Raw genomic sequence first — 72,089 nt, forward strand, 5'->3', positions numbered from 1 at the left:
CACCCTTCTCTGTTCCAGGATCCTTTTTGTTGTTGTTGTCATGATATTTTGCTATGTCTCCTTATTTCTTGGCTGTGATAGGTTCTCAGAATTTCCTTGATTTTGATGATTACTTAGAGTTTTGAGGAGCAATGGTCAGATCGTCTATAGAATGTTCCTCAATTGTAATCTGTCTAAGGTTTTTCTCATGATTAGCCTGGGGTCTGGAGGAGGAAGACCAAAGACCACCGAGGTGATGCATCATTCTCATCACAATATATGAAGAATACTTACTGTCAATACGACATCACCATTGATGCTAACCTAGATCACCTGTGGGACTTGAAGTAAGAGCTCTTTATTTTATGGAATTTTTTAAACCAATTGTTATATTTGTATTCATAAAATCACTATAAAGATATTTCTGAGGCAGTCTCAAAATAACTTATTTTCTCCCAAAATCCATGCATTCTTTAATTTTCACTAGGAAAATCCATGGAATATATACTAGTCAATGCCAGACACTTAAGCTATAGGCATAAAAAAAGATTCATTCCTACTCTTAAGAGCCCTTGATCCAGCCTAGCAAGAGAGAAACTTGTGAAAACATAAATAAGGTCTGCTCTCACCACTTCTACTCAACACAGTACAGGAAGCCCTTTCCAGAGCAATTTTTTTGGGGGGAAAAAAGAAATAAAAGCTATCCATATTGGAAAGAAATAAATGAAATTATCTCTTCACAGATGGCAAGATTTAAGACACAGAAAATCTTGAAGATTCTATTTTAAAAACCTGTTAGAAATAATAAACAAATTCAGCAAAGTTGCAGAATACAGAATCAACACTCACAAATCAATTGTGTTTCTTTATACTAACAATGAATAATCCCTAAAAGGAAACTAATAAAATGATCTTTTATAATAGCATCAAAAAGAGTAAAATACTGTGCAATAAACTTAACTAAAGAGATAAAAGATCTGTACACTAAAAACTACAAAGCATTGCTGAAAGAAATAAAGACACAAACAAATAGAAAGATAGTCTTTGTTTACAGGCTAGAATACTTAACATTGTTAAGATGTCAATACTACTTGTATCAGTTTGGTGGGGCGGCCATAAAAAAGTAACACAGACTATGTGACTTAAACAACAAAAATTTATTTTCCCCCAGTTTTGGAGGCTGGAAGTCCAAGATGAAAGGTGTCAGCAGGTTTGGTTTCTCAAGGCCTCTCTCCTTGGCTTGCAGATGGCCACCTTCTTGCTGTGTCCTCAAATGGCCTTTTTCGTAGACTGTACATCCTTTCTTTAAAGGACATTAGTCATATCTGAGTAGGACTTCACCACTGTCATCTCATTTAACCTTTGATGAGCAGGCACAGGAGGGCCTAGAGGAGCTATCCCACATTGAAGGTCAGGAAGGGCGGCAGTGAGGAGATACCCCTCATCCAAGGTAAGGAGCAATGGCTGCGCTTTGCTGGAGCAGCCGTGAAGAGATACCCCACACCCAAGGTAAGAGAAACCCAAGTAAGACGGTAGGTGTTGCAAGAGGGCATCAGAGGGCAAACACACTGAAACCATATTCACAGAAAACTAGTCAATCTAATCACACTAGGACCACAGCCTTGTCTGACTCAATGAAACTAAGCCATGCCCGTGGACAACCCAAGACGGGCGGGTCATGGTGGAGAGATCTGACAGAATGTGGTCCACTGGAGAAGGGAATGGCAAACCACTTCAGTATTCTTGCCTTGAGAACCCCATGAACAGTATGAAAAGGCAAAATGATAGGATACTGAAAGAGAAACTCCCCAGGTCAGGAGGTGCCTAATATGCTACTGGAGATCAGTGGAGAAATAACTCCAGAAAGAATGAAGGAATGAAGCCAAAGCAAAAACAATACCCAGCTGTGGATGTGACTGGTGATAGAAGCAAGGTCCAATGCTGTAAAGAGCAATATTGCATAGGAACCTGGAATGTCAGGTCCATGAATCAAGGCAAATTGGAAGTGGTCAAAAAAGAGATGGCAAGAGTGAATGTTGACATTCTAGGAATCAGCAAACTGAAATGGACTGGAATGGGTGAATTTAACTCAGATGATCATTATATCTACTACTGGGGGCAGGAATCCCTCAGAAGAAATGGAGTGGCCATCATGGTCCACGAAAGAGTCCGAAATGCAGTACTTGGATGCAATCTCAAAAACCACAGAATGATCTCTGTTCGTTTCCAAGGCAAACCATTCAATATCACAGTAATCCAAGTTTATGCCCCAACCAGTAATGCTGAAGAAGCTGAAGTTGAACGGTTCTATGAAGACCTACAAGACCTTTTAGAACTAACACCCAAAAAAGATGTCCTTTTCATTATAGGGGACTCGAATGCAAAAGTTGGAAGTCAAGAAACACCTGGAGTAACAGGCAAATTTGGCGTTGGAGTACGGAATGAAGCAGGGCAAAGGTTAATAGAGTTTTGCCAAGAAAATGCACTGGTCATAGCAAACACCCTCTTCCAACAACACAAGAGAAGACTCTATACATGGATATCACCAGATGCTCAACACCGAAATCAGATTGATTATATTCTTTGCAGCCAAAGATGGAGAAGCTCTATACAGTCAACAAAAACAAGACCAGGAGCTGACTGTGGCTCAGACCATGAACTCCTTATTGCCAAATTCAGACTTAAATTGAAGAAAGTAGGGAAAACCACTAGACTATTCAGGTATGACCTAAATCAAATCCCTTATGATTATACAGTGGAAGTGAGAGATAGATTTAAGGGCCTAGATCTGATAGATAGAGTGCCTGATGAACTATGGAATGAGGTTCGTGACATTGTACAGGAGACAGGGATCAAGACCATCCCCATGGAAAAGAAATGCAAAAAAGCAAAATGGCTGTCTGGGGAGGCCTTACAAATAGCCGTGAAAAGAAGAGAAGCGAAAAGCAAAGGAGAAAAGGAAAGATATAAGCATCAGAATGCAGAGTTCCAAAGAATAGCAAGAAGAGATAAGAAAGCATTCTTCAGCGATCAATGCAAAAAATAGAGGAAAACAACAGAATGGGAAAGACTAGGGATCTCTTCAAGAAAATCAGAGATACCAAAGGAACATTTCATGCAAAGATGGGCTCGATAAAGGACAGAAATGGTATGGACCTAATAGAAGCAGAAGATATTAAGAAGAGATGGCAAGAATACACAGAAGAACTGTACAAAAAAGATCTTCATGACCTAGATAATCACAATGGTGTGATCACTGACCTAGAGCCAGACATCCTGGAATGTGAAGTCAAGTGGGCCTTAGAAAGCATCACTACGAACAAAGCTAGTGGAGGTGATGGAATTCCAGTTGAGCTATTTCAAATCCTGAAAGATGATGCTGTGAAAGTGCTGCACTCAATATGCTAGCAAATTTGGAAAACTCAGCAGTGGTCACAGGACTGGAAAAGGTCAGTTTTCATTCCGATCCCAAAGAAAGGCAATGCCAAAGAATGCCCAAACTACCGCACAATTGCACTCATCTCACATGCTAGTAAAGTAATGCTCAAAATTCTCCAAGCCAAGCTTCAGCAGTATGTGAACCTTGAAATTCCTGATGTTCAAGCTGGTTTTAGAAAACGCAGAGGTACCAGATATCAAATTGCCAACATCCGCTGGATCATGAAAAAAGCAAGAGAGTTCCAGAAAACATCTATTTCTGCTTTATTGATCATGCCAAAGCTTTTGACTGTGTGGATCACAATAAACTGAAAGAGATGGGAATACCAGACCACCTGACTTGCCTCTTGAGAAATTTGTATGCAGGTCAGGAAGCAACAGTTAGAACTGGACATGGAACAACAGACTGCTTCCAAATAGGAAAAGGAGTTTGTCAAGGCTGTATATTGTCACCCTGTTTATTTAACTTATATGCAGAGTACATCATGAGAAACGCTGGACTGGAAGAAGCACAAGCTGGAATCCAGACTGCCGGGAAAAATATCAATAACCTCAGATATGCAGATGACACCATCCTTATGGCAGAAAGTGAAGAGGAACTCAAAAGACTCTTGATGAAAGTGAAAGTGGAGAGTGAAAAAGTTGGCTTAAAGCTCAACATTCAGAAAACAAAGATCTTGGCATCCGGTCCCATCACTTCATGGGAAATAGATGGGGAAACATTGTCAGACTTTATTTTTCTGGGCTCCAAAATCACTACAGATGGTGACTGCAGCCATGAAATTAAAAGACGCTTACTCCTTGGAAGGAAAGTTATGACCAACCTAGATAGCATATTCAAAAGCAGAGACATTACTTTGCCAACAAAGGTCCAGCTAGTCAAGGCTATGGTTTTTCCTGTGGTCATGTATGGATATGAGAGATGGACTGTGAAGAAGGCTGATCGAAGAATTGATGCTTTTAAAGTGTGGTGTTGGAGAAGACTCTTGAGAGTCCCTTGGACTGCAAGGAGATCCAACCAGTCCATTCTGAAGGAGATCAGCCCTGGGATTTCTTTGGAAGGAATGATGCTAAAGCTGAAACTCCAGTACTTTGGCCACCTTACGCAAAGAGTTGACTCATTGGAAAAGACTCTGATGCTGGGAGGGATTGGGGGCAAGAGGAGAAGGGGACTACAGAGGATGAGATGGCTGGATGGCATCACCGACTCGATGGACGTGAGTGTGAGTGAACTCCAGGAATTGTTGATGGACAGGGAGGCCTGGCATGCTGCAATTCATGGGGCTGCAAAGAGTCGGACATGACTAAGCGACTGATCTGATCTGATCTAATTTGTCCTCTTTAAAGGCCTTAACTCCAAGTTCAGTTATAATGGGAGTTAGGGCTATAATACACGAATTTGGGGAAGACATAGTTCAGTCATTACAGTTCCCAAAGTGATCTATATATTCAATGCAATCCCTAATTCAATGACATTTTTTTTTGTTTTGGTTGAAAGAGAGAAACCCATCTTAAAATCCATATGGAATCTCAAAGGGGCCCTAAATAGTAAAAAAAAAAAAAAAAAAAGTTGAAAAAGAACAGTTTGAAGTCTCAAATTTCCTGTGTTTTAAAACATATTACAAAGCTATAGTATTCAGAACAGTATGGTACTGGCATAAAGGCAGACATATAGACCAATGGAATAGAATAGGGAACCCAGAAATAAACACTAATGTATATTGTCAAATAATATATGACAAGAATATGACAAGCCCACTCAGTGGGAAAGAACAGTATCCTTAACAAATGTTGGTAGGAAAACTGGATATCCACATATCAAAGAATGAATGTGGATCCTTACCTTATTCCATATATAAAAATTAACTCAAAATGAATAGAATGCCTGAATGTAAGACCTGAAACAGTAAAAGTTCTACAAGAAAACACACAAGAAGGGTTTTGTGATATCGCATTTGGCAATGTTTTCTTGGATGTGTCTCTAAAAGCACAGACAACAAAATCAAACACAGACAAGTGGGACTATATCAAGATTAAGCCTTCTGTGCATCAAAGGACACAATCAACCAACAGAATACACAGACTATGGAATGGGAGAAAATATGTGCAAGTTGTATATCTGATGATGAGTTAACATCCAGAACATACAAAGAACTTCTTCATCTCAACAATAAAAAGGAAACCATTCAATTCAATAAAGGGCTAAGGACTTGAATAGACATTGCTCCAAAGATGATATAAAAACTACCAACAAGCTATGAAAAAATGTTCAGCATATCTATCAGGGAAATGCTCTCATATACATGTTGTTCTGGGGGAAGAGGGAATCTCTTTCTTGCACAGAGTGACTGATGAGCTGGCTTGAAAGATAAATAGAATTCTGCCAAGCAGAAAAGGAAGGAGGAATCGGGGAGGGCATGTGCAAAGCAGGCCTATGCTCATGGAACCATAGGTAGTTTGGTTCCAGAGAAGTGGCAAGGAGGAGGATGCAACAGGAGGAGCCCAGGTGCTTAGTGAGCAGCTTTACCATGACTCTTTCCAAATACTGGAGGCAAAGTACTAGAAGGCAAGCATCGACAGACTCCACTTTTGATGCGAGGGTGACCAACCAGTCAAATGATATTTTCTGGAGGCTGGGAGACAGGGCATTTACTGCAGTGCCACACCTCTACCTAAGGGAAGGATCTGTGCCTCTGCCTGGCTGGCTCCTGATCTGTCTTCTCTCTCTCTCTCTTTTTCTCCTATCCTGGCCCTTTCATATACACATTCATATGCATGCACCACAACTCTTTCCCTAAGAGTGGCCAACCCAAATAGGTCAGTCTTTAGATGTGATGCATTTGACTCTTTTTCTACAGCTTGGCAGTAGATGGAGAGACATCAGCTATGGCTCAGGAATGCAGCAGCCTACTCTACTGTTATCAGAAGGCATTCCTGTGGTTACGCTATTCCTGCTTATCAATGGCCCTTGAAAACACAGTCAGCAACTGAGAGGAGCCAGAAGGGCCTCCTTGTTAGATGCCTGACATGCACTGTGAAATTTGCCTGGATCTAGCGGGAAGCTGCTGTTTCTCAGAAAAGGCCCTGCTCTTGGCTTATATGGACACTTTGGCTTAAGATCCCACTTCATGGGTTTCATACCCAGAGACATGACCCTCTAATCTGTCTGTATGAAAATTTCCCATGGATACCAGTAGGACTTTCTCCTAAAACATCACTAGCCCTAAGACACAGTCAATGAAGTCTGGACATTTTTATTAGAAAATTTAAAACTCAAAACATTCTTTGTGTTCTCCTTCATCCCATCTTATCTCTTTTGTTTCCAAGTTCTGGAACTTCTAGAATATAATGCATAATATGTAATAATATATAATATCTGTCATAGTACTCTATCATCAGAATAGAGTGCAAAATCCTCAGTCTAGCATACAAGTCTTCTTAGGATCAGGATGATATCCCCTCTCTAACCATACCACTGACCCTTTGGCACTTGCTGCATCTCTCCTAAACTACCGACCAGAATTCAGCAACCGCGTCATGTTCTCTGCCATTGCTCCGCCTTTGCACATGCTGCTATTCTCTTGGATTCTTCCTTACAAGGTTTTTTTTCCCTACCTACCTTGATCTGAATAACTCCTGAGCTACCTGCTCCATCTGTTGGAATTCTGAGACGGGTATCCCTTTTCATGTTCTTAGTCCCTCAGGCATCCTCTGTATGGTATACGTAAGCATATCACCATTGTCTGCACCCCCAATCTCACTAACAGGGATGGATCTCTTTTTCTGGAGGATTGTAGTTCCACGTTAAATGCACCAGCTCAGCCCTCCTGCTCTGCCATCCACAGTGGGTAGATTTTCATCTTCAGAAGGAACCACATACTCATTTCAGTGTCTCAAACGAAAAGGAAAAAGGCAGCAGGTGGAGAAGGGTTACTACGTTTTAACTGAAGAGGGGAAAGATAGCCCCCCAGAATTCTTCATGTGCCTCATGGGCCAACACTTGTCCTATGGCTTCCCTCACAAGGAAGTTTGAGAAAGCAAGAATGTGATAAACCAGAAAGGATTTTAATAACTGGTCCAATTATGATTCATTTCCTGGAGATGGTACATGGCCTACCTAAAAAACTTGGGATTTTGTTAGCCAGAGAGAGACTATAGCTTTTGGACAGTCAAGTCATAGCATATGCCACACTTAGATTTCGCAAAATAAAAATATTAAACACACTCTTGAATATTATACCAACAGGAAGTAAAATATAAGAAGCAAGTAAAATCATTTCTGTGGTAATAAAATACTATATTTATTTCTTGGGGCTCAGATGGGTGTTGTATTCCATAATATCTCAAATTATCAAGATATTTTTAGGACTGTTTACACATACTTATGATGAGAACAATATACAGAAAACAACACAAGGACTTAACTTCATAGAACCACATGCATTTAAAGCCCTGATTATACCATACAGATCAGAAACTATCCTTATGGGCTAATCCGTTAGTTTTGATGTATGTGTTTAGAAGTTTGACATGGCCTTAGTGACAGGTTTGGGAGGAAGAAAGTTGGAATTACCATAATTATTGTTTCCATTAGCCACATATTTAGAAAAGATTTGTTGCAGGTGTTTTATGAGTGATGTCTCTGAAGATATTCAATCTCCAATTGCACATAAAGCCATTTCCACAGCAATGCATAAAGGGTATGGTCAGAAGTGATAATGGTACATTTCTTTTATCCTGTTTCTATTGAAATGATTTCATCCAATGCTAAAGTAGATTGAGGCGAGTTAACTCAGATGAGTGCCCTGGATGAGTAAAGACAGCATCATGAATTGGGTTTGTCCATGTGTCAATGCAAACTGCTCCCTGATAGCAAGGGAAAATAACAGCTTCCCCACCCACCTCTGTACTACCCTACTTCCCTTTCCACTCTCCTTAATCTATCCATTGTGGCTGTTTCAAAAGACAAGAATATTCATTGGCCCCTGGGCTAATAATGATCTCAAGGTTCAGTTCAGTTCAGTTCAGTTGCTCAGTCGTGTCCAACTCTTTGCAACCCCATGAATCGCAGTACACCAGGCCTCCCTGTCTCAAGGTTGGATATGAGTAAAACCTTTAGTGTGCTAGAAGGTAAGGATTAAGGGACACAGAGCTCCAGGACTTACTTTTATAGAAAGAACAAAAACAAGTATGTCTTTGGATTTGCTTCTTCCCTACATCAGAGAAGGCAATGGCACCCTACTCTAGTACTCTTGCCTGGAAAATCCCATGGGTGGAGGAGCCTAGTAGGCTGCAGTCCATGGGGTCACTAAGAGTCAGACACGACTGAGCAACTTTACTTTCACTTTTCACTTTCATGCATTGGAAAAGGAAATGGTAACCCACTCCAGTGTTCTTGCCTGGAGAATCCCAGGGACGGCAGAGCCTGGTGAAATAGAACCAGGTCTTGTCCTCATTTAAGAAAAAGTGCCTTCCTCTCTACTCCATTTTCCCTTAGAAGACAAGGGGGAACAACAGAAAGCAGAGGGAAAAGGTGATTTGGGCAGCACCTGGCCTATGCAAGAGTTCAGAGATTCTCTACAAGGCCTTGCTTGATCTCCAAAAAAATGAACAACATAACGTGCAAAAAAAAGTACAGATGTTGATAAAGTGCCAGATCTGATCTTCTATGCATATATATCCATCAGAATTTGTTTAGGAAAGTGTGGCAGGGCAAGGGCTAGGTTTCGGAATTCATGTACCATCTAGCCAATTATTGTTTCTCAACCACTTACTCCTGGAGAAGGCAATGGCACCCCACTCCAGTACTCTTGCCTGGAAAATCCCAGGGACAGAGGAGCCTGGTGGGCTGCAGTCCATGGGGTCACTAAGAGTCGGACATGACTGAGCAACTTCACTTTCACTTCTCACTTTCATGCATTGGAGAAGGAAATGACAACGCACTCCAGTGTTCTTGCCTGGAGAATCCCAGGGACGGGGGAGCCTGGTGGGCTGCCATCTATGGGGTCGCACAGAGTCGGACACAACTGAAGCGACTTAGCAGCAGCAGCAGCAGCAACCACTTACTCCAAACTCTGTCCTCCCTAAAGGCCAGATATCTCATAGTATATGTCCTTGATTATAATAGGGGAAGTCACATAGCACTATGACTTAAAGAACCAAGTACAGACAATGCAATAAAAAGAATGCAGTTTAGCAATCCACAGATCTGAGTTTGAATCTTAGCACAGTTACTTCCTCAATCTATGAATTTTGATAATGTGTTTAGTTAGACTGAGTGTTGGTTTCCTTATTGAATTTGTAACAATTAACTCAGGAATTTATTAATAGGATTAAATGTCTAAGTGAAACAATTAACACTTTATAAAAATGGTATAGATTATCTTATATGCAAAGCAGAAATAGAGACACAGATGTAGAGAACAAACATATGGATGACAAGGGGTAAGGCAGTGGTGGGGACGGAGTGGGAAGAATTAGGAGATTGGGATTAACACATACACACTACTGATCAGTCAGTTCAGTTCAGTCGCTCAGTGATGTCCAACGATTTCCGACCCCATTGACTGCAGCATGCTGGCCCTCCCTGTCCATCACCAATTCCTGGAGTTTACTCAAACTCATGTGCATTGAGTTGGTGATGTCATCCAACCATCTCATTTTCTGTCATCCCCTTCTCCTCCTGCCTGCAATTTTTCCCAGCATCAGGGTCTTTCAAATGAGTCAGTTCTTCCCATCAGGTGGCCAAAGAACAGGACTCTCAGCTTCAGCATCAGTCCTTCCAATGAATATTCAGGACTGATCTCCTTCAGAATGGACTGGTTGGATCTCCTTGCAGTCCAAGGCACTCTCAAGAGTCTTCTCCAACACCACAGTTCAAAAGCATCAATTCTTTGGCGCTCAGTTTTCTTTACAGTCCAAGTTGCACATGCATACATGACTAATGGAAAAATCATAGCCTTGACTAAATGGACCTTTGTTGGCAAAGTAATGTTTCTGCTTTTTAATAAGCTGTCTAGGTTGGTCATAACTTTTTTCCAAGAAGCAAGCATCTTTTAATTTCATAGCTGCAGTCACCAACTGAAGTGATTTTGGAGCCCAAAAAAGTAAAGCCTGTCACTATTTCTACTGTTTCCCCATCTATTTGCCATGAAGTGATGGGACCGGATGCCATGATCTTAGTTTTCTGAATGTTGAGCTTTAAGCCAACCTTTTAACTCTCCTCTTTCACTTTCATCAAGAGGCCCTTAAGTGCTTCTTCACTTTCTGCCTTAAGGGTGGTGTCATCTGCATATCTGAGGTTATTGATATTTCTCCCATCAATCTTGATTCCAGCTTGTGCTTCATCCAGTCCAGCATTTCTCATGATCTACTCTGCATACAAGTTAAATAAGTAAGGTGACAATATACAGCCTTGACATACTCCTTTCCTGTTTTGGAACCAGTCTGTTGTTCCATGTCCAGTTCTAACTGTTGCTTCTTGACCTGCATACAGATTTCTCAGGAGACAGGTCAGGTGGTCTGGTATTCCCATCTCTTTCAGAATTTTCCACAGTTTATTGTGATCCACATTGTCAAAGGCTTTGGCATAGTCAATAAAGCAGAAGTAGATGTTTTCTGGAACTCTCTTGCTTTTTCAATGATCCAGTGGATGTTGGCAATTCGATCTCTGGTTCCTCTGCCTTTTCTAAATCCAGCTTGAACATCTGGAAGCTCATAGTTCAGGTACTGTTGAAGTCTGGCTGGGAGAATTTTGAGTATTACTTTACCAGCATGTGAGATGAGTGCAATTGTGCAGAAATTTGAGCATTCTTTGGCATTGCCTTTCTTTGGGATTAGAATGAAAACTGACCTTTTCCAGTCTGTGGCCACTGCTGAGTTTTCCAAATGTGCTGGCATATTGAGTGCAGCACTTTCACAGCATCACCTTTCAGGATTTGAAATAGCTCAACTGGAATTCTATCACCTCCACTAGCTTTGTTCGTAGTGATGCTTTCTAAGGCCCACTTGACTTCACATTCCAGGATGTCTGGCTCTAGGTGAGTGATCACACCATTTTGATTATCTAGGTTGTGAAGATCTTTTTCATATAGTTCGTCTGTGTAGTCTTGTCACCTCTTCTTAATATCTTCTGCTTCTGTTAGGTGCATACCATTTCTGTCCTTTATTGTGCCATCTTTGCATAAAAAGTGCAAAGTACACTACTGATACTGTGTATAAAATAAATAACCAGTGAGAACCTGCTGGATAGCACAGGGAACTCTACTCAGTGTTCTGTGGTGACCTAAATGGGAAGGAAATCCAAAAAAGAGAGGATATATGTGTACATATAACTGATTCATTTTGCGGTACAGTAGAAACTAACACAACATTGTAAAACAACTACACTCTAATAAAAAGTAACAAAAAAGTTTTATGAAATGTGCCAGACATTTAATGTATGTTCAACAAGTGTTAACCTTCCAAGTGAAAATTATTACTAGAACACTAACTCAAAACTGTTATCTATGATAAATCAATAGTAAGATATTCTTGCCTGGAGAATCCCTTGGACACAGGAGTCTGGTGGGCTAGAGTCCATAGGGTCGCAAAGAGTCAGACATGACTGAAGCAACTGAGCAACAGCAGCAAGATATTCTTATAAAAAAGTATTTGTTTTTATTACATAAACATTAAGAAAAGATGCAGCTGATCCTATGTTTCTAGGCAAGTTATGTTACCATCATATAAATTAATTGAGAGCATAGATTAGCAAGGTATTTATTATCTTTACTTCAGTATTTTAAAAGGCAGCAGAATTAAGTGCTGACCATATTTTGAAAGACTCCAGAATAGCACAGGATTGATTAAAGGTCTGTCACCACAGATTGGATATGTTGATTTCATTTCCCCAAAAGTATCCACATAGCAACTTGGCAGTACACAAATATTCTGAAAATTCTAACAGTTTTATTTTTTTACAGAAAATAATAATTGCACCCTTCCCTAAAATGTTAGGTCACATTTTCATTTTAAAGACTCATAATCCTTTCATAAGCTAACAATTTTGTTCACTCCAATCCTGTCATTGTGAATTTGAAAGAAGGTCACGACAAACAGGTACTTAACCAAAGTAGGGGCTTTGCCTATTGATTGAAGGCATATAATACAAAATCAGGAACTCAAGGAAATAACTCTCCTCTCAATTCTACTGTAATAACAGCTATTTTTTTTTATTCTCTTATTACAGTTAATTTAAGATCAAGTCCTATGCCTTAAAGTCTTTTGTCTCTTTTGCAGCACTTGTTAGGATACCTTGTATATAGTGGGTACCCAATGAAGGTTTACCGCATTGCACTGAGTTGATCATCCATCTTATTCACTAGATTTGGCTGTGAATAACTTAAAAAAATTTTTTTCCAAAAAATTAAGTCCACCCACGAAGGAAAAAGGCAGAAGGATGCTGTGGCAAAAATGCTCTCCTGGAAAACAGATCTTGGTTCTGGTCCCAGCTTTATGTGACTTGGGACAAATCACTTGAAATTTCCAGATCAACTTTCTCCATAAAACAAGGATGCTAGACAAGATGTATGTGCCAGACTGTAAGGCCCACCGTAAGCCATTCAAAATAAAGTACACGGAACTGAAGATGCTTGCAGAAAGACAATACAAAAATAGTTTTGAATAACTTCAGAATTATTGGGTTAAGAGCTAGCATTCCAGAATGATGGCTTCAAAGGAAATAATAAATATTTATTTATTCTAGTATGTGGTGAGGTGTTTTTTTTGTTTGTTTTTTTTTTTTTAGGTTACATTTCTTTAGAGTTACATGTTATATAGTCATTAAGATACAATTCAAGAGAGCAAATGTCAACAAAGTTCTGAAGTTGCTTGGCATATTATCAATCATTATTTAGAGTTTCCTTTTATTTTTTTGCCATAATGTATTTGGCTAGGAACACAGACATTTGTGTGATGTAATGAGAAGGAAATAAAGTTTAATCTACTGCTCCTTCAACCTTAGCCACTCAACACTTACCTCATGAGAGACCCTGATGCTCTTAATGAATTCCCAAGGTCACTAAACAACTTGGAAGATTTTAGATTTCTACAAGGTGATTCCAGGGGCTCACTCTTTGCCAAGTCATATGCAGGTGGCTAGAGTAAGTTTCCCCAGGTGGCGCTAGTGGTATTTAAAAAAACAACAAAAAACCCACCTGCCAATGCAGGAGACATAAGAGATGCCTGAGACATGGGTTCGATCTCTGGGTCAGGAAAATTCACTGGAGGAGGGCAAGACAACCCACTCCAGTATTCTTGCCTGGAGAATCCCCATGGACAGAGGAGCCTGGCAGGCTACAGTCCACAGGGTCACAGAGAGTCGGACACAACTGAAGTGACTTAGCAGGCAAGCAGGCATAATAAGTTTGCTTCCTACACTTTTCACATTGTGCGTGCTAAGTCGCTTCAGTCATGTCTGGCTCTTTGCCCACATTTCATGTCACACTTGTGCTTTTCTATGAATGCTTTTAAGTCGCCATGCAGGTATTCAGGGGGTCACTCTGCACCAAAATAGTCGCTACATTTGCAACCATGCAATAACATACGTTCATGTTACCTTAGACCCATCTCAGAGAAAGGTCTAAGTTCATGTAATCAACTCTCCAACAGCTGGTACAGTTTGAAAAGTGTGGGCCTTCCCATTGTATGGATCTTGTTTTGTTTCCTTTTGCTTTTTGAACACTGCACCCTAAGTGCACTTCCTTTCTCCCCTTGCAACTTCTAAGTAAAATGGAATTCTCAGCTCACTAGCGCAGGTCTCACTGTAGACCCGACACAAACACCCACACACTTCCCTCCGACAGGGATCCGTACTCAAGACCAGAAGTTGGCCATGGCTATGCTGATTACACACTTCTGTTGGATTTCCATGGAATTTGGTTTCATTCGATTGTAGGTTCAATGTGTTGTTTTTTTTTAAAGAAAAATTTCCGTCTCCCTACCTCAAGGTTAGGGTGAGTCAGAGAGGTTTCAAAAGGGAGCGGCGTTGCCACGTGAATGTTCTGACACCAGAGAGGAGGCTCTCAAGCCACCTCAAAGCAGCCGAGTCCCAGCCTGCTCCGGATCGCTGTGGAGCGGAACCAATTTCTAAATGTCTTCATCTGGTCCCTCCTACTTTCATGGTTGCTCTGGGGGTGGTGAGAATCAGGACGCACTGAAAGCTGCCGGGACATCTGACTCTTTATTTTCTTGGCTCTACGTGTCTTAACTCTTTGCACCAGTCCTCCCAACGGTGCAGCGTTTCACTTTTGAGAGCATAGGCAAAAGCAGACAGGCAGAGGCGGGCAGGAGCCCTCACCACCGCTCAGGGAGAGGAGAGAAGAGCCACTGCCCCCGCTCCGCTCATGTGCCAGGGGCCCTGCCGGTCAATGCCACCTGTCCCACAGGCTCTCACCTGAACTTCCCAGTCCTGAGGAGGAGGAGGGGGAAGCAAACTGACGCTAAGAGGAATGGGATGGGGAGGGAGGTGGGAGGGGGTTCAGGATGGGGAACACATGCACACCCATGGCTAATTCATGTCAATGTATGGCAAAAACCACCACAACATTGTAAAGTAATTAGCCTCCAATTAAAATAAATAATTTTTTTCAACGGAATGCATTTGGATTTCATGGTTAGATGTGGTGCTTGAAGGACAGGGGTGTGCAGAGAGATAACAGACTCAAATAACTGAAAATCAGTTGCACGATTAGACCTGCTCCTTGCCGTTCCAAAAACTCAATAAAGGATCTAATGGAAGACATGGGGCGGGTTGAGCTCTGTATGAGAACTTCTTACCATGTTCGTCAATCACAACGGGTTGCTAGGGGCAACGTTCAGCTTCTGAGGGTATTCAAGCAAGTTTGGGGAGTCATCGGGGGTGGGAATCACTGTCAGGAGGGATGTGTGGTGTTGGGGAAGAAGAACACCCCACCCCTTGCCCTGCACCGCCATCTCTGCTCCTAGGGAAGCAGACAGCAGTCCCTGCTTTAACCCCTCCCACCGCCCCACGGACGGAGAACGTTCTCATCTGATTGGACGGAAGCCCGCATCTCTGGAGCCTATTTTAACAGAGGGTAGTGTTACTGTGTTTTGAGAAAGACCTGGCATGTCCTGCTTCCCTCTCTCATTTCCTGTGTCTACTCAGAGCACATCACTCCCACTTTCTCTTTAAATTTTGTCTTCAGAAGGTCAGTCAAGCCTGGCAGTGGATAAACAGCCCAGAGTGGAGAGGGGCTGCACGTGCTGCTCCCCACCCTTCTCCCCGGCACAGGTAGGCATGGTCGGCCAGCCTCTGTCGCACTGCACGGGTGACAGCCATAGGGACTGAGACTTCCTTCAGAGGAAGCCAGAGGCCTCATCTAGACTTCCAGTATTAAACTGTGTTCTCACACCTTTTCCTTTTGTTAAGATTTTTTTTTTTTAAATTTGGGCCTATTTTTAAAATACTGAATTTGTTACAGTATTGCTTCTGTTTTATATTTTGGTTTTCTGGCAGCAAAGCATGTGGGACCTTAGCTGTCTGACCAGGGATTGAATTTGCATCACCTGCATTGGAAGGTAAAGTCTTAACCACTGGACCAAATGTATCTTTGAAGAAAGCCCAACAATATGAGTGTTTCTATTCACCCTGCCATTAATCAAGATAGTTCTTCCTTTCCTATTTTTTTTTTAATTGGAGGCTAATTACTTTACAATATTGTGATGGTTTTTGCCATACATTCACATGATTCAGTCATGGGTATACATGTGTTCCCCATCCTGAACCTCCCTCCCACCCACTTAGTTTTATTATATTTATATGTACACTCAAAACCTCAAACAAAACCCAATCAAAAGTGGCACACTTACTCAGAGAGGTTTGAACAGAACACACGTTTTCCATAACATTCAGTTCAGTTCAATTGCTTAGTCGTGTCCGACTCTTTGTGACCCCATGAATCGCAGCACGCCAGGCCTCCCTGTCCATCACCAACTCCCGGAGTTCACTCAGACTCATGTCCATCCATAACATTACTAAAGCATAAACAGGATTTTATAAGTGTATAGAAATTATTTTCAGGAAAGACTCCAAGTGTCTTCACTGGAAACTGTGAGAATATATGGCAGTGTGAGGATCATCATATAATTCATAATGTCTTTTAACCCTAAGACCTTAAAACTCAGAAAAATATGGTGTTTTTATTTAGCTTAATACTTTCTCAGTTCAATCATCATCTATTAGGTTCAAAAATACAACTAGAATTTCTACAGATTCACAGATAGAATTGATTGTATCTGTTGGTAAATTCTACCTGTTGAATCAATCAATGAAAATTCTTTGCAACCTACTGGAGAAAGTGTAAATTCTAAATAGTCCCCAGAAATAAATTGTCAGCACACCCACAAGACTGGCTTTAGTAAACAGGAGGCTAGTTGCCATGTGTCCCAAATAAACAATAAACAGATAGTCTTTGTACCTTCTGGCAGAAAGTTCATCCTTCCCTGAAGCAAACTATTCCTTTAAAAATCTCTCAAGTGCTTTTCTTGTGGTGTTTCTGATATCAGCACAATCAGGAAGCAATGAAAGCGTTGGCTGAAAAGCCAGTTTTCACTGAGCTCCGCAGGCCAGTGAGAATGAAGATTAATTCAAATAAACTCTGGAATGCCAGCCAAACCCCTGAAACTTGGTAGCAATACACCCACTAAGTTGGTTCTGTGTTTGCAGTCCTACCTTATCCTGAAATGACCTGAATGAAAAGCCAGTGTCAGATGACATATGACATCAAGTGTTCAATGAGAATTCTGCTGGCACGATATCCCATTTGACAGCTCGTGCTCTTTGGTCTTCCTCAGCATTCAGGAAGGACTGAATCCCTTTTCAACCTCCAGCAAAACCTGCAGGACAGAAATTTAACTCCTTAGGGAAGTAACTGAATGCATTTATAGATTTGGTTATGGACTGGAAAACAGTAAAGCCCTAATTGAAGTATCTTTCTTTTCCCCATAGAGAATCTTTTTTGACATTCATTTCACTTGTATATGAGAATCATTTTAATACATTTGATTTTGTTACTAAAGATGCAAAAGGGCCTATATTTCATTCAAAGCTGAAACTGGAAGTATTTAACTAGTTGAGTGTTCTCTTTCTCCCAATGAACATTAACTCAGTACTTTATCTTGCTTGACTTTTCAAATATGGTGCTTTACAGTACCTTGATTTATAGCCAGGTATATCTAAAGGTTATGTCAGCATTTACATTATAAGGCCATGTTTTGTGGGTTGATAACTAAAGTCTTAAAAAAATAATTCTGACTGAAACTTGCAATGTCGAGGGTCCACCCTGAAACATGTTTGTTCCTAGATGTACTACACACACACACACACACTGGAATTCAACAACTCCTGTTTGTAAAATACATTCATTCAATATGTTGCCTTGATGAAAATGAAAGAAACTCAAGGCTATGAAGTGAAATCAAACAGCTATCATCCAATGATATCTACTTATATTCCAAGATTCATGTAGTAGGTTTGAAAGAAATATGATAAAAGAATTGATTGTATAATTTTACATAGATTAATATATAGAAAGATGAAGTAATACCTTCACGAAAAATTAGCTTTCTTTTAGCCAGAAAGCTTTCTCTTAGCTTTCTCTTTCTTCCACACTCTATAGAAGATATTCTCTGAATTTCTCTGCAGATGTGATCCCATGTCCTTGAACACACTTATTACAATCCATCATCTACATAGCAATAGACAGGGCCGTGATCACAAACCAGAACTGGTGCTTGATCTGGTAAGTCATTAAGCAAATATATTCCTAAGTCATATGAGGCTTGTGTGCCCACTGCCTACCTATAAAAGGAAAATGGGATTTCTAATACACAGATTGCTTTTAAGACTTGTAAAGTGGTAGTCTTCAATTCACATCTTGCCCATTTTGCATGATTTGACTACTTTCAAAAGCTAAAACACACCGGGATAAGTTTTTTATGGTCGTCTTTAAGATTACTATATTTGTCATTGTGTGGTCATGAAATCTGTTAGCAAGTTAAGAAATAAAAGTATTTTCACTGAGACATTTTTTAAATTAAGAATTATGGGAAAATCTGAGACAACATCAATACCAAAATCTAAATGTATCAAAAAGATAAGGCAGAGAGAGAACAAGATGGTGGAGGAGGAGGTGGACGTGGAGTGCCTCTCTCTCCACGGATACATCAGGAACACACCTTCAGACACAGAAGTGCATGTAGAACACCAGCTCAGAGCAGACAGGAGGACCCGACCAGAGGAAAAGAACATATAGAACCACGCAGAACTCGGTAGGATGAAGGAACTAGGAGGAAAAACAGGAGTGTTATTAGGATTGGACCTGCCCTCAGTGGGCGGGGAAACTGAAGCAGGGGTCCAATCCCCACAGTGGGGCAACTGTCTGAGTCAGAGGAGAAACATTTAAGGCTGACAGTGAAACAGCTGACCTGTGGCAGAGTAAATGGAATGAGAATCAGATAGTCCTTGCAGCCATACATACCACGGACAGAAAAGCTAGTCTCTGGGAAGGCAAAGTGGCTGAGAGCTGGAGTTTAGGGATTGCGGAGCAATCCTAGGGCAAGGGCTGCTGTTGACTGTGGAGAGATGGATTGAGGTGATGTCAGGGAGGAGATTGTGGTGGGAAATGCTGGTGGAGGAAAACCAGGCAGTCATGGAAGCAAGGCAACACTGCTGAGTCATGCTAGTGGGTGGAGCCATCACCATAGCCTCTCTCCCCCGACACGCCAGCTCGGGCAGCTGAGCAATAGAGAGGCCGGTCCATCAAATGCCTGATGCACTCAACTACAGAGCAGGACCCCACCCAGGGAGCTCCTTTCAGTGACTGACGCACCAAACTACAGAGTAGGACCCAAGCCAGGGGGGCCCCTCTATGTGCCTGATGTTCTGAACAACAGAGAAAGACTCCAGGGAAGGGAGTCCTCTAAGTGCCTGAACCAGTAGAGCTATGGAGAAAGACTGGCCAAAGAGGCTTTCTGGTCGCCAGCTACAAGACACTGGAAAAAAGACTCTGCTAGAGCCATAACTCCTGAGGCAGAGGCAGTGCGTCTCCCTGCACACTTGTCGCCACCAGGGCCCCCAAAAGCCAAGCAGCTGCAACACCTTCACGCTCGATTCTCACTGGGGCAGAGCTGCCACAGGCAAAAAAAGTTTCGTATCTATGCGCGTAGGGTTGCTTCGGTCGTGTCCGACTCTGTGACCCTGTAGACTGGGGCCTGCCAGACTTCTCTGTCAGAAAGGGGGTTCTCCAGGCAAGAATACTGGAGTATATTGGCCAATACAGGTTGCCATCCCCTTCTAGACCACTGTATTTCCTGCTCCCTAGCCGCCAGCTCCCCTGAATACCTGGTGCTGCCAGAACTCCTGTGACCCCAAGCACCACCTCCACCTGGCCCTCACAGGGGCAAACCCAAGCCCTCCAGGGCAGCCTCGGAAACTAAACCCCAGTGGACAACCCACATGTAGAGGTGGAAATAAAACCACAATTGAAACCCAGGGGCAGTGTGGCTAAGGAAGAAGATCCAAAACCTTCCCATCAGCTGTACAGCTGCAGATTAAATCAACTAAGCAGACTGTGTCTATGAAATATATAAAAGGCCATTGAGAGCACCTACAAAAGAAAATGCACTAGTTCTGATAGTTGTGGACATTGGAGGCAAGAACACACAGGAGTAGGACCAGATTAGAACCTGAGCTGCCCCCACTGCAGGTCCAGAGATCAGCACAGTGTTGGAGGGCATCCTAGGGAGGTAAGGTGGACTGACTCCCAGGGAGGGAAAGGACTCCGACGGCAGTGACTCAAGAAAAACACTTATTATTCTTATTTTTTGACTTGTTCTATAGATTCTTTTGGATTTTTTTTTCTTTTATCTTTTCCTTTCTTTCCACCTCTGTTGTAGTTGTTGATTTTATTGGCACTAAGAAATCCAATTAAGCTTTTGAGCTGTTTTGTGCCTCAGTCACAGAAACCTCTGCCTCTACATTGGGCTTTTGCAGTTCTGTGGATTTTTCCTCTTTTTTTAACTTTAATTTTTTATACCTATTATTATTTTTTCTACATTTATCCTTTGTTTGCTTTTCCTACTGCTCTTTTCCCCTTTCAGTTGATCTTTAATGTATATAAATCTTCTTTATCTACCTCTGTTTAACTTTGCACATCTATTCTTTCTTTTAATTCTCTCCTTTCCTCACAACATATTTGTTAGTTTTATTGTCATTGCTTTATTCCCCAGTTGGCACTTTGCTTTAATTTTGTTTTCCAGTTTCTGCTTTAGTCAGCTTTGTTCTGGTAGATATAATTCTTGGTTTCATTTGTTCACCCAGTCAATCTATCGTACTTTACTTTTGTCAGGCTGTTTCAATTTTGCTTATGGGTGTATACATATATGTGTATATTCAGTCACACTTTTTATTGTTGTTATAAACCTCTGCCTCTATGTTGGGCCTTAGGAGTTCTGTGGAGCTTTCCTTTTTTTTTCCCCCTTTTTTCTCTCTTCTTCTGTTTTTCTTTTTCTTTTCTCTCCTTTATAATTTTAATTTTTTTAAACCTATTATATATTTTATACATTTCCTTTGTTTGTCTTTCCTGCAGTTCTTTTCCCCTTGCAGTTAATCTTTAATGTATATAAATCTTCTTCATCTACCTCTGGGTAACTTTGCATGTCTATTCTTTCTTTTCTTTCTTTCCTTTCCTCTCAATATATGTTAGATTTGTTTTCATTGTTTTATTACCCACTGGGCACTTTGCTTTAGTTTTAGTTTCCAGTTTGTGCTTAAGTTAGTTTTTTTCTTAACTGGTAAATATAAGTTTTGATTTCCTTTGTTCGCCAAGTCAATCTACTGTATTTTTGTTGGACTATTTTGACTTTGCTCATGGGTGTATATGTATATAGGTATATTCCATTATTTTAATTATTATTTGCCTGATTTTGTAGCTGCCATTTATCTGGGGTTCATCTTTGGTTTCTTGTTTTTGGATATTTGTTTTAATCTCTCTTAATGCCATAACAAACCACTTATGGAATCTTTGTTCCTGACCAGAAATCAAGCCCTGAGCCTTTGGAGTAGGAGAACTGACTCCAAGACCCTAGACTACCAGAGAGCTAACCCTAGGGAGTGTCAGATAGTGAGGACTCACACAAAGGAGACCACTTGAATACAAGACCCAGCATCACCCAACCACCAGTAGCACCCTGTGCAGAACACTTCCCCTAAACAAAAAAAAAACAAAACAAAAATACAAACCCAATCATCAGCAGACAGGATTACTACCTCACACAGCTTTGCCCATCAGAGAGACAGACAGTGCACTAAGTCCTGTCCAACTCTTGCAACCCCATGGACTGTAGCCTGCCAGGCTCCTCTGTTTATCGGATTCTCCAGGCAAGAATACTGGAGTGGGTTTCCATTTCCTTCTCTTGCCCATCAGAGGAAAAACAAACAAACAAAAACTCAGCACAAATCTCACACAAACCACTGGCCCAACCTTAGGAAGGCAGAAACCAAAAGGAAGAAAGAATTCAACCTTCTTCAAGGAAAGAATTCAACTTTCCTTGAAGCCTGGGAAAAGGAGACCTCGAACACAGTAACTTTAAAAAAAATAATGAAAAGGCAGAGAAATACTGCACAAATGAAGGAAGAAACTAGAAACAAAGAAGTCAAAATAAATGAAGAGGAAATAGGTAAACTACCTGAAAAAAAAAATCCAGAATAATGATAGTAAAGATGACCAAAAACCTTGAAAACAACATGGAGAAAGTACAAGAATCAATTAACACAGACCTAGAAGAACTAAACATACAAACAACACAATTACTGAAATTAAAAATACTCTAGAAAAAATCAATAGCAGAATATCTGAAACAGAAGAACGAATCAATGAGCTGGAAGATCAAATGATAGAAATAACTTCTGAAGAGTAGAATAAAGTAAAAAGAATGAAAGAGCTGAGGACAGTCTCAGAGACCTCTGGGACCATATCAAATACACCAGCATTCGAATTATAGGGGTCCCAAAAGAAGAAGAGAAAAAGAAAAGGTATGAGAAAATTTTTGAAGAGATTATAGTTGAAAATTTCCCCAATATGGAAAAGGAAACAGTCAATTAAGTCCAAGAGGCACAAAGAGTCCCATATAATATAAACCCAAGGAGAAACATGTCAAGACATATACTAATCAAACTAACAAAGACTAAATAAAAGAAAGAATATTAAAAGCAGCAAGGGAGAAGAAACAAGTAACAAACAAGGGAAACCCCATAAGCTTAACAGCTGATCTTTCAGCAGAAACTCTGCAGGCCAGAAGGGAATGGCAGGATACATTCTAAGTACTGAAAGGGAAAAATCTACAACCAAGATTACTATACCCAGCAAGGATCTCATTCAAAATTGATGGAGAAATAAACAGCTTTTCAGACAAACAAAATTAAGAAAATTCGATACCACCAAACCAGCTTTACAACAAATATTAAAGGGACTTACATAGTCAATAAATACAACATAAGAAGAAAGACCTACAAAATCAACCACAAACAATTAAGAAAATGGCAATAGGCACATATATATCAATAATTAGTTTAAATGTACACGGATTAAATGCTCCAACCAAAAGGCACAAACTGGCTGAATGGATACAAAAACAAGACCCATATATGTGTTGTCTACAAGAAACTCACTTCAGAGCTAAAGACACATAGACTGAAAGTGAGAGGATGGAAAAATATATTCCATGCAAATGAGAAGCAAAAGAAAGCTGGAGTAGCAATCCTCATATCAGGCAAAATAGACCTTAAAGAAGATTACAAGAGATAAGGACGGACACTACATAATGATCAAAGGATCAATCCAAGAGGAAGACTTAAGAATTGTAAATATCTATGCACCCAACATAGGAGCACCTCAATACATAAGACAAACACTAACAGATATAAAAGGAGAAATTGACAGTAACTCAATAATAGTAGGAGTCTTTAATACCCCACTCACACCAATGGACAGATCATCAAAACAGACAATAAGGAAACAGAAGTCTTAAATGATGCAGACTTAAGACTTATGTAAGTCTTAAATAAGACTTACATAAGTCTTAGATGAAATGGATCTCATTGATATCTTCAGGACACTCCATCCAAATGCAGAAAAATACATCATCTTCTCAAATGCACATGGAACATTCTCCAGGATAGACCATATCTTGGGTGACAAATCAAACCTCAGTAAATTTAAGAAAACTGAAATCATATCAAGCATTTTCTCTGACCACAATGCTATGAGAGTAGATGTCAATTACAAGAAAACAGTGGTAAGAAACACAAACATATGGAGATTAAACAACACATTTCTAAATAACCAACACGTTACTGAAGAAATCAAAAGGGCAATCAAAAAATTTTTAGAAACAAATGACAGTGAAAACAGGACAACTCAAAACCTATGGGATGCATCAACAGCAATTCTAAGAGGGAAGTTTATAGCAACACAATCCTACCTCAAGAAACAAGAAAAACACTGAATGGACAACCTAACTTTACACCTAAAACAACTGGAGAAAGAAGAACCAAAAAACCCCAAAATTAGTAGAAGGAAAGAAATGATGAAGATCTGAGCAGAAGTAAATGAAAAAGAAATGAAAGAAACATTAGTAAAGATTAATAAAACTAAAAGCTGGTTCTTTGAGAAGATAAACAAAATTGACAAACCTTTAGCCAGACTCATCAAGAAAAAAAACAGATATACAAAGGATTATATGAGACTATTATGAGCAACTACATGACAATAAAATAGATAACCTGGAAGAAATAGACAGAATTCTTAGAAAAGTTCAGTCTTCCAAGACTGAACCAGGAAGAAATAGAAATTATGAGCAACCCAATTACAAGCACTGGAATTGAAGCAGTGATCAAAAATCTCCCCAAAAACAAAAGCCAAGGACAAGATGGTTTCACAGGAAAATTCTGTCAAACATTTAGAGAAAAGCTAATGTCTATCTTTCTAAAACTCTTTCCAAAAAAATTGCAGAGGAAGGAACACTTCCAAATTCATTCTACAAGGCCACTGTCACCCTGATACCAAAACCAGACAGAGACAACACAAAAAAAGAAAACTATAAGCCAATATCACTGATGAAATAGATGCAAAAATCCTCAACAAAATTTTAGCAAACAGAATTCAGCAACACATCAAAAATCTCATACACCATGATCAAGTTGGGTTTATTTGGATGCAAGGATTCTTCAATATATGCAAATCAATCAATGTGATACACCACATTAAAAAATTAAAAGACAAAAACCATATGATAATCTCAATAGATGCAGAAAAAGCCTTTGACAAAATTCAGCACCCATTTATGATTAAAACTCTTCAAAAAATGGGCATTCAAGGAACCAACCTCAACATAGCAAAGTCTGGGGAGGCCTTACAAATAGCTGTGAAAAGAAGAAGCGAAAAGGACAGATATAAGCATCTGAATGCAGAGTTCCAAAGAATAGCAAGAAGAGATAAGAAAGCCTTCTTCAGAGATCAATGCAAAGAAATAGAGGAAAACAACAGAATGGGAAAGACTAGGGATGTCTTCAAGAAAATCAGAGATACCAAAGGAACATTTCATGCAAAGATGGGCTTGATAAAGGACAGAAATGGTATGGACCTAATAGAAGCAGAAGATATTAAGAAGAGATGGCAAGAATACACAGAAGAACTGTACAAAAAAAGATCTTCACGACCCAGAAAATCACAATGGTGTAATCACTCACCTAGAGCCAGACATCCTGGAATGTGAAGTCCAGTGTGCCTTGGAAAGCATCACTACAAACAAAGCTAGTGGAGGTGATAGAATCCAGTTGAGCTATTTCAAATCCTGAAAGATGATGCTGTGAAAGTGCTGCACTCAATATGCCAGCAAATTTGGAAAACTCAGCAGTGGCCACAGGACTGGAAAACGTCAATTTTCATTCCAATCCCAAAGAAGGACAATGCCAAAGAATGCTCAAACTACCACACAATTGCACTCATCTCACATGCTAGTAAAGTAATGCTCAAAATTCTCCAAGCCAGGCTTCAGGAATATGTGAACCGTGAACTTCCTGATGTTCAAGCTGGTTTTAGAAAAGGCAGAGGAACCAGAAATCAAATTGCCAACATCTGCTGGATCACCAAAAAAGCAAGAGAGTTCCAGAAAAGCATCTATTTCTGCTTTATTGATCATGCCAAAGCCTTTGACTGTGTGGATCATAATCAACTGTGGAAAATTCTGAAAGAGATGGGAATACCAGACCACCTGATCTGCCTCTTGAGAAATTTGTATTCAGGTCAGGAAGCAACAGTTAGAACTGGACATGGAACAACAGACTGCTTCCAAATAGGAAAAGGAGTACGTCAAGGCTGTATATTGTCACCCTGCTTATTTAACTTATATGCAGAGTACATCATGAGAAACGCTGGACTGGAAGAAACACAAGCTGGAATCCAGATTGCTGGGAGAAATATCAATAACCTCAGATATGCAGATGACACCACCCTGATGGCAGAAAGTGAAGAGGAACTAAAACGGCTCTTGATGAAAGTGAAAGTGGAGAGTGAAAAAGTTGGCTTAAAGCTCAACATTCAGAAAACAAAGATCATGTCATCCGGTCCCATCACTCCATGGGAAATAGATGGGGAAACAGTGGAATCAGTGTCAGACTTTATTTTTCTGGGCTCCAAAATCACTGCAGATGGTGACTGCAGCCATGAAATTAAAAGACGCTTACTTCTTGGGAGGAAAGTTACAACCAACCTAGATAGCATATTCAAAAGCAGAGACATTACTTTGCCAACAAAGTTTCGTCTAGTCAAGGCTATGGTTTTTCCTGTGGTCATGTATGGATGTGAGAGTTGGACTGTGAAGAAGGCTGAGCGCCGAAGAATTGATGCTTTTGAATTGTGGTGTTGGAGAAGACTCTTGAGAGTCCCTTGGACTGCAAGGAGATCCAACCAGTCCATTTTGAAGGAGATCAGCCCTGGGATTTCTTTGGAAGGAATGATGCTAAAGCTGAAACTCCAGTACTTTGGCCACCTCATGTGACGAGATGGCTCATTGGAAAAGACTCTGATGCTGGAAGGGACTGGGGGCAAGAGGAGAAGGGGACGACAGAGGATGAGATGACTGGATGGCATCACTGACTTGATGGACGTGAGTCTGAGTGAACTCCGGGTGTCGGTGATGGACAGGGAGGCCTGGTGTGCTGCAATTCATGGGGTCACAAAGAGTCTGACCCAACTGAGCGACTGATCTGATCTGATCTGATATATGATAAGCCTACAGCAAACATTATTCTCAATGGTGAAAAACTTAAAGCATTCCCCTTAAGATCAGGATAAGGCTGTCCACTTTCACCAGTACTAGTCAACAGTTCTGGAAGCCCTAGCTACAGCAATCAGAGAAGAAAAAGAAATAAAAGGAATCCAGATCAAAAAGAAGAAGAAGTAAAGCTCTCACTGTTTGCAGATGACATGATACTGAACATAGAAAATCCTAAAGATGGTATCAGAAAATTACTAGAGCTAATCAGTGTATTTAGCAAGGTTGCAGGATACAAAATCAATACACAGAAATCACGTGCATTTCTATATACTAACAATGAAAAATCAGAAAGAGAAATTAAGGAATCAATCCCATTCACCATTGCAACAAAAAGAATTAAATATCTAGGAAAAAACTTACCTAAGGAGACAAAACAACTGTACACAGAAAATTATAAGAAACTAATAAAAATAATCAAAGATGACATAAACAGATGGAGAGATATTCCATGTTCCTGAGTAGGAAGAATCAATATTGTGAAAATGACTATACTACCAAATGGAATCTACAGATTTAATGAGATCCCTATCAAATTATCAATGGCATTTTTCACAGAACTAGAAGAAAAAATTTCACAATTCATATGGAAGCACAAAAGACCCAGAATAGCCAAAGCAGTCTTGAGAAAGAAGAATGGAGCTGGAAGAATCAACCTTCCTGACTTCAGATTATACTACAAAGCCACAGTCATCAAGACAGTATGGTACTGGCACAAAAACAGAAATACAGACCAATGGAACAAGATAGAAAGCTCAGAAATAAACCTATGCCCCTATGGGTACCTTATTTTTGATGAAGGAGGCAAGAATATACAATGGGGCAAAGACAGCCTCTTCAATAAATGGTGCTGGGAAAACTGGACAGCTACATGTAAAAGAATGAAATTAGAACACTTCCTAACACCATACACAAAGATAAACTCAAAACAGATTAAAGACCTAAATGTAGCACCAGAAACTATAAAACCCTTAGAGGAAAACATAGGCAGAACATTCGATAAATCAAGATCCCCTATGACCCACCCCCTAGAGTAATGGAAATAAATACAAAAGTAAATAAGTGGGACCTGATTAAACTTAAAAGCCTTTGCACAGCAAAGGAAACTATAAGCAAGATGAAAAGACAACTCTCAGAATGGGAGAAAATAATAGGAACTGAAACAAGTGACAAAGGATTAATTTCCAAAATATACAAGCAGCTCATACAACTCAATGCCAGAAAAACAAACAACCCAATCAAAAAGTGGGAAAAAGACCTAAACAGACATTTCTCCAAAGAAGACATACAGATGACTAACAAACAAGCATGAAAAGATGCTCTACATCGCTCATTATTAGAGAAATGCAAATCAAAGCTACAATGAGATATCACCTCACACCAGTCAGAATGGCCCTCATCAAAAACTATACAAACAATAAATGCTGGAGAGGGTGTGGAGAAAAGGGAATGCTCTTGGACTATTGGTGGGAATGTAAATTGATACAGCCACTAAGGAAGATAGTATGGAGATTCCTTAAAACACTAGGAATAAAACCACCATATGACCCAGTATTCCCACTCCTAGGCATATACCCTGAGGAAACCAAAATTGAAACAGACACATGTATCCCATTGTTCACTGCAGCACTAGTTACAATAGCTAGAACTTGGAAGCAACCTAGATGTTCATCGACAGATGAATGGATAAAGAAGTTGTGGTACATATACAGAATGGAATATTACACAGCCATAAAAAGGAATGCATTTGAGTCAGTTCTAATGAGGTGGATGAACACAGAACCTATTATACAGAGTGAAGTGAGTCAGAAAGAGAACGATAAATACCATATTCGAATTCATATATATGGGATCTAGAAAAATGGTACTGAAGAATTTATTTACAGGACAGCAATGGAGAAACAGACATAGAGAAGAGACATATGGACATGCGGAGAGGGGAGGAGAGGGTGAGATGTATGGAAAGAGTAACATGGAAACTTACATCACCATAAGTAAAATAGATAGCCATCAGGAATTTGCTGTATGACTCAGGAAACTCAAACAAGGGCTCTTTATCAACCTATAGGGGTGGGATGGGGAGGAAGATGGGAGGAAGTTTCAAAAGGGAGGGGATATATGTATATCTATGGCTGATTATGTTGAGGTTTGACAGAAAACAGCAAAATTCTGTAAAGCAATTATTCTTCAATAAAATATAAATAAAAAAAATAAGGCAGTTGGTATATCTGAAAAATCACTCAATTAGACCACTTAATCACAGAACTTATATAACCAAATAAGACTCAGGAAAGAATAAAGTAATTAATAGAAAGTAGCAATGGTTATTGGAGAAGGAAATGGCAACCCACTCCAGTGTTCTTGCCTGGAGAATCCCAAGAACGGGGGAGCCTGGTGGGCTGCCGTCTATGGGGTCGCACAGAGTCGGACATGACTGAAGCGACTTAGCAGCAGCAGCAGCAATAGTTATAATACATGAGTCTGTTTTAGTTGGTAATAAAATGTTATAACTCAGAGGGTAAGAGAATGTACTAAGGTACTAGGTTGCCTGGTTCAGATCCTAGCTCTAGGACTAGTACTAGCTGTGTGACCTTGGACTAGTTACTCAATTTCTCTGTTACTCAGCTTTCTCATCTAGAAAGTGGATTTAAAATAGAATCTGCATTACAGAGAGGCTTTAATGTTTAAATGATTTAATAAACTTAAAATCCCTCCAATGTTGCATTAGTGTTGTGTGCTTAGTCAGTCATGTCTGCCTCTTTGTGACCACATGGGACTCCTCCATCCATCAAATTCTCTAGGCAAGAATGCTGGAATGGGTTGCCATGCCCTCCTCCAGGGGATCTTCCTGATCTCCCACATTGCAGGCAGATTATTTACTGTCTGAACCACCAGGAAAACCCAGTAAGTATTAATTATTATTATTATAATTATTACTATTTGACCAAACTCAGAAAAAAAATTCCATAGGAAGATAGTAACATTGTTTAGGGTATCAAAATCATAAATCCTCCTGCAGTCCTGGTTCTTCACAGTAAACAAGTAGAAAACCTATATACTCAGGAGAAAATGGATGAGAACAAGACACTGTTGGCTTACTTGTTATGACTCTAGAAAAATAAAACTACTTGAAGAAATATACCAAACTGTGTAATGTTTAACACTGACCCAGGATTGGCTCTACTGAGGAAAAACTATAATGTCACATTCATCACTTGGTGAGTGTTGCATGTGAAAATACAGAGGACCTAACTTGTCTTGGCTCTGAGGTTGCTTAAGACAGCAAATAAAAGTTAGATCTCAGGGATCTTCTGAATGAGGAGCTGGCTTCATGACTGCAGAGGTGGGAAAGTCTGAGATTCCTGTATTCTCACAGAAAGCCCCAAGCTGTTGAATGTCATTCTGGCTACACTAGCAAGTGGAGACCATTTCCCTCTATTCACTGGGCAGAGAGAAGGGAGGGATTTGAGACAGTGAAGAGAGTAACTCAGGATGACATTTGTGCCACCCAATCCAGAAGCAGATAGGGACATCACATCTTACCTCTCATGACCATAACAACTTGGTTAATTGCTTTTGACTGGCTCAAAAGCATGTCCTAGAAATCAAGAGGAAGTCAAGATAGAGAGTAACTTGATTAAAGTTCTCAAATGAAGTAAGTTAAAAAGAGAAAAACAAAAAACAAATATCGTATATTAATGCATATATCGGAGAAGGCAATGGCAACCCACTCCAGTGCTCTTGCCTGGGAAATCTCATGGGTGGAGGAGCCTGGTGGGCTGCAGTCCATGGGTCGCTAAGAGTCGGACACAACTGAGCAACTTCACTTTCACTTTTCACTTTCGTGCATTGGAGAAGGAAATGGCAACCCACTCCAGTGTTCTTGCCTGGAGAATCCCAGGGACTGGGGAGCTTGGTGGACTGCCGTCTATGGGGTCGCACAGAGTCGGACACGACTGACGTGACTTAGCAGCAGCAGCAAAGCATTTATACAGAATCTAGAAAAAATGGTACAAACGAACCTTTCGGCAGGGCAGGAATAGAGACACAGACATAGAGAACGGACTTGTGGGCACAGAGGAGGAAGGAGAGGGTGGAATAATTGGGAGTAGGACTGTCATATATACACTGCCATATGTAAAACAGAGCTCGTGGGAGGCTGCTGTGAGCACAAGGAGCTCAGCTCAGTGCTCTGTGGTGACCTAGAGCGGTGGGATGAGGGGCAGGAGGGAAGCTCAAGAGACAGGGGATGTATGTACACATACGGCTGATTCATGTTGTACAGCAGAAACTAGCATAATACAGTGAAGCAGTTACACTTCCATTTTTTAAATAAATTAAAACATTTTCAAAAAGAATTTCTAGCTGAATTCAAACAAACAAGAAACTCTTCAAGGATTTTTCAGCTTTCTTCTTTTTCAACAAGCTTCAGAGTACTATGGAGATGTACTTGAAAGAGCAACCCCCTTCAGAATGTCAGCAATGGAGTTTCCTGAACATATATTTTCCAGCCAATCCACAGTCAAGCTGAGAAAAGGTTTCTGGGTACTGTCAATAATCACTACCAAAGAAGCTCTGGTATGACCACTTCAAACAAACAGAACTGCTTCCAGGGAGGGGCCCAGGGGCTGGTGTTTATCCAGCAGAATTACTGTAGTAAGATAGGTCACTCCACCCTTGTGCTGCACTCCACCTGCAAAACTAAGCCTCACATGCATCAAGCCACTTGAATACACCCTCTTCCCCAAGGTTCCCTCAGCCGTGCCAAATGAGAACAGGGGCAAAAAGAGGCAAGCCTGTTATTTTCTGTGCAATTTCTAAGTTTGCTGTGGTTAAATATTAAATTTGTGGTTGTTCTTCCCCTCCGCAACCCCTTATTCAATTTCACTGCATATTTTAGGGATTAAAGCGTTCAGTTCTCTTCCCATCTCTGCTGTGTTATTAGAAAATAAGAGAATGCGTTTTTAAATATTAGAGTTTTGAAAACCCAGTTTGAGGCTGGGATATGAGAATGAAATCAGTTCTACTCATAGAGAAGGGTCAGGATGCCTCACTGCATCCCTTTAGGTGTCAGATACACCTTAAGCCTGAGATCTGGTCCTCTCCCAGCTGATGTGATGTCTGTAACAGCAAGTGTCTATTTCATTCCAGCACTGTGCTTAGTCGCTCAGTCATGTCCAGCTTTTTGTGATCCCATGGACTGTAGCCTGCCAGGCACCTCTGTCCATGGGATTCTCCAGGTAAGAATACTGAAGTGGGTTGCCATGCCCTCCTCCAGGGGAATCTTCCCAGCCCAGGGAAAAAACCCAGGGTTTGAACCCAGGTCTCCCTCATCGCAGGTGGATTCTTTACCATCTGAGCCACCAGGACAGCGTTAAGTTCCAGCACTAAGTGACACCAGTTGGTCAATGGCTCAACGAAGCTTCTTCTGGAGAAAATGTCTCTTCTACTTCAAGTTCACCTGACCTCATAATGATATTATAAGGAGGAGGCAGATTCACTAGGAATTTGGTTCCACTTCAGATGGTCTAAGGACCAGCATCAGTATCACCTTTCTGTCCTCTAGGTATGAAGAAATCTCAAAGGCCCCTGACCTTTTGAATTAGAATCTGCATTTTAATAAGATCTGGGGTGATTAATCTACATATTAAAGTTTGAGACACAGTAATTTTTAAAATAGTCAGTAATTCTACTCGAAATCATAACAAGGTAGCTTCTGAGTCCTGGTCCTGGCAACAAATCAGCATCATTTCAATGCACTTTAACCTCCAAAATTTTTGATGATATTTTCTTTTTGTAATATGAAGTTAATTTATAATATATGTTAATTCATTTAAAGATGTTTTAATGATTTTGATAGCCACAATATACAACTTCCACTGAATACGTAAACTCAAAATTTTAATCACTTATTTGTACATAAATTATTAGTCTTGAGCGTTGTTGTTAGAAAAATTGAAATCTGCAGGGAATTCTTAATTTTTAAAGCCTTTCATCCTTCCCTCAAATTTTGGATACACATTACAGATTGGTAGTAAATTAAGGTAGATATTATATAAAATTAAAAGTTAACTAACTCCTTCTTAATGAATATGAATGTTTAACACTGATTCAATGGACATGTGTTTCAGCAAACTCCAGGAGGTAGTGAAGGGCAGGGATACCTGGCCTGCTGCAGTCCATGGGGTTGCAAAGTGTCAGCCCCGATTTAGCAACTGAATAACAGCAACGATGAATTTTTAAATGATGTCTACAAGTCACATGTATTGTTGTTGCTCAGTTATTCAGTCACTAAGTCCTATGTATGCTGCTGCTGCTGCTAAGTCATTTCAGTCACGTCCGACTCTGTGCGACCCCATAGGCAGCAGCCCACCAGGCTCCCCGCCCCTGGGATTCTCCAGGCAAGAATACTGGAGTCGGTTGCCATTTCCTTCTCCAATACATGAAAGTGAAAAGTGAAAGTGAAGTCACTCAGTCATGTCCAACTCCTAGCGACCCCATGGACTGCAGCCTACCAGGCTCCTCTGTTCATGGGATGTGCTGGACAAGAGTACTGGAGTGGGTTGCCATTGCCTTCTCCGGGTCATATGTATAATTGTATATATATATATATATACACACACACACTTGAAATAAACTATATATAATGCTATATGGCCTTATTTCTAATTTCCCCTCATGTAAAAATGTGCTAGGATTGTTCAAGGCATAGGGGATCCAACGGCAACCAATAGAGACATCTTTGCCTACTCTACAGGAGGAGAGACAGGCAACTGATACAAATAACGAAATCCAAGTGTCATTCATTAAATGAATGACATAAGTGCTATGCAGACAATGAAACAAGGGGCTGGTAGCTGGAATGCTGGAGGAGAAGGGGTCTGTGATTTTAAACAAGTGGCCTAGGAAGCCCTCACGGGACAAGCGCCATCACATCAATGACCCCGAGGAGGTGGGGGTCCAGTACATTTTTTTAAACAACACTGTCCCAGCTTTAGTTTTATTCGTTTGGCTGTGCTGGGTCTTAACTGCAGCACACGGGACCTTCTGTTGCAGTGTGCAGGCTCAGTAGTTGTGCTGCGTAGGCTTAGTTGTCCTGCGGCACGTGGGATCTTCGTTTTTGGACCAGAGATCTAACCCACATCCCCTGCACTGGAAGGTGGATTCTTAACCACTGGACCACCAGGCAAGTCCTGGGGCCAAGTCTTGAGGGTATCCAGGCGGGAAAGCAGCAGGTGAGATGGTCTGTGCCAGGAGCATGCATGGTGTGTTTCAGGAACAGCAAGGAGGCCAACCTGGTGGAGAGGAGTGAGCAAGGGCCAGAGTGATGGGGTCAGAGAGACAAAGGGGTGACAGGAAGAGCAGCGGGAGACTCATAGGCCACTAGAGGGGGTCTCACTCGGAGAGACAGAGATACTGGAGCGACGGATCCAGCTCACGTTTGAAAGGCAACAGCTTGCTGAGGGCATCTGCACCTTTAGCTACAGGGGCAAGGATGAAAGGGAGGGGTGCATACCTTGCCTGTCCCATCTCCAGCAATATCTGACCCCCATCCGCCACAGACACACTTATCATTATTATGTACATTTCTTCTAATCACTATGCACAGAATTGTAGATCTGAAGGGAATTTAAATACAACCACTTCATTTTATACAACCACCTCATTTTAAAGATTAGGAAACTGAGGCCTAGAAATAGATATGGTTTGTTCAAAGTCACAAGCTGAGTTTATAGCCCAGGAAGAACTGGAGATGTCATTTCTATTCTCACACAGAAATTTAGCAGGAGAATAGCTGAAAGACAAGGGCTTTGGCACCAGACAATCTGGGGGTCTTGGCTGGGTCACAGGATAGCCCTATAGCTTTGGGGAAGCTCCATGGACTCTCCAGGCATCAGGAAACTGGGAATGATAATAAGAACACCCACCCATAGGGCTGTGTTGGTGATTCCCAGGTAGCACTAGTGGTAAAGAACTTGCCTGCCAATGTAGGAGACGTAAGAGATTCAGGTTCAGTCCCTGAGATGGGAACAGCCCCTGGGGAAGCGCATGGCAACTCACCCCAGCATTCTTTTCTGGGGAACCCCATGGACAGAGGAGCCTGGCGGGCTACAGACTACAGAGTTGCAAAGAGTCAGACATGACTGAAGCGACTTAGCGCACACACACACACCCATAGGACTGTGCTGATGATTAACTATATGTAAAGCAAACCAGCGGAGTGACTGGGAAGTAGCTGGTGTTCAAAACAAGGGAGCTTCCACTCTCCTTTCCCACAATCCCAGCATCTACAGGTCACAGTGGCATCATTTCCAACTGGTGTTTAGCCCACCACAGAGCACAATGCTCCTGGCAGGACTGATGTTATCAGACAACTCTAATAATGATTAAAATAGAAGCATAATAAATTCACCGATACAGCTACTTTGTTCACGACCCACTATGCTTCTTTATAGGAAGAGGCTATGGAGAAACAACAGACCCTAAACAGTGAATGATTTATTTATTGTATGAGAGGAATTCTGAATTATAATAATTGTAACAATAGTAACTATCATTGAGCTGACTCCTACTATATGTCAAACACTGTGCTAGGTACTTCATACACATGCATATTAAATCACTTATGCTCCCAATAAAAGTATGACGTTAGGTATAAAAAAAAACTCCTTTGATGAACAGAAAAACTGAAGCTCAGAGTTGCAGTCACTCATGATGAATGTTTACAAGAAAAATGCATGATAAATAAGGGAACAGTAAACCAAATACGTCATCCACAGGAAGCTTCCTCTCAAGAGGCTCACGCGGAATATAACAGTAGCTTTATGAAGTCTACACAAAAGTAGCTGATCCTTTCCACTCACTGAATGCCTTTGTGTGCCAAGCATTATGGTTGTCAGTTAACTTACTACGTTCTTAAGCCTCACGGCATTAGGTATTGTTTTCCTATTTTATAAACAAGGAAATGGGGTCACAGAGGGATTAGGTAACTTTCCCTGAGTCACCTTCCTCCATGAGACAAAACCAGGATTTGAACCCAGACTATCTGACACCTATAACTGGGTCACGCCTACTGTTGTGACATATAGGGCCAGACCTCCTGTAGCCATCTCCTCAGCTACCTATTCTGCTGATTACAGGAGCCTCCTAGGGCATATGGGAGGACAACTGAAGTCTTCATGGATATTATCTTCAAATGTTGGCTATATCCCAATTTTCTCAGTAATCATCTAAGGCTCAGTCACGAGGGACGGGGTGTATGTATAGTTATAGCTGATTCATGTTGTCATATGGCAGAAACCAACACAATAGTACAAAGCAACTATCCTTCGATTAAAAATGAAGTTTTTAAAAAGATGATCAAATATTTAAAAATGAGGGAAGCACCATCAGTTTTACAGTGGTGGTACTTTAACAAACTAAAGCAAAATGCATAGGTCGGATACACTTCAATCATCTCTTCTCACTTCTGTCTCCTTTATGGAGACCTTTCATTCTTATTTGACTAGGATACATTGCCAGGCTTGGTTTCAGTGGTTCCTCAGCTTGGATCAGCCCCACCAGGGTCCCAGCCCCCAGGCCATGGCTGGGTGTTCAAGTGGGCAGCCTGAGCTTCCACCACGGGCCCTTATCCCCTCAGCATCAGCATCTGAGCCTCTGCCAATGGGGAGGCAGCCACAGTGACTGGTGGAAGCAGTACAGTCTGAATGGACTCGCAAAGGCTGTAACTCCTCCTCCTCCATTTCCAACGCCAAATGATGCACCACACTGTGATGTCTGATGTCTGTTTCCTCAGTGACCACCTGGCGGGGCAGGTAACAGAGTCCAGAAGTATTACCACCCCATGAAGTGATATTTTGGCCACTTGATGCAAAGAGCTGACTCATTTGAAAAGCCCCTGATGCTGAGAAAGATTGAGAGCAGGAGGAGAAGGGGATGACAGAGGATGAGATGGTTGGATGGCATCACCGACTCAATGGACGTGGGTTTGGGTGGGCTCCGGGAGTTCATGATAGACAGGGAGGCCTGGCGTGCTGTAGTGCCCTGGGTCGCAAAGAGTCAGACACGACTGAGCAACTGAAGTGAAGTAAACTTTGACCAATGAGAAAGAAGAAACAAGAAAGGTCAGAGACTGCTGGTCCAGTGGTTAAGAATCTGCCTTGCAATGCGAGGGATGCAGGTTCGATCCCTTGTCAGGGAACTAAGATCCCATGTGCCTCGGAGCAACGAAGCCCATATGCTGCAACTACCAAAACCAGAGTGCCCACAGCCAAATAAGCACATTTTTTAAAAGAGAAAGAAAGGTCAAGTAAATTCCTCTCCCTTTTCCATGACAGAGGCTGTCAAACTATAGTTAAACAGCCAATCTGGCCTGCCTCCTCTTTTTGTAAATAAAGCTTTATTGGAACCTGCCCATTCATAGCCATGCCCATTCATTTACTTATTGTCTATGACAATCTTCACAACAAAACAGAGTAGAATAATTGTCACAGAGATATGTGCCCTGCAAAGTCTGAAATACTGTTTACTATCCGACCCTTTATAGAGAAAGTATGTGGACCCCTGCCACAAAGGCTTGCTCTGAGGCAGGACCTGCTTGGAAAGCTCTGTGAACCAAGTTCATCAGTTAGGTTTCTTACAAAGCTGAGGCCAGCCTGGTTATGTATCTTTTCATGTTTACATTCCTTCTTCTCGTCTCACTTGCCTTTTTGCCTTGGACCTGCTCTGGGGTTATGCCTATCAATAATACCTGAGCACCCCAGTTTTATCACAGACTTGATCCTCTAGAATCTGAAATAAAGAGAGTTATAGATCTAAGACCCATATTCATGAATTTTTTTAGATTTATTGGTTTTCTCAGAAGTTGCATTAATCCATCAAAAAGAATATAAACATTTTCTAATTCTTCCATGTTAATTTTAAATACTTTTATAAAGCCATCACTGTAAGATCTCTGATGAGGATGTACTGAAAGCTCAGACCAATTTTCCTCACATTGTGTATCTTTGAGGGTGGTTTTGCTGCAGGATTCCTCTCAAATCTAGTATCATTTCACCTGGGAGCACAAAATTAGAAATCACTAATGTTTTCCAAGGTCATATTCAATGAGTATTATACATGGAAACTTGCATCTGTTATGGCTCAAGGTCATCTCTCTCTCTTTATATTTTTATTCTCTAGTAACTAAGTTCTTATCTGCTATATATTTCCTATCAGTTTTAAAGATTTAACTTAAAGTTTTATTAAACTGACAAAGCATTCATTTTCAGGCTGAGCAAAGTGTTAAGTGCTAAGATTGGCAAGAAATGGAGCACATATTATAGAAAAGTGTTGGGTGGCCAGGGACCTTCAAAAGTGCCTACTGCGTCTTGTTCTGTCTTTCAGCACACCTTGCTTACCAGGGAGCTTTCCTTGAGGAAGGAGTAGTACAAATGGTAACACCAACTTGACTTTAACCACGGCTGTCACACTACCAAAGATGAAAGAGAAAACTGCTGTAACTACACTGGAGATCTAGCCTAGATCATCTTTCATTCTCTCTCTACCTCTCTGATGGAAGTGATCTAGACCAGATCTGGTCAGAGAGTGAGTGACTGACCCTATTAGGGACCATTTTCTGAGACCACTTTGGAAAGTGCCAGTGATCTATTTCAAGTTCAATCTTGACTGATCTTCTTGGAACAAAACTATGGAAAAGGAATTGCCTTGGTTCCATCCTCAAGTTCCCTGCATTCGATTAAGTCAGAATGGGTTATCTGTCGCCTAACTATTGGAAGGAAAACTTAACAGTTGTTTGTTATCAGTTCAACATTTTTAGTTGCAGATGACCACAAAAGAAATCCCAATCAAACTTTGGAAATAAATCAAAATGGAATGGGGTGGTTATACAGAAATCAGGGACTGAGCTTCATAATACAGGGACTGAATTCTTCCCAAGCTTCTTATTTCTGCCTTTCATGCTTGGGGGAACTCATTTGCAAGTTTGGAAAGTGAAACAAAATGTAAACCTCACTAAAATGTTATAATGCTTTGATTTAGCCAGAGAACTTTCTCTTTCAGTTAAATCTTGCTTAAATGTCCATAGCAGCTCTATCTTGAAAACAGAGACGAATTCACAGACCAGTGCCTTACCTTGCATTTAGATACCAGCCTTGAAGAAGTCATAAACATTCTAATTAATAAACTGAAACCTTTCTTTAGTGTTTCTGTCAATGTCATACATCTGCTTCAGTTACAAAAGTAAACTACCAAAAATTATTTAGACCATTTGGAAAAGTCTAGAAATGTGTAAACCAAATGTAAACAAGTCCTTAAAGTTTGGTTTTGTTCTGACTGTGTGGTTAAAATCCAGTAAGATCGAATAAGAATTGGCCCCCAAAAATGAGTATTTGCTTTCCTTAAGTTTATACACAGTCTAGAGAAATAAAAACTGATGCAAATCAAGCAAGAAAAAGCAAGTACCTATTTTAATTTTGCTATTACAAGAATTATCTCTATAGTTCTGGTACTTTAGAACCATCTTTCAGAGTCTACTTTGGGATGTAAATATTCAGATTATTACAGACAAAATATGATGCTTTCCAAATAGTATCACTTTAATCTAGATATTTGAATAATAAATATTAATATAATCACAGTTTATCTTCCTCGAACTACAACAAAACAAAAAACAAACATAAAACCCTAGTTTCAATTCGTCCCAAAATTCATTTCAAACCCTCTTATTATATAACTCTGAGTCCTTTCCAGTGTAGCCAAATCTGTTATAAATTTTTGAAGCAGCAGTCTCATTAAAAGTAACATTAAATGTAACACAGAAAATGTTATCACTCCAATTAAGGACTTACTATTAATTATAAAATTTCCCAAAGCAACTGGATTATAATAGCAACAGGTATTAGTGCAATTAGTAACAACACTTTATAAATGATCTTAAAAGATCTATTATTTTATTTATAATGCTGATTCCTTTTAATTGAAAAAAAAGTCTGTAACAGTGGACATGGCAATTTCTAATTTTCACAGTACTTTATTTCTAACTGTAAATGATCTTTAAGGAGATCAGATTCCCATATTCCCAGAGATCTCATTCATCTTTCCTGCTTCACCCTGAGCACTACAGATAAACAGGGTCCTGCCAACATGGTGGCGCTGGGGCTCCAGCCTGTCACTCTTTAGACCACAGCAGACTCAGGAGTCCAAGACTCCTGAGGAATTACTATTCAGGCTGTCAGTTCTACTTTCTGATGGGGAACAGCAATAGAGCCATGTTCACTTTTCAACAACCCCATAATACCTGTGAAGAAACTCTACTGCTTTGAAAGCTGGAAGAGCCAAGTGTGGGGGATATTTGATGAACCATCTCTTTGGCTTGTTGGCCCGTGAGCAGTGTGAACTGGTTGTGCCTTATGGCTTTCTTTTCTCTTAGCTTTCTCACCAAACAATTTAAATCCTCTGAATCCTTGGCTCCAGACACCTGAAAGTTGAGGGAACCTTCAATTCATTGTCTAGCTAAGTGTTTTTCAAGCTTTATGTGAAGAGAAGCTACATAGAAATACTTGGAGAAATCTGAAGACAACAAAGACCCCAGTGCTGGCAAGGAATCCATACTTTCCGTCTCCTGTATCAAATGCTTCTTTACTCTGCTAGGCACAATAAATAGTCATGTATCTCATGTATCTCCAAATCCTTAAGGGTTTTGCCATGCACAGGTACCCTGGGTTAGGTAACACAGTTGGCATAGCATTCACAGATACAATATCCATCGTTTTACCCATAGTGAGTAACCCTGAAGAATTTGGGTTGAACATGCTGCAAGCTGGAAGATCTGTTATCTTTACTTGTTGCCATTACACAGTAAAAATCAGAAGATGATACAAATCCATCCTGTGAAGAAAAACATCCTCACATGAGAAAGAATTGATATTGCTAGTAGAAGAAATGAAAGAGAATGCAAAATGATCTAAGAAAGTCACGGGTCTTAGAATATAAAAAGTTTCATGGGGAAAATAATTTGTTCTTGTGATATTTATACACCTGAATATTTATGAAGCCTTGCGATGGCTTTCTCTTGAATTTCAAGAGTTGGTTATATATCCAAGATTTAAACATCATAATATTATACCATGAGCAAACTATTTATAAGACTGAAAATTGAAGAAACCAAGCATGAACAATTTAGTCACCAAGTCAGCACCAGTCACAAAGAGAACAAGTCACAAAAAATAAATGTTTTATGAGGAAACCACATAGAGATGGAATATCAATTCAGTCTCCATTCAACATTGGCTTGATTTTCACTCACCACAAGGTTCTGGAATCCTGTGTGTTAATATAAGTGAAAAGACTAGATTTTGGGTGTTTTCCATCCAAGAAGTCTCTTGTACATTTGCATATTTTCAGCTACATCTATAGGACTCAAAGCCATTTATAAGTGAGAGAAAAGGCCAGCATAAAATCATCTTGCAAGGACTGGTTTATTTTCTCTGGCTAGAGTGGTTACCGAGGGCCTTGTCTTCTTTATGTATCAAAAGCACAACTGTCTTTCGACACAGGATGCATATGATTCTATCAATGAGAAGTCTTGGTCCTGAAAGGTTCTGCAGACAATTACAACAGAGGACAAAGAATGGAGAAACTCTCTGGAGAATGGAGAGCATTTCCTCACTCTCTGGAAGGCAGCCACAGCTGATCGACATAAACCTTTCTGTGAAGCGGCACCCATCTGGTCTTTATAGACAGGCACTAAACTCACTGCAGGCATGTCACCCATCTGGCTTTTATGAATGTATGATGTACCGGGTTCAGTTCAGATGATAACATCTGTCTCGAGAGATAAACCAAAGCCAATCTATCAAATTACATCCACATTATCTCTATGAGTTACATAATAAGATGACATGGCTGATGAAGGTAATTGGTGGCATTGTTGTTCTATTCCCCCGCCCACCACCATCTATAGTTATTCCAAGGTCTACTCTTGGCCTTCTCACATGTTTCAGAAAACACATAATATTTAATGGCTGGTTGTACGTGTATGTGTCTGCATTATATGTTAGGTAAACCTTTAAGACTTTTTCGCCTGTTCAAGGACGGTTCAACAGTTTCTAGCTTAAAACAAAAACCTTGCAATGAAAGGAAGTTACCTTTCCTAACTCTACGTTAATTTTCAGCAGTCTTTCTGGAAATATATAATGTTGAAGAACCTGTTTGGCATGTAATCATGAGGTTCCCTTCATCAACTTACATGCTCTATGCAGTGTCAAGAAATCTAAATCTTTTGAATTTATATGCCTGAACACTCACACAATTTATCAAAGAACAAGCTTATTTCCAGAGCAAGAAGCAATTAGTCATATTAAACATTCAAGACCTCAAATGAAACGGAACACCTTAGAAATTATAAAATAAACACATAAGGACGAATTATTATCGCTCCAGTAGTTTAACTGCAGGTCATCAGAACTTTCATTGGGTGTAATAGTCATTGGGTGTAATTTCATAACTAAACCAAAGGGTTTGTGCTTATAGAACTACTGCAGTGTTAAGTAAGATTAACCATTTGTGCAAGCACTGAATTGGGTTCTTTTGTAACTCTCTTGAAGTGAAGTGAAGTCGCTCAGTTGTGTCCGACTCTTTGTGACCCCATGGACTGTAGCCTCCCAGGCTCCTCCATCCATGGGATTTTCCGGGCAAGAATACTGGAGACTGGAGTGGGTTGTCATTTCCTTCTCCAGGAGATCTTCCCAACTCAGGGATTGAACCCGGGTCTCCAGCTTTGTAGGTAGATGCTTTACCGTCTGAGCCACCAGGGAACTCTCTTGAGTCGGTGTCAAAACAGACTCTATTGGGCAGTCTAGGGTTTTCCACATGAAAACACACTGACCCTAAGATTCCAAAATGAAGCATCAGAAACAATAAGCAGAATATGCTCAGAGATGAACAGCAGTCCCATAAACCTTTGAGTCACTGCTCCAGACCCTGAACCAGTAAGAATTGTTCTTGTTGTACTGACATAAATGATATATTGCACTCCCTGGTTTTCCTCTCCAGAGTAGAGAGAAAATTGAGATGTGTGTTACAAATTCTGCTGTTGACTTAAGGAGATGCATTCAAGTATTTTTCAATGCTGTCTGGCATCATTTATTTATCTCTCCATGCTATGCTAGGCTATTATACTCTGCTAGTTCTTTTAAAGGGTTTCTTCTAACTAAAATGATAAAGCAGAAGGACTTACTTCCTAAAGTCATTTCTTTGATAATTATACATATTAGCAGGGTCAACTATAGCTAGGGCTTCCCAGGTGCCTCAGTGGTAAAGAACCTGTCGGCCAATGCAGGAGACACAAGGGACATGGGTTTGATCCCTGGGTCAGGAAGATCCCCTGGAGGAGGAAACGGCAACCCATTCGAGTATTCTTGCCTGGAGAATCCCACGAAGAGAGGAGCCTGGTGGTCTACAGTCCATGGAGTCACAAAGGGTCAGACATGACTGAGCACACACACATGCACTACACAACTGTATCTAATGTACAGAGAATATATCATCCTTTATAGTCACTATCTGGGACATTCAGGGTCATTGGTTTCTTATCTATTTAGGGAAACTACCACTTTATCCCATCACCCTGCTACTGCTGCTGCTAAGTCACTTCAGTCGTGTCCAACTCTGTGCAACCCCATAGACGGAAGCCCACCAGGCTCCCCATCCCTAGGATTCTCCAGGCAAGAACACTGGAGTGGGTTGGCATTTCCTTCTCCAAGAAAGTGAAGTCGCTCAGTTGTGTCCAACTCTTTGCTACCTTGTGGAGTATAGCCCATCAGGCTCCTCTGTCCATGGGATTTTCCAGGCAAGAATACTGGACTGGGTTGCCATTTCCTTCATCCCGGGGATCTTCCCAATCCAGGGATCGATCCCAGCTCTCCTGCATTGCAGGCAGATGCTTTAACTTCTGAGCTACCAGGGAAGCCAATCACCCTGGCACCCTTTAAAACCACTGGTGAGGTAGACAGAGAATCATCCCCAAAACACATGAAATATTTCCAAACCACTCTAACAGTCATTAATTCACTTCCAGGAGGCAATGATATATGTCACACAAATTAAATACACACACAAGCACAAACTTACATGTTTACATATACAAACCACAATTGTATTTTATAAAATTATCATTCTTACAAGTGAAATATTATCCAAATTGAGACCAGAGAATTAAAAAGAATAATGATATAGTCTATGGCTTTCAGAGGCAAAAAAGTGAGATAATTTTTCTGAAATTATCTCAGAAATTTCTCTGTGATTTTTGGAAAATGAAATAATATTTTAACAATGTCTAATTCTCTGTAAAATCACAATATTACAGGTAAGCATGATATAATTTTAAGACCTTAAAAACATGTCAAGAAGAGAAATTGGGCTTTAGTCATAAAGTGCAGTCAAATTAGCTGTGGAAAGAGCTTTAAACTTAGATTTAGAACATGTATTCTATCCTTGATTGGATTCTATCCTTGATTACTGGCAGTTCATGAGTTGACTTTGGTCAGGTCACTTTATCTTTCACATTTTTTATATAATGGGAATAATTACATAAAAATAATAATTAAAATACATGATGGGTGTGAAAAGTAAATGAATAAGGACAGGTCAACCATAATGGCAGACATACTACAGATATTTGGTAAATACTAATGCCTTTCCCCATTTATCTGGGGTTTAGCAACCTTTAGAATATAGGTCGGAGAAGGCAATGGCACCCCACTCCAGCACTCTTGCCTGGAAAATCCCATGGATGGAGGAGCCTGGTGGGCTGCAGCCCATGGGGTCGCTAGGAGTCAGACACGACTGAGCGACTTCACTTTCACTTTTCACTTTCACGCATTGGAGAAGGAAATGGCAACCCACTCCAGTGTTCTTGCCTGGAGAATCCCAGGGACGGGGAGCCTGGTGGGCTGCCGTCTATGGGGTCGCACAGAGTGGGATACAACTGAAGCGACTTAGCAGCAGTAGCAGCAGCAGAATATAGGTACACACTTCAGGTTATAGCTTCTGGGAAGCCTTCTAAAAGTAATGGATAAAACCAAATCTAGATCTTACAATTCAAAACAGAAGCTAACTTCAAAAGTCCAAATGAGAGGTAAAATTGTTCTTGATTTACTACTACAAACACAGTAATTTAATCACTGCACAGAAGGGAGGAAAGCAGCTTTCACTTCAGGTTTGGAGGGGTATCAACAAAGGCTCTCACCATTTTGCATGTAATAGTCCAACAGAATAGAGGGATTCCTTTCTACTCCATGGTGGTGGCTCAGGGCAGATCTGAACGCCCCAGCAATGGAAAGCAGGTGTAGGACATTGTAGTCATTATTTTAGGATCCTTTCTTCCTTGTTGTCAGAGAGTCCAGTTCTGTTAAGGCAACTCCTACTGTCCAACTCTGGCCTATGGAGCAGAGCCACCGTGGAGCTTCTCCATGATGCTGGTGCCTAGCAACAACACATTCCTTACTGCTTTGATAAATGGAGAGTCCTTTGGGACTTCCTTCACAACACAGACGTCGGGCAGGCTCTTCAGCCTTATCTAGTACAGTTACTTCCCTGAGTCTCTCCATCCCTTTCTCATTGTCTGGCCCACGCAGTTGGCTCTCGTTTTCCTCAAGCTCATCTGAGTGATTTCCAACGGTATAGAGAATCAACTCTTGGGATCCTTTATCCATGAAGTTCCCCTATATGGATAAAGTTTCTGTGAGGTAAATGTATTCACCTGACTCTTTGGGCAGCACAACACAATCATCTTTTTTGAAAATTTGGCAGCAACTGAGAATGAGAGGATTCTGTGCTTTCAGAAAATTCCCCCAATGGAGATGGCTCTTCACAAAATAGACAAGAACTCCCAAGGTGATACAGTATTATAAAAAAAAAAAAAGCAATCTGAGTTCAAACAATAAAATCATTCCTAATCTAACATTGTCTCAAAGAGATAGGTAAAATGACGTAGAAAATATAACTGGTTCATCCTTTCCTTTCCTGAGATTTTCTGATCTTTCTGATATTTTTCTCTTTCTTTCATTCAAAGGGACAAAAGAGGGAGTATGATCTGACAACAGCCTACAGATGGAATAGCTAATGTGCGTGACCACTTGGCAAGTACTAGTCTGTGGATGTCTTTCAGGGCACAGTTTGCAACTGGATCTGCCTCAGTAGAATATCAAAAGGAAGTGTGCAAAATGCAGTTATCTGAGGTGGAACATAAGCAATTCTTCCTGAGTTTTCCAAGCACAAAAAAGGAGGGGTCATTTTCATGGAGGCAAAGCTGTGGTGACGCTGCCCGAGACAGCCATCAACAACTGCGCTTACTTCTTCAGGGCCGTCCTGAGCATTCCTGGACTTCTCTTCTCGTGATGCCAGCTGCCCCTACTGCCCCAAGGCCCAAACCACCAGCATGGCCCCCCTTTCCCATATGCTAAAATTAGAATGTGAATATGGTTGCTGAAAGAATAATGGGGGGAAAAAAGTAGTTTTTCTAAAAGCCAACAATATCAAAATGAGTTTATCTGAACTCACTGAGTAACTAGATAGTTTCTCTGTGAGCAACTATACTTAGCTGTGATTAAGTTACTAGAACTAATTTGACATCCAGGATACATATTTATTAACCTATATCCAAAGTAAATTAGATTTCATTTGCCTCTTAGTTCATAGAGATGTCCTTCCTTTCCCTTTTAACCTTGAGACAGGTAAACATGACTGGGGCACAGACCTTTTGCATATTAATGAGAAATTCTGAAATGTTTGGTAAGAAAAATACATTTGTGCTAGTTACATATTTTTCTTTTGCTTAATATTTTGAGAGATTCCATCTACATGCTTTTGAATCACTTACACTTAGGTTATTAAAAAAAAAAAAAAAAAAAAAAAAGGTTTGGAAGCTCTATTTGTCATCCAAAAGCTTTAGAAGTATTTCTTTTCTCTTCAAGCTCTTTATTAAAACATACACGCAGAGGAAACTATGATTTGCCAAGTATAAACAAGCACAGACACCAAATGTTTCAAGTAGACTTGGAAACCTGACTCTGAATTTAGAGTAAAATTTTGTCCTTGGTTTATATTACAGATGTACCTACACCCACTCCTGCCCCACCCCTCTCACAGCTTCTATAACAAAATTGCTGCTTTTTACATGGACCCTTTCCAGCAACTAAGACTACCCCATAGATGGCTTCAATTTAGCTCTTAGGGTTGCTACACTCTTCTTCCACAAAATAGCAACCCCACCACAATCATGCCTGGAAAAAGGGAACAACACACGTAGGAACCTCTGCTGGTGAGAATATGCCAACTAATCATGGAATGGCACTCCCTACATGTACGCCTTTCTTTCCTCATTCTTATTTGTCACAGACTCTATATTTCCCTGACTCACTTCCTTTTTTTTTTCTCTTATTATCTTACGTTTTCTTATCCTTTCTCCCCTCCCCGCCCCCGTCCCCTGCCCCCTTTTTTTTTTTAGCATACTGCTCTTCTTACCACTAGGTCTTAGGAGAGCTATTCGGTACATTTGTATTTGGGGTCCTAGATCTACAGAATGGTTTAGGATTGGTTGAACCAAAATATCGCAAAATTGGTTAGAATAGTGTCACCTAGCCCTCAGCCACCAGACAAAGCATTCAGAGCTCTAGCTTCAGCCCTCAAGGGTGAGTAAATAGTCTTTGTCTTTTCTTAAAGAAGCAACTGCCCCTGCAGCGGTCCATTCACTGTGTGTTCGAAAACAGTCCACCAAATCCTCAGAACAAATGCAGTCCAAATCTTGTCTGAAATTCCTCTGTCCGAGGCTGGTTGTGAAATCTTAGAAAATTTTAACAAGAGCACATTGGAAGCATCTCAGTTCAAACCACCACTGGAATCCATGGGGACAACCACAGAAGCCTCTTAACTTTGTGACGAGAGTCAATGCCTGTGCCCTCCATTATATACAATGTGGAGGTATTATTTTCAGAATGCAGGTTTGATCTCGTTGCTCGCTTCTACCTTGTAAATGTCATCAAGCCTTTGAACCACCTTTGGAATGGAGACCAAGGCCAGCCCCATCTTGTCCTCTCACTCGCTGCACCCGACAGCTGCCCTGTTCACTCCTCAGCATTCAGTGCCCCCTCCCACTGGAGGGTCTCTGCACTTGAGGTGCCCCTCTGAGTACAATCCAGCTCCCCATCTCAGGCCCACTGAGGATCTTTCTCCTCTGCTCCTCACCCAGTTAACTCTTACTCATCCTTCAACTCTCAACCCAGGCATTACTTCTGAAAATGCATTTCAGTTCCTCTGTTAAACACTCTCATTATACAATATCCCATTACTGTGGACTTCTCACCTCAGCTCTGGTTTTCCATCCTTGCAGTATGTTACTACTGCATCACCAGCATAGGGCCTAACACATAAGCCTCACTTAATATTTATTCAGTGAATGAATACATGAATACATAGAGAGTTATTTATCACAACAGGCCCTCAAATATTGTATTTTGCCACTGGCTGTTATTATCTTTATACTGAACTAGATATGGGACTATTACAGACTTTGTGGTTTCATTTACATCTTAATGATGGTCTTTAAATAATAGACACCAATGTTTTCCCTCTGGCCTTGTTCGAAGCACTGTTACAATGATGTCCAGAAATTTAATACTTTTTCTCTGTGAAAGTAAACATGAAGAGGTAGAAAAGACAAGCTATAGACTGGGAGGAATTATTTGAAAACGACGTAATCTGACAAAGAACTAGTATCTAAAGAAGTCCCAAAATTCAACAGTAAAGAAACAAAAAATCCAATTAAAAAGTGGGCAAAATACACGAACAGACATTTCACTGAAGGTACACAGGTGGTAAATAAATACAAGAAAAGATATTTAATATCCACAGCCTCTAGGGAAATGTAAATTAATGCCACGGTGAAGTATCTATATATACCTATGAGAAAGGCTAAAACAAAATAGTTGACAAAACCAATTGCTGGCAAGGATATGATGATATTGGAGAAATGGGATCACTCATATGTGGCTGGTAAGATGGTCTGGCCCCTTAGAAGACAACTTGACAGTTTCTTTAAAAATCAAGATGCATTTACTATATAACGCAGTAATTGCATTACTGAACTTCTATCCCAGAGAAATGTAACGTATGTTAACAAAAACTTTTACATAAATGTTCATAGCAGCTTTATTTGTAATAGTCAAAACTAAAGACAGCCCAGATGCTTCTCGATAAATGAAGAGTTAAACAAACTACTGTAAATACATACAATGGAATACTACTCAGAAAGAAAAAGGAACACATTCTTGCTACAGTACCATAAAGATGAATCTCCAGGGAATATTATGAATAGACTAAAAATTTCCAGTCCTCAAAGGTTTCATATTGTATCAGTCAATGTATATAACAGTTTTGAAAGAACAAAATTTTAGAAATGGAGGATAGTTTAGTGGTTTCCAGGAGTTAGGAAATGAGGTATGATGAAGAAGGAAGGTGGTGGAGACGATTGTAAAAGGACAAGAAGAGTCAATCTCTTAACCACGGATGGATACACACACCTGCACAGGTGATCAATTTATAGAACTTAATGCACACATATGAGTAAAAAAAAAAAAAACTAAGGAAATCTAAGATTGGTGGCTTATTACAATATCAATACCCTGATTGTAATTTTATACTGTAGTTTTACAAATGTTACTATGGGGGAAACTGGTCAAAGTGTACAAAGGATCTCTCTGAATTATTTATAACTTATAACTGTATGTGAATCTACATTTAGAGTTGTATCCGACTCTTTGCAACCCCATGGACGATAGTCCACCAGGCTCCTTTGTCTATGGGATTCTCCAGGCAAGAATACTCGAGTGGGTTGCCATTTCCTCCTCCAGGGTATCTTCCTGAGCCAGGGATCGAACCTGCATCTCCTGCATTGGCAGGCGGATTCTTTACCACTGAGCCACCTGGGAAGCCCTGACTTTTAACTGCATGTGAATCTACATTCATTTCAAAAATCTCAATTAAAAATTATATCCAGAGACTTCATTACTTATTATTTTACTTTATTATTATTTTATTTCACCAACAGATGAAAACCTCTGGAGACCTAGAGGATCTAAGGCAGAATACATCCCTGGCTGTTATGGAGCATGTTTCTGGTGCACGAGTAGAGAGAGAACCAGGTTTCAGAAGCTGGTTCCATATCTAGTGGTTTGGACTTAAGGGTAGGTGGGCTACTGCTGCCCTACCACACTCTAGAGCAGGTTTTATCGCCTTGTGACTTCAAACATGGGGGAAAGAAGTTCCAGGAATTGTGACGGGGCAGGGCAAGACTTCCAGTGTCAATCAGAAGTGAGAATACTAATGAAGGGTGAGTTCCCATGGACCTGTGTAGCAGAGGAAAGGGGAGAGGGCCAAGCAGAAGGTGCTGATTTATACATGACTTGATGTTAACGTAGATGTAAATTTCAGTAACTTATATCTTCATTTCAAGGCAAAGTCTCATCTCCTGCAGATGTGTATATTATTGTGCATGTGTGCATATGTGAATGTGTGCGTAAATTTAAAATTTACATAATAGTAATCTGTATCTGTTTTGGCTTTGCTAACTGTCTTAACATTTTCGTAAAGTGGTTGCAGCTGTTGACTTTACAGTTCAGAATTTCCTCCCCTCAATTAAAAGCAGGATGGTGGGGCTTAATTATACTGCAGGGATTTTTAATATGGTATCACCAAAACTATCATGAGATCTCATTAGGTTCATCACAAAACTTTAAATATCTGTGATAACATGTCGTATGGGCTAGGTTTGAGAATAATGCTCAAGAAAACTCTGAGATTTTACCAGATAGTAAATTAGCAATGAAATAGCCCCATTTAATTACTGGGGAAAATGACGGATATTTTCTTTTCAGAGGTAGTTACACAAAGTAAAATTTGATGATGTGGTCTGAAGAGGCAAATATATGAATAAATAAATAATATGCAGAAAAGCTGAAATAAAAAGATTGAAGCCACCCAACAAAATGCAGAGAAAACACGATAATTATAATTCGCAAGCTATCACTAAGATACCTCACTGAAGTGTGCTCTCAAAGCTGCACCTTTTTTTGTCACAGAGCATCTACAGCCCTGTGGGCACAGACTGTCAAAATGAGGTTACAGAAGTTGGCAGAGGGCACACAATGATTATGATGTCACATCCATAAATATTAAAGAATAATAATGAAACACAAAAACATTAGGGTGATTTACACAGAGCCAGGACAGGATTCGATTTCTCAAGAGTCACATAAGAGCCAGATGGGAAAAACGCCCAGCCCTAGAGGAAAAGACTATCATGAAAAGAAGGTACTGTTACTATCCTGAGCGAAGCTTTGCAAGTCACACCATACCTTCATGGCAGGAGAATCAGGTCAGTTCAGGAAGGAGGCCTGTGAAGAACCTGAGCGAGCTGTAGTCTCAGTCGGAAATGGATTTAATAACTGTTGATTGTAACCCTGGTGGACGCTTCAAGCTCTCTTTGTAATGAACCCAGTACACATCCAGTGGTACATCCTGTCCCAAGAAGCCAGGGGCTCATTATTTAACCTACAGCACATGTTGCATTAAAAACCTGCTTTTGTTTTCACCACAGAACCTCTGCCAATTTCCTTTAATTGACCTGGATTATAGTGCTGAGCCTAGAAGAAGAATCTAAGCAGCCAGAGGCCCACGTTTCTCTCCAAAGATTATCCTCAATTTACAGATAGAAAGATGGTCCAGCTAGATTTTTCAAGCACCCGGTTATCCAGTTAGACTCCTGGCTTTGTCACATCTTAGACTTTTTTATGGCTCTGATTAAATTCCCCTGGCTTGAAGCTGACAATTTTAGAATGATTCTTTCCTTTGTTTTCCATCCTCTGTCTTTCACAACCGTAACTTCATCTGTTGCTTCATTTTTCTCCTATGAATCTAACCTGATGTAGATTTATCTGCAAAAGGGATAAAGTTTAATAAAATTTCTTTCTGTTTCGCTGCGGTATGATCACTCAGTGACAAACCAGCATGGTGTTCTGCATTGTGCATGATGTTTCTTTCTGAGAAATCATGCGTGTACACACCATTGCACAAACATAAGCTCAAAGATGTGGGCATATAGACATTAGAACACACACACACACAAGCACGTGTACACACACTCAAGAATACACATATTTAGAGTTTCTTAATGATAAAAGAAAAAAAACTCTGGAAGTGCTTTTGCTCTTTGATTGTCCCTCTAATTTAGACATTGATACTTTGGGTCCTGGGGCTTGTGATAAATAATAATAAAGTTCCTCTGCAGAACCTTTCTGGGATCATGGTTCTATGATTTTACCCTCGACTGAGGAAACTCTGATTTCTTTCCCCAGACCCAACAGCAGTCTTAAGATCTGTGACTGTCAGTCTCAGGATCTCAGAGAATTCCAGATTCTAATGCCCTCAGGAGCACCCAGGGCTTTATCCTAAAATAAGCTATTGTTCTTATTTATATATTAACATTAAAACTTCTTGGGTTTTTGTCATCGATGTTTCTTAAATATTCATAAGATGCAAATGGCCAATATCATATTCTTTCTTTAGAGCAGGTATTCATGGGGCAAGGATTTAGGAAAGGATGCAAAAAAAGGGAGACTGGAAGGACCAGAGATAAATAGAGACAACTTTGCCAAGAACCAACCCCATGCTTCTTGAGAGTTGAGATGCATTTACATTTGGCTTTTAATTTCTCCATCAATTTGGAATGTGTTTTGTGAAAATGAGATAATATATGTGAAAGTACCTAGCCGAATTCTTGGGACATGGCAGACAACCAATAAATAAAAGTTTTTACTGCTATACTAAGCATCTTCTTGTCATAAAATTTACCCAGTTGGTATGGAAAAGTTACAAGTTGGTTGAGCCAGTTAGAATAAAACACACAGTGAGAACACACAATGTTACCATAAAAATTCTAAACCTCACCTTCATCTAAGAATACGGACGTCACTGAATTCAATTCTGAAAAACTTGAGAATTCCTACTTCCCATCTGTAACTCTCCCTACACTGTCATTCCAAAAGAAACCAGGCAGATTTCTAAGTCATTCCATTTTGATTTGTTCCACATTATCTGCCAGATGAGACTAATAATTGTTTAATCAATCCCATATATAATAATCTCTTAAGAAATGCATACAAATTTATAGGGAATCTTAAAAAAAAAAGTAGCAATTGTGCTTGTTTAAAAGTAAAACTCTATTTTGGAAAATATGTCATGTTTGGTGTCTGTGAATACCACTCACTGGCTATTGACAAGTGTGATGACAACTCTGTGTCTTCAGTGTCACCACTGGGAGAGTGGCAGTAATCGCCCACCTTTGAGGGGTTCTGTGCACTGACTGTTTTAGATGCTGTTATGCAACACGTGGGGCTTCCCTGATGGCTCAGATGGTAAAGAATCTGCCTGCAATGCAGGAGACCAGGGTTCAATCCACGGGTCAAGAAGACCTCCTGCAAAAGCGAATGGCTACCTAGTCCAATATTCTTGCCGGGAGAATTCCACAGAGAGAGGAGCCTGGTGGGCTACAGTCCATGGGGTCACAAAGAGTCGTACACAACTGAGCCACTAACACTTTCACTTTTCATAAGCAAGTAGCAAATAAAATTACAACCCAAAACTCTACTCCCAACCCATACCAATTCATATGCTCTAACGCTCTGTTTAGAAGTTAAAGCATAGAGTAATGCTATAATAAGTTATTTAGCAATACCATTGGGAGGTCTCAAATACTTTATTCATTATTACACTTTTATATTTCTTACATTCTTATTTCTCATATCCCCTATGCTACATTAAAATTTTTTGTTAAATCTTTATTTAATTCTAGTATGGTTTAAGATCATTCTTAGGTCTGTCTCTAGATATAGTAATACATATAAATTCAGTAACCGTTTCAGTTCAGTTCAGTCGCTCAGTCCTGTCTGACTCTTTGCGACCCATGGCCTGCAGCACTCCAGGCTTCCCTGTCCATTACCAATTCCTGGAGCTTACTCAAACTCATGTTCATTGAGTCGGTGATGCCATCCAACCATCTCATCCTCTGTTGTCCCCTTCTCCTCCTGCCCTCAATCTTTCCCAGCATCAGGGTCTTTTCAAGTGAGTCAATTCTTCACATTAGGTGGCCAAAGTATTGAAGTTTCAGCTTCAGCCTCAGTCCTTCCAATGAATATTCAGGACTGATTTCCTTTAGGATGCACTGGTTGGATCTCCTTCCAGACCAAGGGACTCTCAAGAGTCTTATCCAATACCACAGTTCAAAAACATCAATTCTTCACTGCTCAGATTTCTTTATAGTCCAACTCTCCCATCCATACATGACTACTGGTAAAACCATAGCTTTGACTAGACAAACCTTTGTCAGTAAAGTAATGTCTCTGCTTTTTAATATGCTGTCTAGGTTGGTCATAGCTTTTCTTCCAAGGAGCAAGCATCTTTTAATTACATGGCTGCAGTCACCATCTGCAGTGATTTTGGAGCCCAAAAAATAAAGTCTGACACTGTTTCCACTGTTACCCCATCTATTTCCCATGAAGTGATGGGACCAGATGCCATGATCTTCATTTTCTGAATGTTGAGTTTTAAGCCAACTTTTTCACCCTCCTCTTTCACTTTCATCAAGAGGCTCTTTAGTTCTTCGCTTTCTGCCATAAGGGTGGTGACATCTGCATATCTGAGGTTATTGATATTTCTCCCAGCAATCTTGATTCCAGTTTGTGCTTCATCCAGTCTAGCATTTCTCATGATGTACTCTGCATATAAGTTAAATAAGCAGGGTGACAATATAGAGGCTTGACATACATCTTTCCTGATTTGGAGCCAGTCTGTTGTTTCATATCCAGTTCTGTTGCTTCCTGACCCACATACAGATTTCTCAGGAGGCAGGTCAGGTGCTCTGGTATTCCCATCTCTTTCAGAATTTTCCAGTTTGTTATGATCCACACAGTCAAAGGCTTTGGCATAGTCAATAAAGCAGAAATAGATGTTTTCTGGAACTCTCTTGCTTTTTCGATGATCCAACAGTTGGCAATTTGATCTCTGGTTCCTCTGCGTTTTCTAAATCCAGCTTGGACATCTGGAAGTTCATGGTTCACGCTGAGCATTGCTTTGCTAGCATGTGAGATGAGTGCAATTGTGCAGTAGTTTGAGCATTCTTTGGCATTGCCTTTCTTTGGGATTGGCAGACATGACCTTTTCCAGTCTTGTAGCCAATGCTGAGTTTTCCAAATTTGCTGGCATATTGAGTGCAGCACTTTCACAGCATCATCTTTTAGGATTTGAAATAGCTCAACTGGAACTCCATCACCTCCACTAGCTTTGTTCACAGTGATGCTTTCTAAGGCCCCCTTGACTTCCCATTCCAGGATATCTGGCTCTAGATGAGTGATCACACCATCGTGATTATTTGGGTCATGAAGATCTTTTTTGCATAGTTCTTCTGTGTATTCTTGCCACCTCTTCTTAATGTCTTCTGCTTCTGTTAGCATGTGTAACCCCAGTATCTGTTTACAAAACAGTAAATATATCCAAAATATATTTGAAAAACTACACCACCAATTCATCCTTTTGTTAATCTTTCAAAATGACTTGATGGAGTCATCTTTCTTTTTCCATTGATTCATTCCTTTTTCAGCCAAGCAAATCTTAAGTGACCCATTATCTAGAGATTATGGGAGAACTAACGATGGTAATCATGATGGAAAGAAAAATAAAAGTGACATTCCTAAAGCTTAAAAACATGCAAACAAAATCTGCAAGAATTACTTCATTTCCTATGTGGCTTTTTTGTATGCAACTAATTTTACACACATAATATACAACATCAGATTAAACATTCATTTTTTAAATTAACTAAATTGAGACCTCAATATCATACATTACTTATTTAAGGAAACTACTTCCGTGCCTAACAAAAAAATAAAAACAGGGTGGAATGAAACAGGCAGGGATATGGGACCCTTGACTGCAGAGCCATAATGCTCGCACCTGAACACACCTCTCTTCTAGCAACAAAATACAAAGAAACTGTATGGAACTAAAAATAACTGCGTGCATGTGCAGTTGGGGAAAATTAGAAACAAAAGATACCAAGAGTCCAAAAAGCCCAACAGCCACTTCTGAAGGACTTGGAGCAAAAACATGGTGTCAGGAGCAAAAGCGAGGCACTGAACATGCTCCTCTCACACATTGCCGCGGGGCTGGGCAAAACACCTAAGGCCCCTCCAGCCTGACCCCGGACACACCCCTACCCTCGCCCTATTCAAGGAAACAGCTCACCACACCCCACGGGGAGGGAGCAAGCAAGAGAACCTGGTGTTTGTTCTAGCTTCTCCCTGCTGCAGCAGGGGTCCCAATAAAGCCTTGCCTGAATTTCAAAAAAAAAAAAAAATTCAGCTCTCAATCCAGACAACTAACTTTATGCATTTCAGGAGACCACATAACTCCGGAGTATCCCCTAGAACATTTAGGTCATAGGGTCAATTTCTGCCTTGTTCACAGTGATTTAAAATCATTAGCAGCTAATGATTATTTGTGTTGAACAAGAGTCCAATCATGCTACAAGCTGTCATAGCTGGCACCAATTAACAGCCTTGGTAGCAGCAGCAAGTTTGAAAATTGAATAATCCTACCAAGTGCTGTCTTGTATGTAGGAAGCTGCCTGTTCCATCACTACCTGTTCGGGGAAGAGAACACTGATGTCTGCAAGATTGATCATGAGGAAGTTTTAATACATCACCAGTCATTTTTACAAAACAGGGACACATTTAAAAGAACATGAGAGGAAGAAGAGAAAGTTTGTTGCTCCGAATATTCAAAAGTATGATTCAAGGCAATATTATCTAAGAAGATTTGAAGGCTCGGTTTAATCAAAAGCAGATTAAGCATGTCACTGGAAGCACAGCTCCAATATCCAGTTATTAATAGGTAGTGCCAGCAATAATAACAATGTACCTTGATGTTTACAAAAGGGGCATGCCCTATAGGTGAATCAATAAGTAAAGATGGAAAGCCCCTGGATAAGTTAGAAGTGTAACATTTCTTCTGAATAATAAATAATTGATTCCTATGACTCTACAGAGAAAATAATTCACTTGAAGAATTTTATCTCTTATTTCAATTTATAACTCTTCTTGACATTTTGTTCCAATATTCAAAATCATGTCAGACCAAATGAACTATTATAGGAAAAAATGTATTAATTTTACCAGTTGATGTAAGCAAAACATATTGCCTTTGATTTTTATGAACAGCTAATTTTGTTTTTCATAAATACATTATGAACTCTTTTTTTCCCCAGGGATAGGAAGGGACTTCTGAAAACATAAGTTACAGCTATAAGAATGCCAATCTTTTTGTTTATGTCTGTTCAGCCGAAACACTTGAAACGTTCTAAAGCTGATTTTTCTTTTTATGCCTCACAAATTCTGTTACCAGTACAATGCTGACAATACTCACACCTGACCCACTCTTTATATTACAAGTCTGCAACCTTAGCCAGGGCATTAACGGAAAGTCTGTGGTTCTTGTAAGATCTGAGGCATTTCTGTGGAAGCAGATTGCATTTAGCTATAGTATGTATCTTTTCTCGCCCTTGCAATTGCACTGGTCTAACTGAACAGGAAAGGGGAGAGTACAAATAGCTACATCATTTTAGATCTTTTCTTGTTCCAGTCTTAGGAAGGTGGAAATGGTACTTCAGCTGTACTCTCAAGGTGAGAAGTGCTTATGAAACTATCTCAATGAGCTTTGGCGGGGAGGGAGAGTAATTGTTCCTTTTAAGAGGTCTTTCTCTACCTGGCCGCTGTGCTCTGCCTCTACCCGAGTCCCACCTGCGGGTGCTGACACCTTGGCTCTGGGGCTGTGTGCAGAAGTTCTGTAACCCAAGACAGAAGTAGCGGGCCAGTGTTCAGAGACTCTGTGCCTGCACTGGGAGCTGCAGCAGGAACAGAGCTGCCCCACCTGACCTGCAAGAACCCCGCCCTCGCCCCTCCCTGCTGGAAAGAGCCCTATAAAGCAGCCCCAGTGACGGCTTTGAGGGGGAAATAATGTTCTCTAGGGCACAAGCTCGAACCCCTCCATTCTCTGATCCAAGACTAAAGCTTTCCTTTGCTTCTGAATAATAAGGACAGAAAGAAGTTCAGTTCAGTTAAGTCGTGTCCAACTCTTTGCGACCCCATGAATTGCGCCAGGCCTCCCTGTCCATCACCAACTCCCGGAGTTCACTCACACTCACATCCATCGAGTCAGTGATGCCATCCAGCCATCTCATCCTCTGTCGTCCCCTTCTCCTCCTGCCCCCAATCCCTCCCAGCATCAGAGTCTTTTCCAATGAGTCAACTCTTCTCATGAGGTGGCCAAAGTACTGGAGTTTCAGCTTTAGCATCATTCCTTCCAAAAGAAATCCCAGGGCTGATCTCCTTCAGAATGGATTGGTTGGATCTCCTTGCAGTTCAAGGGACTCTCAAGAGTCTTTTCCAACATCACAGTTCAAAAGCATCAATTCTTCGGCCCTCAGCCTTCTTCACAGTCCAACTCTCACATCCATACATGACCACAGGAAAAACCATAGCCTTGACTAGATGAACCTTTGTTGGCAAAGTAATGTCTCTGCTTTTGAATATGCTATCTAGAAAGAAGTACTAAACGCCAATCTTTTTCAGAAATGTTACCATTTTACCCTGGTATAAAATATCCCCTTCAATTCTCTAGAGCATAAAAAAGTACTGAGGAAATTATACATTTTACCACTTCCACAGAGAAATCCTTGGTAGTCAAGCCAAGCTACTGCTACCCGGAGAAAGTCACTCAGAACTCTGAGTATCAAAGCTAGAGGGCTTGAAACGACAGAGTAAATCGTGTGACTAAAGGATGAGATGGATTCAGGAAAGCGTGGTTCACAGGGTCCCACAGAAAATCAACACTGCTCTCAAGTTGAGTGCCCACACACATTTTCCTGAGTCTACTTAAAAATTAACAAAACAACACAGCCCACTAAGCATGAGATAACCATACATGATCGGGTTACTCTGAATTAACATTGCTTCCTTGATGATGAGTTTTTGCCCATCAAGGACATTGGAGCTTTTGTTTGTGATTTGTTCCATAATAATATAATTCACTTTCTCATTTATTTATCATCATTGCTCCATAGTATCCATCATTGTCTCCATAGTATCCTCTGGAGACAGTATTTAACTAGGAGCTGCTTTAACATAGTAAGGCCATCTGTCTTCTCTTGTAAACCCTGAGAGATTAAGGATATGACCCTAAGGCTGAACTACATCACTCCCCAAAGCAGGCTTGCCAAATTACCATGGTTTTTGATCAAAGTGAAAAAATTCTTTGGCATGTCCAACCAAGGCAAACATCTCTCTAAGTTTTTCAAAACATAAAATTCTTAAATTGCATATGAAAATCATAAAGTCATATATTTTATATACTTTATCTAGGATTTCTGAATTACACACAGTCAGTTTTCATAATTCATAGTTCAGTGTTTTATACACTGATTCCCAATTTTTAAAACTTCTGTTTTAAAATTATTTTCTAATGATAAATTAGAAAATAATTATATATTTTCTAAATATAAATTATAACTAATTATTTTCCATATTATAAATTTGCAATTTATCTTTCTCCTGACTGGTTTTCACAACATATTTTATCAATCTTTTTTTAAAAACCTTGTTTCCTTTTTATAACTTTTATGGTAGTATTGTTTTTGCTATTCCCATTTTATTGATTTCTTCCCTTATCTATTGCTTCTCTGTTTCTCTGAATTTACTTTGGTGCTCATTATCAAGCTGTTTGAGTTGAATATTTAGCTCCTTTGCTTCTGTTTCTTTGCTGTCATTGCTGTTTGTTTTTTGATAAATATATCTACTGTCAGAAATAACTTTTGAGAATGATCTAACTCCATCCCACAAATTTTGATATGTGCTTTTTTCACAGCTAAATTAATAATTCTCTAAATGATTTTCTTCTTGCATCAACAGCTAATATAATGTAACATATAAAGTATGTTTATCATTTCAAATACACTGAACATTTTAGCTATCTTTTTGTTATAAATTTTAAACTTTGTTCTGTAGGATTAACTTTCAGGAATGCATTAAGCTTAATTTTTCAATCAGCACTCAGTTGATATTTGTGAATGAGTCATGTGTGCTCAGAAACAAAGTATTCTCTTTTGGGGAGATGAAAATTATACGTATATATGTAAATTCACATAGAATATGATACTATTATTGCAATCTTCTATGATATTTTTCCAATTCTGGATCAGTTAACTACCCAAACATAATTATTATTGTAACCATATCTTTATTTTTCACTTTCTTGCTTTTTGTACTTTGAGGCTATATTAACAGATGTATACATCTTTATTATTATATCTTCTGCATTAACATTCCTTTTATTTCCTTTTACATTTTAATCTTTAAATTATGTTTGCCATTTCTAAAATTGCTACCCAACTTTCTTTTTATTCATATTCACCTTTTTATGCACCCTGTTGTTTTAATTTTTTTTTCTTTTTAGGCAATATATTGCTAGATTTTGGTATATTTTGATAAATTAATCTGAATCTTTGTTTTTGAATGGTGAATTGTGATTTTAACCCATGTGTATTTACTGTAATTACTAATAAATTAGGTTTTATTTATACCATTATTTTATTTCACAATAATTTTACTTCATTTATTTTTCTATTTATTACTTTCCAATGGGTAAATCAAATTTTCTTCTCCTGTGTTAATAGTTACATATCCTATCCTATTTTTATTCTTCTGAAGGGCACTCATTATATAAAACTCATTAAGTTTTTTCTCCTCAGTTTTGCTGATGTTTATAAATAAATGTCTTAGGCACAAACAAGAGAAAAACTTCTACAACCTCAGACCTGCTTCTGACCTATTCCCAATAACATACTCATTTCCCTACAAAGGAGAAAAGGAAAGATATAAACATCTGAATGCAGAGTTCCAAAGAATAGCAAGAAGAGATAAGAAAGCCTTCTTCAGCAATCAGTGCAAAGAAATAGAGGAAAACAACAGAATGGGAAAGACTAGGGATCTCTTCAAGAAAATCAGAGATACCAAAGGAACATTTCATGCAAAGATGAGCTCGATAAAGGACAGAAATGGTATGGACCTAACAGAAGCAGAAGATATTAAGAAGAGATGGCAAGAATACACAGAAGAACTGCACAAAAAAGATCTTCATGACCCAAATAATCATGATGGTGTGATCACTCAACTGGAGCCAGACATCCTGGAATGTGAAGTCAAGCTGGCCTTAGAAAGCATCACTATGAACAAAGCTAGTGGAGGTGATGAAATTCCAGTTGAACTACTCCAAATCCTGAAAGATGATGCTGTGAAGGTGCTGCACTCAATATGCCAGAAAATTTGGAAAACTCAGCAGTGGCCATAGGACTGGAAAAGGTCACTTTTCATTCCAATCCCAAAGAAAGGCAATGCTAAAGAATGCTCAAACTATCGCACAATTGCAGTCATCTCACATGCTAGTAAAGTAATGCTCAAAATTCTCCAAGCCAGGCTTCAGCAATATGTGAACCGTGAACTTCCTGATATTCAAGCTGGTTTTGGAAAAGGCAGAGGAACCAGAGATCAAATTATCAACATCCACTGGATCATCGAAAAAGCAAGAGAGTTCCAGAAAAGCATCTATTTCTGCTTTATTGACTATGCCAAAGCCTTTGACTGTGTGGATCACAATAAACTGTGGAAAATTCTGAAAGAGATGGGAATACCAGAGCACCTGATCTGCCTGTTGAGAAATCTGTATGCAGGTGAGGAAGCAACAGTTAGAACTGGACATGGAACAACAGACTGGTTCCAAATAGGAAAATGAGTTCGTCAAGGCTGTATATTGTCACCCTGTTTATTTAACTTATATGCAGAGTACATCATGAGAAATGCTGGACTGGAAGAAACACAAACTGGAATCAAGATTGCCGGGAGAAATACCAATAACCTCAGATATGCAGATGACACCACTCTTATGGCAGAAACTGAAGAGGAACTAAAAAGCCTCTTTATGAAGGTGAAAGTGGAGAGTGAAAAAGTTAGCTTAAAGCTCAACATTCAGAAAACGAAGATCATGGCATCCTGTCCCACCACTCCATGGGAAATAGATGGGGAAACAGTGGAAACACTGTCAGACTTTATTTTTCTGGGCTCCAAAATCACTGCAGATGGTGACTGCAGCCATGAAATTAAAAGACGCTTACTCCTTGGAAGGAAAGTTATGACCAACCTAGATAGCATATTCAAAAGCAGAGACATTACTTTGCCAACAAAGATCCATCTAGTCGAGGCTATGGTTTTTCCTGTGGTCATGTATGGATGTGAGAGCTGGACCGTGAAGAAGGCTGAGTGCCAAAGAATTGATGCTTTTGAACTGTGGTGTTGGAGAAGACTCTTGAGAGTCCCTTGGACTGCAAGGAGATCCAACCAGTCCATTCTGAAGGAGATCAGCCCTGGGATTTCTTGGGAAGGAATGATGCTAAAGCTGAAACTCCAGTACTTTGGCCACCTGATGCGAAGAGTTGACTCATTGGAAAAGACTCTGATGCTGGAAGGGATTGGGGGCAGGAGGAGAAGGGGACGACAGAGGATAAGATGGCTGAATGGCACCACTGACTCAATGGATGTGAGTCTGAGTGAACTCAGGGAGTTGGTGATGGACAGGGGGGCCTGGTGTGCTGCGATTCATGGGGTCGCAAAGAGTCGGACATGACTGAGCAACTGAATGATCTGATCTGATCTAGAATTTTATTTTTAAATTGTTTTGGTCATATTTTTTTGTGTGTTGCTAATTTTTGTAACTAAAAATAAGCTTGTCCTTATTTCTATATATTATCGGTTCCCGATTCACCTCTCATCTTATTAAAGAATGCCTTCTTAGTCTTTACAGGAGACAGGAATCAAGACCATCCCCCAAAAAAAGAAATGCAAAAAAGGAAAATGGCTGTCTGAGGAGGCCTTACAAATAGCTGTGAAAAGAATAGAAGCAAAAACTAAAGGAGAAAAGGAAAGATATATCCATTTGAATGCAGAGTTCCAAAGAATAGCAAGTAGAGATAAGAAAGCCTTCCTCAGCAATCAGTGCAAAGAAATAGAGAAAAACAATAAAATGGGAAAGACTAGAGAGCTCTTCAAGAAAAGTAGAGATACCAAGGGAATATTTCATGTAAAGATGGGCTCAATAAAGATCAGAAATGGTATGGACCTAACAGAAGCAGAAGATATTAAGAAGAGGTGGAAAAAATACACAGAAGAACAGTACAAAAAAGATCTTCACGACCCAGATAATCATGATGGTGTGATCACTCACCTAGAGCCAGACATCCTGGAATGTGAAGTCAAGTGGGCCTTAGAAAGCATCACTACGAACAAAGCTAGTGGAGGTGATGGAATTCCACTTGAGCTGATTCAAATCATAAAAGATGATTCTGTGACAGTGCTTCACTCAATATGCCAGCAAATTTGGAAAACTCAGCAGTGGCCACAGGACTGGAAAAGGTCACTTTTCATTCCAATCCCAAAGAAAGGCAATGCCAAAGAATGCTCAAACTACCGCACAACTGCACTCATCTCACACGCTAGTAAAGTAATGTTTAAAATTCTCCAAGCCAGGTTTCAGCAATACATGAACCATGAACTTCCAGATGTTCAAGCTGGTTTTAGAAAAGGCAGAGGAACCAGAGGTGAAATTGCCAACATCTGCTGGATCATCAAAAAAGCAAGAGAATTCCAGAAAAACATCTATTTCTGCTTTGTTGACTATGCCAAAGCCTTTGACTGTGTAGATCACAATAAACTGTGGAAAATTCTGAAAGAGATGGGAATACCAGACCACCTGACCTGCCTGTTGAGAAATCTGTATGCAGGTCAGGAAGCAACAGTTAGAACTGGACATAGAACAATAGACTGGTTCCAAATAGGAAAAGGAGTACATCAAGGATGTATAATGTCACCTGCTTATTTAATTTATATGCAGAGTACATCATGAGAAATGCTGGACTAGAAAAAGCACAAGCTGGAATCAAGATTGCCAGGAAAAATATCAATAACTTCAGATATGCAGACACCACGCTTATGGCAGAAAGCGAAGAAGAACTAAAGAGCCTCTTGATGAAATTGACAGAGGAGAGTGAAAAGGTTGGCTTAAAGCTCAACATTCAGAAAACTAAGATCATGGCATCTGGTCCCATCACTTCATGGGAAATAGATGGGGAAACAGTGGAATCAGTGTCAGATTTTATTTTTGGGGGCTCCAAAATCACTGCAGATGGTGACTGCAGCCATGAAATTAAAAGATGTTTACTCCTTGGAAGGAAAGATATGACCAATCTAGATAGTATATTAAAAAGCAGAGACATTACTTTGCCAAAAAAGGTCCGTATAGTCAAGGCTATGGTTTTTCCAATTGTCATGTATGGATGTGAGATTTGGACTGTGAAGAAAGCTGAGCACTGAAGAATTGATGCTTTTGAACTGTGGTGTTGGAAAAGACTCTTGAGAGTCCCTTGGACTGCAAGGAGATCCAACCAGTCCATTCTGAAGGAGATCAGCCCTGGGATTTCTTTGGAAGGAATGATGCTAAAGCTGAAACTCCAGTACTTTGGCCACCTCATGCGAAGAGTTGACTCATTGGAAAAGATTCTGATGCTGGGAGGGATTGGGGGAAGGAGGAGAAGGGGACGACAGAGGATGAGATGGCTGGATGGCATCACTGACTCGATGGAAATGAGTCTGAGTGAACTCAGAGAGTTGGTGATGGACAGGGAGGCCTGGCGTGCTGCGATTCATGGGGTCACAAAGAGTCAGACACGACTGAGCAAATGATCTGATCTGATCTGATCTGAACAAAAGATTGGGCTTCCCTAGTGGCTCAGATAATAAAGAATCTGCCTGCAATCCGAGAGACCCAAGTTCAATCTCTAGGTCAGGAAGATCTGGAGAAGGGAATGGCTAACCACTCTATTATTCTTGCCTGGAGAATTCTATGGATAGAGGAACATGGTGAACTGCAGTCCGTGGGGTCGCAAAGAGTTAGGCATGACTGAGAGACTAACTTTTTCACTTTCAGAACATTAGATTTTTAACAGAAGATTAAAAATTGCGGCCCGGAAAAAGATACATTTACTGAAAATTTCATTATAGGAATAGGATCTTTGTGCTGCTGAACTAGGAAGACAAATGTTACAAGATGTGGAGATATCATTAATTTCTCTTCTCTGCAGACAAAGCACTCGCAGCTAATGAGGTGTTACTGAACTTGATACCTCTCCACTTTGAAAACCCTTTTAACATTATCAGCACTTCCTTCTAGTGAGATCAGATGTTTCAAAAAATCAACTCTTTAAATGCTGAATTCATTTACATTGTGTGTGTTAGTCACTCAGTCGTGTCTGATTTTTTGTGACCCCTGGGACCATAGCCCACCAGGCTCCCCTGTCGATGGAATTCTCTAGGAAAAAGTACTGGAGTGGGTAACCATTTCCTTCTCTAGGAGATCTTCCCAACCCAGGGATCGAACCTGGGTCTCCTTTACTTCAGGTGGATTCTTCACCATCTAAGCCACCAGGAAAGCCCCATTATATGACATAAATTATATACATTGAATCCTGCATTTATATGGTACATGAAATCCTTCAAAATCACTGAAACTAACATACTTGGAGCCAGTTCAGTTCAGTCCAGTTGCTCAGTCATGTCCGACTCTTTGCGACCCCATGAATTGCAGCACGCCAGGCCTCCCTGTCCATCACCAACTCTTTGAGTTCACTCAGACTCACATTCATAGAGTCAGTGATGCCATCCAGCCATCTCATCCTCTGTCGTCCCCTTCTCCTCCTGCCCCCAATCCCTCCCAGCATCAGAGTCTTTTCCAATGAGTCAACTCTTCTCATGAGGTGGCCAAAGTACTGGAGTTTCAGCTTTAGCATCATTCCTTCCAAAGAAATCCCAGGGCTGATCTCCTTCAGAATGGACTGGTTGGATCTCCTTGCAGTCCAAGGGACTCTCAAGAGTCTTCTCCAACACCACACTTCAAAAGTATCAATTCTTCAGCACTCAGCTTTCTTCACAGTCCAACTGTCACATCCATACATGACCACTGGAAAAACCATAGCCTTGACTAGACGGACCTTTGTTGGCAAAGTATTGTCTCTGCTCTTCAATATGCTATCTAGGTTGGTCATAACTTTTCTTCCAAGAAGTAAATGTCTTTTAATTTCATGGCTGCAGTCACCATCTGCAGTGATTTTGGAGCCCAAAAAAATAAAGTCTGACACTGATTCCACTGTTTCCCCATCTACTTCCCATGAAGTGATGGGACAGGATGCCATGATCTTCGTTTTTCACTCTACTCTTTCACTTTCATCAAGAGGCTTTTGAGTTCCTCTTCCCTTTCTGCCATAAGGGTGGTGTCATCTGCATATCTGAGGTTATTGATATTCCTCCTAGCAGTCTTGATTCCAGCTTGTGCTTCTTCCAGCCCAGCATTTCTCATGATGTACTCTGCATATAAATTAAATAAGTAGGATGACCATAAACAGCCTTGATGTACTCCTTTTTCTGTTTGGAACCAGTCTGTTGTTCTATGTCCGGTTCTAACTGTTGCTTCCTGACCTGCATATAGGTTTCTCAAGAGGCAGGTCAGGTGGTCTGGTATTCCCATCTCTTTCAGAATTTTCCACAGTTTATTGTGATCCACACAGTCAAAGGCTTTGGCATAGTCAATAAAGCAGAAATAGATGTTTTTCTGGAACTCTCTTGCTTTTTTGATAATCCAGCAGATGTTGGCAATTTCACCTCTGGTTCCTCTGCCTTTTCTAAAACCAGCTTGAAAACATCTGGAGGTTCACAGTTCATGTATTGCTGAAACCTGGCTTGGAGAATTTTGAGCATTACTTTACTAGCGTGTGAGATGAGTGCAATTGTGTGGTAGTTTGAACATTCTTTGGCATTGCCTTTCTTTGGGATTGGAATGAAAAGTGACCTTTTCCAGTCCTGTGGCCAATGCTGAGTTTTCCAGATTTGCTGGCATATTGGGTGCAGCACCTTCACAGCATCATCTTTCAGGATTTGAAATAGCTCAACCAGAATTCCATCACCTTCACTAGCTTTGTTCGTAGTGATGCTTTCTAAGGCCCGCTTGACTTCACATTCCAGGATGTCTGGCTCTAGGTGAGTGATCACACCATCATGATTATCTGGATTGTGAAGATCTTTTTGTACAGTTCTTCTGTGTATTCTTGCCACCTCTTCTTAATATCTTCTGCTTCTGCCACCTCTTCTTAATATCTTCTGCTTCTGTTAGGTCCATACCATTTCTGTCCTTTATTGAGCCCATCTTTCCATGAAATGTCCCCTTGGTATCTCTAATTTTCTTGAAGAGATCTCTAGTCCTTCCCTTTCTGTTGTTTTCCTCTATTTCTTTGCATTGATCGCTGAGGAAGGCTTTCTTATCTCTTCTTCTTATTCTTTGGAACTCTGCATTAGATGCTTATATCTTTTATTTTCTACTTTGCTTTTTGCTTCTCTTCTTTTCACAGCTATTTGTAAAAGATGGCAAACCACTTCAGTATTCTTGCCTTGAGAACTCCATGCTGCTGCTGCTAAGTCGCTTCAGTCCTGTCCGACTCTGTGCGACCCCATAGACAGCAGCCCACCAGGCTCCCCCGTCCCTGGGATTCTCCAGGCAAGAACACTGGAGTGGGTTGCCATTTCCTTCTCCAATGCATCAAAGTGAAAAGTGAAAGTGAAGTCACTCAGTAGTGTCCGACTCGTAGCGACCCCATGGACTACAGCCCACCAGGCTCCTCTGTCCATGGGATTTTCCAGGCTAGAGTACTGGAGTGAGGTGCCATTGCCTTCTCCAGAGAACCCCATGAATAGTATGAAAAGGCAAAATGACAGGATACTGAAAGAGGAACTCCCCAGGTCAGTAGGTGCCCAATATGCTACTGGAGATCAGTGGAGAAATAACTCCAGAAAGAATGAAGGGATGGAGCCAAAGCAAAAACAATACCCAGTTGTGGATGTGACTGGTGATAGAAGCAAGGTCCGATGCTGTAAAGAGCAATATTGCATAGGAACCTGGAATGTCAGGTCCATGAATCAAGGCAAATTGGAAGTGGTCAAAAAAGAGATGGCAAGAGTGAATGTCGACATTCTAGGAATCAGCAAACTAAAATGGACTAGAATGGGTGAATTTAACTCAGATGACCATTATATCTACTACTGTGGGCAGGAATCCCTCAAAAGAAACGGAGTAGCCATCATGGTCAACAAAAGAGTCCAAAATGCAGTACTTGGATGCAATCTCAAAAATGACAGAATGATCTCTGTTCATTTCCAAGGCAAACCATTCAATATCACAGTAATCCAAGTCTATGCCCCAACCAGTAACACTGAAGAAGCTGAAGTTGAACAGTTCTATGAAGACCTACAAGACCTTTTGTAACTAACACCCAAAAAAACATGTCCTTTTCATTATAGAGGACTGGAATGCAAAAGTAGGAAGTCAAGAAACACCTGGAGTAACAGGCAAATTTGGCCTTGGAATACAGAATGAAGCAGGGCAAAAATTAATACAGTTTTGCCAAGAAAATGCATTGGTCCTAGCAAACACCCTCTTCCAACAACACAAGAGAAGACGCTATGCATGGACATCACCAGATGGCCAACACCAAAATCAGATTGATTATATTCTTTGCAGCCAAAGATGGAGAAGCTCTATATAGTCAACAAAAATAAGACCAGGAGCTGACTGTGCCTCAGATCATGAACTCCTTATTGCCAAATTCAGAGTTAAATTGCAGAAAGTAGGGAAAACCACTAGACCATTCAGGTATGACCTAAATCAAATCCCTTATGATTATACAGTGGAAGTGAGAAATAGATTTAAGAGACTAGATCTGATAGATAGAGTGCCTGATGAACTATGGACTGAGGTTCATGACATTGTACAGGAGATAGGGATCAAGACCATCCCCATGGAAAAGAAATGCAAAAAAAAAAAAAAAAAAATACTGGAGCCAAGGTATTTCCAAATATCATATTAATGTAATCAGTCAGTTAGGAAGAATTGCTCAAAGTACAATAGTAACAATGAGCCAATTTATTACTTTATATACAGTTGGTGAAAGTACTAAGAAGTCAGGTTTTCTTGTCTCTTTTCAAATAAATCTTCAGTTTAAAATAAAGTTTAATAGAGACTATAATTTGAACTTCTTTACATGGAATATCTGGGGTCTTCTATATCTATGGAAGCCAAACATTTCACAAATAGCAAGGTATAGACAAATGCTTGCTGAGAAAAATTAAATCTATTAACTTATTAGATATTAATACTAATATCAAATTATTAGAAATTGGTATTTGTTGACTGTTAACAATTTCACTTTCTTTATAGTCCTTACATATATCAGAACAGTCATAGGCCACCACAGAAGGCTGTTGATCATTATTTTACAGATGGGTGGGTAATTTGTTCTTTTTCTCCCTAAACTGGATGGAAAAAAATAAAGGAACAAGCGACTCCCATGAACCTCTGGGTGATAGGATCTAGACAGCTGGTGTATTTTGTCCAGCCTTGAATACACAACCACGCTCAAGTTGCAACCCTTCACTGGCTTCCTGTCCTTCTCTGAATTAAATCCAATTCATAATCCTTTTACATTCACCTGAAAAATACTTGAGTATCTACCATGTGGCAGACACTGTTGATACCCTGATAATTAAGATATGAGTATCACATAATCAAATGTGAATGTTCAGGACTAGTTAGGGGAAAAAATGTTTATTCTAGAAGATAGTACAGAGCCTGCCTCATTGCCAACTAAAGGGAAATTCAAATCCTAAAACATTTCTAGGGTCCCCACGATCTTCAATAGCATATTGCAGTATCTCTGGGTTCATCCATTCTCCACAGGGACCATTTTAATAGACTGATTCTGCATCAGACAATTCTGAAGGCCTAACAAAAACTCTCACTTCCTAGCAAGTCTTTCTACAAAACTTCAGTGTCTCAGCCATAAATGTTAAATTCCATCTCTCTGGGCATTCCAAAGGGTCTTCTAAGTTTGTTTTTCAGGTTCGTGCTTTCGGATAGTGGCTGCCCAATAACCAAAAATAACTGAAAATCCAGAATATGAGACACTGAGGAATGCTTGACAGTGACGCAGTGTGTTCACACTAACTAAAACAACAATCCAAAACACCCTTGTGTCTTCGACTATTAAACCCCAAAACTTTTATCTACTTGTAGCTATTTCTATGAAAGATAATTTGATAACCATCCTGTTTCACTCAGCCGTCAACAATAACACCCCAAAATAATATTGACTCATATGTCTCTCAAATTCCCAACATATGTTGGATCATAGAGTAAGCAAGGGAATTCCAGAAAACATCTACTTCTGCTTCATCAACTTAGCTAAATCCTTTGATTGTGTGGGTCACAACAAACTGTGGAAAATTCTTATAAAGAGATGAGAATACCAGAGACCATCTTACCTGCCTCCTGAGAAATCTGTATGCAGGTCAAGAAGCAAGAATTAGAACTGGATATGGAACAACAAACTGGCTCCAAATTGGGAAAGGAGAATGCCAATGCTGTATATTGTCACCCTGCTTATTTAACTTCTATTGAGAGTACCTCATGTGAAATGCCAGGCCGGATGAAACACAAGCTGGAATTAAGATTGCTGGGAGAAATATCAATAACCTCAGAAATGCAGATGACACTTCCCTTATGACAGAAAGCAAATAGGAACGAAAGAGTGTCTTGATGAAAGAGAAAGAGGAGAGTGAAAAATCTGGCTTAAAATTCAACATTCAAAAAATGAAGATCATGGCATCCGGTCCCATCACTTCATGGCAAATAGATGGGGAAACAATGGAAAGAGTGCCAGACTTTATTTCCTTGGGCTCCAAAATCACTGCAGGTGGTGACTGCAGCCATGAAATTAAAAGATGCCTGCTCCCTGGAACAAAAGCTATGACAAACCTAAACAGCATTTTAAAAAGCAGAGACATTACCTTATCAACAAAGGTCCATATAGTGAAAGCTATGGCTTTTCCAGTCATGTATGGATGTGAGAGCTGGACCATAAAGAAGAATTAATGCTTTTGAACTGTGGTGTTGGAGAAGACTCTTGAGAGTCCCTTGGACTGCAAGGAGATCCAACCAGTCCATCCTAAAGGAGATCAGTCCTGGGTGTTCATTGGAAGGACTGAGGTTGAACCTGAAGCCCCAAAACTTTGGCCACCTGATGTGAAGAGCCAAATCATTGGAAAAGACCCTGATGCTGGGAAAGTTGAAGGCAGGAGGAGAAGGCGACGACAGAGGATGAGATGGTTGGATGGCATCACTGACTCAGTGGACATGAGTTTGAGCAAGCTCCAGGAGATGGTGAAGGATGGCAAAGCCTGGCAAATTGCAGTCCATCAGGTCGCAAAGAGTCAGATGCGACTTAGCAACTGAATTACAAGCAAAGATGCCTCTCCGCTTTCACAGTTGTCCCCTAGCCCAAGCCTAGTATGCTGCTATTATACTTGCCCTATGCTGCTAGTAAAAAGAAGACTGTCAACAAATGAAAATAAGCACATAAGATCTTTGGTCTGGTTTACAATTTTGCTCTTTCACCAAAGCCTTATTACAGTGAGAACAAAACTGTGGGTCACAAAATAGGCAATTGAAGGGAATTAGGTGATGACCTATTTAAGTCAGATATGACCTGAAACCAACTACTTAATCTCCCTTGGCCTCATAGGTAAAATCAAGAGTTAAACTAAATGATCCCGAAGTTTCCTCCCAGCTCTAAAATTCCAGGGTTGGAAGACACTGCTTATCCCTCTTAAGTGATTTCCTGGCCATTAACATATTAATTTACTAAATGACATTTTAATTTCATCGCCAAGTATCAGAGACTTTTACATGTTCAACAAATGGTACAATTTGCTCCCTAAATGCCTTTAGGCCTGATCATACATTGCCAGAAGTCAGTTATAGCCCTGAGCCTGTGATGAAAAGACAGGGAATTTATAACTGAAACAGACAGTGAGGCTCCTGGGGTGCCACTGGGGAAAAGGAATCTATTCCAAAATGAAACGGGCATTACTGGGTTTCTCATAAAAATACCCCAGGTCACAGTGGCCAGCCTA

At 40.2% G+C, this 72,089-nt stretch overlaps 1 long non-coding RNA gene across 1 annotated transcript; it reads left to right on the forward strand.

Moving 5' to 3' along the window:
* Positions 1 to 14,455: 14,455 nt before the first annotated feature.
* On the forward strand, positions 14,456 to 46,577 carry LOC133228443 (uncharacterized). The gene is made up of 3 exons (XR_009730200.1): positions 14,456 to 15,709; positions 18,122 to 18,218; positions 45,884 to 46,577. It is a non-coding gene; the product is annotated as an uncharacterized LOC133228443 (long non-coding RNA).
* The last annotated feature ends 25,512 nt before the right edge of the window (positions 46,578 to 72,089 follow it).

This window comes from Bos javanicus, chromosome 17, assembly GCF_032452875.1.
Source record: "Bos javanicus breed banteng chromosome 17, ARS-OSU_banteng_1.0, whole genome shotgun sequence".
NCBI lineage: Eukaryota > Metazoa > Chordata > Mammalia > Artiodactyla > Bovidae > Bos > Bos javanicus.